We start from the raw sequence: 57,212 nt of genomic DNA on the forward strand, positions 1-57,212 counted from the left end.
GCTATAGGCACTGAGCCAATGCCCAGCTATTTTTTGTTGCAGTTGTCATTGTTGTTTAGCTGGTCCAGGCCGGGTTTGAACCTGCCACCCTTGGTGTATGTGGCTGGCACCATAACCACTGTGCTACAGGCGCCAAGCCAAGTTGTCTGATTTCAAAGACTACATTCTTAGTCCCTGAGCTGTGTTCCCTGTTTATCAAATTGACCAAGTACCTGGCCACAGTTGTTGGTGAAGCTTGGTTCTCTCCCCAATCTATTTTTCAATAGCTCTGAGATCTCTGTAACTCAATGCAGGTCCTGGAGATTTTGACAATCTTTTTTTTTTGGAGACAGGGTCTCACTCTGCCATCCTGGGTACAGTGCCATGGCATCATCACAGCTCACAGCTCACAAGGGATCTCCCTGTCTCAGCCTCCCAAGTAGCTGTGACTACAGGCATGTGCCACCATGCCCAGCTACAAGGTCTCACTCTTGCTCAGACTGGTCTCCAACCCCTGAGCTCAAGCAATCCACCCACCTTGTAGTCCCAGCTACTTGGGAGGCTGAGGCAAGAGAGTCGCTTAAGCCCAAGAGTTTGAGGTTGCTGTGAGCTGTGATGCCACGGCACTCTACCGAGGGCAACATAGTGAGAGTCTGTCTCAAAAAAAAAGAAAGAAAGTGAGCTTCCTAATGAGGATGAGACCTAAGTATAGAGAATGGCCTCTGTGGTCCTGCTGTCACTTTGTGGGCAGAGGAATAAGTGGTGCTCCAGAAGAAAAAGGAGATAGAGGAAGGTCCCCATAAGGTGGAGACCAGGAGTTGGAGCCCATCATTTGACTTTTCTTTTTTTTTTTGTAGAGACAGAGTCTCACTTTATGGTCCTCCGTAGAGTGCCGTGGCATCACACAGCTCACAGCAACCTCCAATTCCTGGGCTTAAGCGATTCTCCTGCCTCAGCCTCCCGAGTAGCTGGGACTACAGGCACCCACCACAACGCCCGGCTATTTTTTGGTTGCAGTTTGGCCGGGGCTGGGTTTGAACCCGCCACTCTCAGTATATGGGGCCGGCGCCTTACCGACTGAGCCACAGGCGCCGCCCCCATCATTTGACTTTTCAAGAGCCCTGCTTTCTGAGGACAACTGAGAGGGGCAGCTGTGTCAGGACGCTCAGTGGAAAAGGGCTCAGGGACTGTGTGGGGACACAAACTCAACACAGCAAGAAGCCTACCAACCGTAGCCTAACAAGTCCAGGACATGGGAGGATTATTTATTATACTTACCTTCTTTCCTGACAGCCCACCCCATGCGCAGAAACTTCACAGTGTACTACTAAGAGGCCTCCGTGGGCACAGAGTCCGACCAGGGGATGGGGAGTGAGAAGATGCAAAAGAAACCCAAGACATCCTCTTTTGGGGAAAGATCTGTAGAATACAGTTTATCAGCACATGCTGGTTTGTATCCGGATTACCTTGCTTATCTAGAAGCCATCTAGCTTGTGTCCTTTGATTCCCTGGAAACTAAGCACAAACCAGAATGAAGGACCAAAGGCCTTGGGATATCCCATCTGAGGAGTCAGGGGGAGGATTACACAGTCCGTGCACTAGAGGTGAAGCACTTTAGCTGCAGGAGAGTCCTTAAAGCCCTGTCTCAATGACTACCTAGTTTTCCAGTAGAACAGTTTTATATAAGGTGGTTGATTTCCCTGTGCATTACATATCAGAATCACAAACTTGAAGTGACCAAGGCAGCTTAGGGGCTGGCACATTAGGGCAGTGAAGAGTGATGGCTGGCAGCCTGGCCGCAAGGAAGACAACACAAACTCAACAGCAATCAAAAGAACTGAAAGATTAGTGGCTGGGGGCACCCGCAGTGTAGGGACAAATAGCTATCCATAGTTTCGCAGACCAGAGGGCACTACTTCTTTGACATGAGGCCTGGGCACAAATATTTTAGCTCTCTTGGGATGACATGGGATATTAGGAATGGCTAGATGACGTGCTTTGGCTTATGAAATGTGAACCGAAATAATGAATGTCAGTTCTGGGCAGGAGCTTTCAGAGCTAGTGGCTGCTTCCTCACACTTACTTCTAGCTCCACTACGGTGACCGGCAACGCCTCGAGATAGTGGCAGCTCCACCAGCCTGGGTCCCAGGGTAGGATAAACATGACGTGGAGCAGAGCCGATAGCTGACCCACAGAAGACAAGTAGCATGGGCAGGAAATACATTTTGGGCCTTGGTGGCCATAGCTCAGTAGCTAGGGCGCTGGCCACATATGCTGAAGCTGGCGGGTTTGAACCCAGCTCAGACCTGCTAAACAACGACAACTGCAACAACAACAAAAAAATAGCCGGGTGTTGTGGTGGGTGCCTATCGTCCCAGGCTACTTGGGAGGCTGAGGCAAGATCGCTTAAGCCCAAGAGTTTGAGGTTGCTGTGAGCTGTGACACCAGAGCACTCTACCGAAGGCCACATAGTGAGATTCTGTCTCAAAAAAATAAACAAAAAACATTTTTGTTGCTTTTGAGGTTATTATCACCGTATAATCTAGTCTATCCTGCCTGAAACTTTCTGAGATGTTAAATGAGGTCAGTTCATGTTGATTAAAAATTATGTGTATCTTTTTGGTAGATTACTATCCAAAATACTAATACTATATTTTGTGGCTTACAAGATAATTTTCAATTATATGGAAAATTCACCTGCTCCAATGCTGCTGAGCAAATGCGCGAATACCAGCACATAGACTTAATGGAGGAGAGGAATCCAGTTTCTGAACCACTGTCTTCTTTAAGGAGGCACCAGATCTGTTCAGGACTTTATAAAATATAGCTGCTGGGTATTGGTGGCTCTTATTTGTGATCCCAGCACTTTGGGATGTTGAGGCAGGAGAATCACTTGGGGCCAGGGGTTCAGGACAAGCCTGGGCAACATAGTGAGACCCCATCACTACACAAAATAAGAGAAAGTAGCAGGCAGGGTGGCACGTGCCTGTCGTCCCAGCTACTTGGGAGGCTGAGGACAAAGGATCACTTGTTTAAGGTTGCAGTGAGATATGATCATGCCTCTGTATTCCAGCCTGGGTGACAAAGCCAGACCTTGTCTCAAAAACAAGTAAGTTAAAAATGCCTGCATTATATATGGGGATAAGGTTGAAGCTGAGTCTCACATACTACTGCGGCCAGGACTGGCCCCTCAGCATTTCAAGAAACAGCACAAGGGTGGTACACATTGAGGGTTGGCCTAGGGCTGGTTCTGCAAGTGTTGGGGACTCTGGTCCCCATGTGAGAGTTGGAAGCCCCATTATATATCTGTATATGTTCTCATAAGAGGAAATCCATGATGTGATCCTGAGTAAAAGAGCAAGACAATGACTTCAGGATACACAGCATTTTTAAGCATACACGGTACATTCACAACACTGACCTCACACTAGACCAACAAGCAAGTTTGAATAAATCTCAAAGCACAGAAACCATATGGGCCACTTTCTCTGACCACAAAGCAATTAAACTAGAAGACAATAACTATAAGATAACAAGAAAAGCCTCATGTTTGAAAAGTAGGAAACAGACTCTTAAAAAACCCATGGGTTATACATCCTCATTTAATCCTCGTAACTATTCATAAGGCAGACTCTCATTTTAGAAATGCAGGAACTGAGATTAAAAAGAGAATACAATTTGCTCAAGTTTACCCGGTCAGCAGTGGTGGAGCCAGGACTCAAAACCAGGCTATATAACTCTAGGGCTCCAGGCTTTAATGATACAGGAATCTTTTCTTATGCCACATCTCATGGGAATTCATAGATCTGTCCAAGGTCCACAGCCTCAATTGGATCTGATGTTTCACCTCTTAGAACAACCAGCAGTTGAAAAGTGGAGATCCAGTCCCAGCTTGCGTTGGTGGCTCTGATCTTGGACCTGTGTATTCAGATGCATTTCCCATTTGTTCTTGCCTTCTCTGGGGTCCTCTACTTGGACTGAGGTGAGAAGTCTTGAGCAGTGAGGAGTGCAGTTTCAGGATGATGTTCCTAAAGAACTTTGAACTATATCTCTAGGAAGACTTCCTTCCCAAGTTTTTTTCCACATGGGCCCAAGTGTTAAGTGAACATGGAAAGACAGAAGGAAAAGTCACTTCCAGATGGCTCCCCATCTTGTTCTAATGTAGATTAAATAGAATATTCCAGCGTCACATTAGGCAAACATGAGTATTAACATAATTCACATTATAAATGTAACAGCATGGAAATCCAGTCTGTATCCTGACTTAAATTCAGGGGAAGGGCCTCAGAGTCAGAAAACAACTAGAGCAAGTTGGGAAGTTCCTACTATCTGAGGTAGGAGTCCTAGACCTCTCTGAGGGTATCCTCTTGAGTTTTAATAGACCAAACAACCTCCCTCTTGTGGCAAGGGCCTGTATCAATGGCTATTTGACACTGTTACTCTATCTTCCCCATCTTAACCTACTTGTGTTGCTGCCTGTCAAGATACATTTTTAGTGAAGCCCCAAAGACATCCTAAGGGACCCCTTTGTAGTTCAGCTTCTCCCTCTGTGCTAACAGCCATGCCATCTACCCGCTGTGGACCTACAGGTCTAACTTAGTACTAAGTAGTGCTATGTTTCCTGCAATGGGAAGATTTGAAAATAAATAGGAAATCCGACAATGGTCTGTATCCTAGAGAGCCACCTAAAGTGCTCACATGTCACTGTGTGGCCCTGGGAGGCAGAAGGTTGAGAGGTAGGAAGAGATGGTGCCAGGCTGGATTAGAGTCTCTGAAGGTAGGGATTTTCCCTCTATCCCTTGGTTCCATCTCATCCACTAAACTGGCCTGTATGAGGGAGTTGGCTCACTCCACATGCAGGCTTCACAGTGCCCGGCTCGGACCTGGGTCTCCCCGAGTCCCATCCCACGGCTTTTTCCCCACACCATCGGGGCTCAAGGCCCAGAAAATCAGTTTGCTAATCAGTAAGTGATCCCAGTTCCAACGTGAGTTGAAGATCAACAAGTCCAAGATTGAAGTAGCCAGTCACCCAATCAACAATATGATTATATCCTCTTAATCTGTGAAAAAGTGTCAGGTTGACCACTTCCTGATAGGAGGTTGCAGGTGCCCCAGGGCTGCCCCCAGATGGAGACTCAGCTCAAGTGACGTTTTATAAATGGCCAGTTGTGCCTACAGGCTGGACAGATGGTGTGGGGCCCCTGGGGTGAGTGACGGTCCAATGCCTTCAATGAGATTGTTCCATTGATCATAGTCCTCTTTCAGGTCTGAATGGGAAAAATAAAAGGGAAATTACACAAATTATTGTAAGGTTAGGTCAAAGAACAGCTATCAGGATTTAATGGCTCACCCTACAGCAGCAGTTCTCAAACTGTGGGTCGTGACCCACAGGAACTGTATTAAAGGGCTGCAGCATTACAAAGGTTGAGAACCACTGCCCTAGAGAGAGGAGCACTTGGAATACCAAAAGGCCTGGTTATGATAGTTTTGATGGTGGTGGTAATAATGATAACTACTATTTATCCAGTGTCTTTTTTTTTGAGACAGAATCTCATATGTCTCCCTTAGTAGAGTGCCGTGGCATCACAGCTCACAGAAACCTCTAACTCTTGGGCTTAAGTGATTTTCTTGCCTCAGCCTCCCAAGTAGCTGGGACTACAGGTGCCTGCCACAACACCCAGCTATTTTTTGGTTGTAGTTGTCATTGTTGTTTGGCAGGCCCGGGCCAGATTCGAACTGGTGTATGTGGCTACCGCACTAACGGCTGAGCTACAGGTGCCAAGCCTATCCAAGTCTTTATAAATGACGTAATCCATAACAACTCAACAATAATAACAATAATAGAGGGTAACATTTATTAAAAGAGAATTCTAGGGATTGTGCTAGATACTTTACATGCATGGATTATTTAATTATCACAATATCCCTATAAGCTAAGTACCATCACTAGCCATATATTTTTTTTTGAGACAGAGTCTCACTTATTAACCCTCAGTAGAGTGCCGTAGTGTCACAGCTCACAGCAACCTCCAAATCCTTGGGCCTAGGCGATTCTCTTGCTTCAGCCTCCTGAGTAGCTGGGACTACAGGCACCCGCCACGACGCCCGGCTATTTTTTTGTTGCAGTTTGGCCAGGGCTGGGTTTGAACCCACTACCCTCGGTGTATGGGGCCGGCGCCCTACTCACTGGGCCACAGGCGCCACCCAGGCATATTTTATAGTTGAGGAAACTGAGGCTCAAGGAAGCTACCTGATTTGCCCACGGTCATTACAGCTGGTAGAAGTAAAGACAGGACTCGGCGCCCGTAGCTCAGCGGTTAGGGTGCCGGCCACATGCACCAGGGCTGGTGGGTTCGAACCTGGACCGAGCCTGCTAAACAAACAAATAAACAAACAAAAAATAGCCAGGTGTTGTGGTGGGCGCCTGTAGTCACGGCTACAAGGGAGGCTGAGGCAAGAGACTCACTTAAGCCCAAGAGTTTGAGGTAGCTGTGAGCTGTAACGCCATGGCACTCCACTGAGGGCAACATAGTGAGACTCTGTCTCAAAAAAAAAAAAAGAATTAATGAACATAATTCAAACCCAGGTCAGAAAGGCAGAAAAAATGAAAAGTCCACTTTGAGGCTCAAGGAGGTTGCTAAGAAGAGGACACAGGTCCGGTACCACCTCAGTGAAGGGCAGAAGCAACAGGGTGGCAACATCATGAAGTGTTATGTAAGAGGTGACCCTGGAACCATGGGCAGATGGGTCTGATTACATGGCAAGAACAGGCAGGAAGGTTCCATGCTCTTGGGCCAAGGGAGTAGGACACAGCTAAACAGGCAGATGGTGTCCTTCCTCAGAAGGCAGGGACCATTCTCATTCATCTTTGGATCCCAGTGCCCTGACAAGAACCTGGCATAGAATAAGTACTCAACACATAAGTACTACAGAGTGATTAATTCCAAAAATATTGAACACACTATATTCTTGGAGCTAAAAATAAATCCACAAACAAAACAGAAACCCCCATCTTCATACAACTCATAGTCTAGTGAGCAGAGACAAACAATAAACATAGTAAGTTATATGTATGCATAAGATGTAAAAAGGGGATAAGTGCTAAGGAAAAAGAAATAATAGATAAGGGAAGTGGTGGTGTGGTGGGCAGGTGTGGGGGTGAGGGGAACAAAGGAGGATACAGTGTTTTAACAAGGCCAGTCAGCTGGACAGGGTGGCTCAAACCCATAATCCCAGCACTTTGGGGGGCAGAGGTGGGATGACTACTGAGGCCAGGAGTTCGAGACCATGCTGGGTGACATAGCAAGACTCTGTCTGTACAAACAAATTAAAATTAGCTGGGCATGGTGGTGAACACCTATAGTCTTAGCTGTTCAGGAGGCTGAGGCAGGAGGATCATTTGAGCCCAGGATTTCAAGGATATAGTGAGCTATGATCTAACCAGCCTGGGTGACAGAGCAAGATGCTATCTGTTAAAAAAATAAATTAAGGGTGGTGCCTGTGGCTCAAAGGAGTAGGCGCTGGCCCCATATGCTGGAGATGGCAGGTTCAAACCCAGTCCTGGCCAAAAACTGCAAAAAAAAAAAAAAAAAAAAATGGTGGTCAGGGTGGGCCTCACTGAGGTGAGATTTGACCCAAGACTTGAAGGAGGTGGGAGGGAGCCATGAGACTATGTGGGAAGAATGCTGCAGGCAGAAGCACCCAGGGCACTGGAAGCTCACGTGGTGAGAGTATAGTTAAGTCAAGGGAAAGCAGCGGGAGAGGAGGCTGGGAGGGACTGAAGGGCAACATCACAGGTTTGGCAGGATAACGGAGTCTGGCTTTGACTCTCAAGGAAACTGACAGCCGGTAGAGAATTGTGAGCAGAGGAGTGACAAGATCTGACTTACTTCCTAAAAGGATTATTCCGGCTGCTCTTTTAAGAAAATACTGTTGAAGGAGGGGGGCAGGGTGGCAGTTGAGAGACCAGTTAGTAAACTATTACAGTAATTTGGGTGAGAGATGACTTGGACAGGATGGTAGCTATGGGGGCGGTGACAAATGATTAGAGTCCATATGGTTTTTCCGGGGCAGGGGGGTGGGGGTTGTTTTGTTTTGTTTTTTGACAGTCTTACTTTGTCGCCCAGGCTGGAGTGCATCATACCTCATTGCAACCTCGGGTCCCTGGGCTCAAGTGATCCTTCCTCAGCCTCCCAAGTAGCTAAGACTATAGGCACATATCACTATGCCTGGCTAATTAAAAAAAATTTTTTTTGGCTGGGCATGGTGGCTCATGCCTGTAATCCCAGAACTTTGGGGAGCCGAGGTGGGCAGATTGCCTGAACTCATGAGTGTGAGAACAGCCTGAGCTAGAGCGAGACCCCATCTCTAAAGATAGCCTGGCATTGTGGCAGGTGCCTGTAGTCCCAGCTACTTAGGAGGCGAAGGCAAGAGAATCACTTGAGCCCAAGAGTTTGAGGTTACTGTGAACTATGACACCAGAGCACTCTACCAGGAGCAACAAAGTGAAACTATCTCAAAAAATAAAATAAATACAAAATAAAATAAAATAATAATTTTTTTTTTTTTTGGAAAGATAGAGTCTATGTTGCCTAGGCTGGTCTCAAACTCCTGGCCTCAAGCAATCCTCCTGCCTCAGTCTCCCAAAGTGTTGAGATTACAGGCCTGAGCTACCATGTCCAGCCTTGAATTCCGTATGTATTTGCAGCCAGATGGGCTGGACAGGAGGTGTGAGAGAAGGATGACACAAAGATGGAGACTTTGACCCAAGTAACTGGAAGCATGGAGCTACTGTTAGCCAAGTGGGGAAAAAAATACTTGAAATTGTTTTTTGTCTGAGATGTCTATATTAGATGTCCAAGCAGAGATGCTGAGTAGGTAGGAGAGGGTTATAGAAAGCTGATGTTCAGGGCAGTGCCTGTGGCTCAAGGAGTAGGGCGCCGGTCCCATATGCTGGAGGTGGCGGGTTCAAACCCAGCCCCGGCCAAAAAAAAAAAGAAAGCTGATGTTCATAGGAGAACTCAAACTGAGCTACAAACTGGGGAGCTGTTAGCATGAAAGTGGCATTTAATCCACGATAAGCAGTCCAAGCACTGAGCCCCGGAAGGAGCAAAGTAGACCGAAGAGGAATAGGCCTGGAAACAGGAGAAAAACCACTGTGGTATCTTGAAAGTGAAGATAGGGATTCCAAGAAGACGGTGTTGGCAGATGCTGCTGTGAGTTCCTGGAAGCTGAGAGCCAAGAACTGACTCCGGGAGTTAGTGGTATGAAGGTCCCTGGGGACCCCAGTGATAGGAAGCAGTTTTGATGAAATATTGCAGGGCAAAGGTCTGACTGGAGTGGGATTAAGAGAGAACGGGAAGAAAGGAATTAGAATGAAAAGAGATATTTTTTGAGGAGTTTTGCTGTGCTGGGGAACACGGAAAGAAGGGAACACTGAGGTCAAGAGAGTTTTTTTTCAATATAAAAGAAACTGAGCTCAGGGACTCACACCTGTAATCCCAGCACTTGGGAGGCCAAGGAGGGTGTATTGCCTGAGCTCATGGGTTCGAGACCAACCCAAGCCAGAGTGAGAACCCACCTCAAAAATAGCCAGGTGTTGTGATGGGCGCCTGTAGTCCCAGATACTTGGGAGGCTGAGGCAAGAGGATCACTTGAGCCCAAGAGTTTGAAGTTGCTGTGAGCTAAGATGCCATGGCACTCTGCCAACGGTGACCAAGTGAGACTCTGCCTCAAAAAAAAAAAAAAAAAAAAGACGAGAGAAACTGGCCAGGTGCAGCAGCTCATACCTGGGAAGCCGAGATGGGAGGATCCCTTGAGCTCAGGAGTTTGAGACCAGCTTGAGCAAGAGCGACACTCCCATCTCTACTAAAAATAGAAACATATCAGCCAGGTATGGTTGTGGGCACTATAGTCCTAACTACTCAGGAGGCTGTTGAAGAAAAAATCACTGGCATAATCATCTCAAACAGAGAGAAGGGGATAGAATCTCACGTGCAGAAGTTGGTTGTAATTAGACAACTGAGGAGGGAACCCACGTAACCACGAGCAGGAAGTTGGGGAAATGGTACTGCTGGGAATTTGAGGAAGTGCTGGCAGCTTCCATTTTCTCAGTGAAGTGGGAGGCAAAGTTAATCAGCTGAGAGGATAAGGGAAGAGATGTTAGAGGTTTGAGGAGAAGGTGTGAAACAGTCTTCCAGGAGTCTGGGAGGGAAGGTGAATAGGTGGAAACAGGAGCTGCATGAAGTTAATATGAAGGACACACCAGTCTTAACAGAAGATAATATCCCCTGTATCAACAGAACAGATGCTCTCAGAGGAGCAAGAGGTTTAGCTGAGCCACCTACAGCCTATTTAGTTTCCCATGTGACAATGTATTATGCAGCCACCAATCACAGAAAAACTTTTCTCTGATTTTAAAGCTAATTATGGTTGGGGATGGTGGCTCATGCATGGAATCCCAGCACTTTGGAAGACTGAGGCAGGAGGATGGCTTGAGGCCAAGAGTTCCAGACCAGCCTGGGCAACACAACAAGACCCTTTCTCTACAAAATATATTTTTTTAAAAATTAGCTGATGTGGCTTGGTGCCTGTGGCTCAAGCGGCTAAAGTGCCAGCCACATACACCTGAGCTGGTGGGTTCAAATCCAGCCTGGCCCGCCAAACAACAATGATGGCTGCAACCAAAAAATAGCCGGGCATTGTGGCAGGTGCCTGTAGTCCCAGCTACTTGGGAGGAAGAAGCAGGAGAATCGCTTGAGCCCAGGAGTTGGATGTTGCTGTGAGCTGTGATGCCACAGCACTCTACCCAGGGCAACAGCTTGAGGCTCTGTCTCAAAAAAAAAAAAAAAAAAAAAATTAGCTGATGTAGTGGCATGCACCTGTAGTCCTAGCTACTCAGGAGGCTGAGGCAGGAGGATCACTTTCTCATGCCAAGATTTTCAGTTAAGATTTTCCTGTTTCCTGAACTGCAGCCCGGGAATTCAAGGCTGCAGTGAGCTATGATCCTGCCACTTCACTTCAGCCTGAGTAACAGGGCAAGAGCCTGCCTCTTTTTTTTTTTTTGTAGAGACAGAGTCTCACTGTACTGCCCTTGGTTAGAGTGCCGTGGTGTCACACGGCTCACAGCAACCTCTAACTCTTGGGCTTACGCGATTCTCTTGCCTCAGCCTCCCCAGCAGCTGGGACTACAGGCGCCCGCCACAACGCCCGGCTATTTTTTTGTTGCAGTTTGGCTGGGGATGGGTTTGAACCCGCCACCCTTGGCATATGGGGCCGGTGCCCTACCCACTGAGCCACAGGCACCGCCCTTTTTTTTTTTTTTTTCAGACAGAGTCTGACTATGTCACCCTTGGGAGAGTGCTGTGGCATCATCACAGCTCACAGCAAACTCCAACTCTTGGGACCCACATACACTGGGGCTGGAGCCCTAACCACTAAGCTATGGGCGCCAAGCCTGCCTCTGAAAAAAAAAGCTAGTTAGCCCAGAGCTCTTGCCTTTTCTCAGACTCTCACTTGAATACTGCACGAGCCTCCTGCCTGAGCTGCCTGAGCTCTCTGCCTCTTACTTGCTTTCAAAGGCAGCCAGACTGCAAACTTGAGTCTAATCATGGCGTTTTCCTGCTCAGAACCCACCAAGGTTTCCTCAAGCCTGTGGAATAAAACACAAACTTGCTTTGCAAATACATGGTCTTCTACATATGGTTTGTGCCCATTTTTCTTTCAACAACCTGAACTCCAGATACAAGGTCTGAGAATTTCAAGGTCGTGAACTTGCCACTGTGTGCTGACATTGGCAGCACTGTACAAACTGCTCGGTAAGGTTTCATAACCTTGGTATATCAGTGACTCACAGCTGTATTCATGTCAATGCACGGCCGTGTCTTGTTGAATGGCATTCATTATTGTGGTTGTGTGTTTTTGTGTGCTGTCACAAGAACGTCAGAGCAATGAACAAACACTAAATTTCTTGGCAAGAGTGGAAGTGAAACCTGGGACATGTTAGTCCAAGTTTATGGGGATAATGCCATGAAGAAAACAGCAGTTTAATGTGGATTAAATGGTTTTCTGAGGGGAGAGAAAGCATCACGATGAAGAGAGGTCAGGGTGGCCAGTAATGCACACAACTGACAAAAACACTGCAAAAATTCATCAAATTGTGTGTCAAAATCCTGGGCTGAGTGTGAGAAGCACAGCCGTTCAAGTAAACATTCATAGAAAAACAGGAAAATCTTAACTGAAAATCTTGGCACGAAAAAGTGTATGCAAAAATGGTCCCAAAGGAGCTCACCAATGAACAAAAGCAAAGACGAGTCCAAGTTTGCCAAGAGCTCTTGGAGGCAAGATGATGTCATTACTGGTGATGAAACATAGGTGTGCGAATATGACCCTGAAACAAAGTGTCAAAGTACAGTGTAGAAGTCAGCCCATTCTCCATGACAAAATAATTTCTTAGGCCAGGTGCAGTGGCCTAAGTTTACTATTTAGAAGTGCTGAAAAGTTTGTGTGAAGAAGTTAGACAAGGCCAGGTGAGGTGGCTCACACCTGTAATCCCAGCACTCTGGGAGGCCAAAGCAGGCAGATCACCTGAGCTCACAAGTTTGAGACCAGCCTGAGCTAGACCAAGACCTCATCTCTAAAAACAGCTTAGCGTTGTAGTGGGCGTCTAGAGTCCCAGCTACTCAGGAGGCAGTGGCAAGAGAATTGCTTGAGCCCAAGAGTCTGAGGTTGCTGTGAGCTATTGACACCACAGCAGTCTACTTGGGGTGACAAAGTGAGACTCTGTCTCAAAAAAAAGAAGTTAGACAAATACGACCTGAACTTTTTGTGAACAACTCATGGCTCTTGTATCATAACAGCTCCAGCTCACACAGCACTGTCTGTAAGGGAGTTTTTAGCCAAGAAACAAATAACTATATTGGAACACCCTCCCTACTCACCTGATCTGACCCCTAATGACTTTTTTCTTTAACCAAGGATAAAGGAAATATCAAAAGGAGGAAATTTTAATGACATTCAGGACATCAAGGGTAATGTGACAGCAGCTCTGATGGCCATTCCAGGAAGAGTTTCAGAATTGCTTTGTAGGGTGGACTAGGTGCTGGTGTTGGTGTATACTTCCCAGGGGAGGACTTCAGAGATGGCTGTAGTGATATTCAGCAATGAGGGATGTAGCACTTTTTCTAGGATAAGCTCACAAATTTAACTGTCAGACATCCTATTCTAAATAGTTTCCCAGAACTGACCAGGCCCACTCAAGTCTTTGTGCCTTATGTTCAGAAAAAGCTTGCCCCTTCTCTGTTTGTGAACCCTCCTCATCTTTTCTTGAGACAGTCTTGCTGTGTTTCCCCAGGCTAAAGTACACTGGCATTATCATAGCTCACAGCAACCTCAAATTCCTGGGCTCAAGCAATTCTCCTGCCTCAGACTCCCAAGAAGCTGGACCCACAGGGGTGTACCACTAAACATGGCTTATTTTTCTATTGTTTCTAGAGATAGGGTCTTGCTATGGCTCATGTTGGTCTTGAATGCCTGAGCTTAAGCAGTCCTCTCACCTTGGCCTCTCAGAGTGCTATGATTACAGGTGTGAGCCATTGTACCTGACTATCTGTTAATATTAGAGGCAAGTACTATCCTGGCTCTTCTTACCCTCCTGTCAGAGTGACTGTCTTCAGTGTCTCCCTAAAACTGAGTGCACACTGTGGTCATGTAATCTATCACTGCATTGTCATCAGAGTTGCCAGCAGTATAGTGTAGCTAGTGTAGCAATTAAGCATGTGGCTTTGGAATAAGATAGCCTGGGTTGCATCTTGGGTTTGCTGCTTAATAACCAGATAACCCTGAAAAAATTACTTGAATTTTCTAAGCTCCAATATCCTTATTGGTAAAATGGAGTTAATAGTAAAAGTACCTAGTGGAAAGGGTTGTCTCTGCAATTATATGTGATAATCCACCTAAAACTTAGAGGGCCTAGCATAAACGAAGTCTTCAGTAGTCTAAGTCTTCCAGGTCCTCTTCTGTTAGTCTCTAGCCATCAGTATTTTAGCTCAATAGGCAATGCTGATAAAGAAAGCCCTATTGTGCTATGGTGGGCTCCCCTGTCTTAAACTCTTACATGACAGGGAGCCCAAGAGGAAACAGGGAAAGTGGGTTGAGGACCATGTGGTCAGTTACCACTAAAGTCTTATGACATAGATTCAAACTGGGCTCAGTAGCTCATGCCTGTAATCTGAGCACTCTGGGAGGCCCACGTGGGTGAACTGCCTGAGCTCAGAAGTTTGAGACCAACCTGAGCAAGTGCAAGATCCCATCTCTACTAAAAGTAGAAAAACTAGCTGGGCATTGTGACAGGCACCTGCAGTCCCAGCTACTCAGGAGGCTGAGGTAAGAGGATCACTTGAGCCCAAGAGTTTGAGATTGCTATGAGCTGTGATGGCACAGCACTCTATACCAGCTAGAGTGAAACTCTGTCTCTAAATATATAAATAAATAAAGACATACGTCCATTCTCCTCCTACCAGGGCATTCTACCCAGATCAACAGAGCAAGACCTGTCTCTAAATGAATAAGTAAATAGGGCGGCGCCTATGGCTCAAAGGAGTAGGGCACTGGCCGCATATGCTGAGGTGGCGGGTTCAAACCTAGCCCCAGCCAAAAATAAATAAATAAATAAAGACATAGACATAAAAAAAAAAAAAAGAAATAGGTGCATTTTTCTCCCACCAGGTGAGAAAAAAGTTGCTCTAAGTCCTCTATTAACCCTGAGGTCTCAAAATCCAGGCTGGAATAATCACTCACAATGTGCAAGAAAAATGTAAGTTCAAAAAGTCAATACATTCGTAACAGGACAGACAAGTTTCCAAAACAATCTCGAGCCAGGTGTGCCTGTAGTCCCAGCTACCAGGGAGACTGAGGCAGGAGGAGCTCTTGAACCCAGGAGACTGAAGCTGTAGTGTGTTATGACTGTGCCTGTACCCACTCCAACCTGGGTAACACAGTGAGACCCCATCTTAAAAAACGAAAAAGCAAACTCGATCCAAAACAGATTTTTTTGTATACTTGTGGGGAATGTGAACGTACTCAGGTTATCCAGCTAGAAGTCTAGTGTTCAGAGGACACTGAGACCATCTTGCCATAGCAGGCACTCTATCTAACATGTCGTGTTCGAGTAAGGACAACACACTTTAAAAGAGGCACCAATAAACACTGCATCCAAAGGAAGGGGATAAGAAACGGCAATGTGGGGAACTGAGCAGGGAACAGGTGTACGTGGATAGTTAACTTAAAGAACAGAAAACTCAAGAGAGGACGTAACAGGGAACTTCAAATATCCAGAGAGCTGCCAGGTGCCATCTGAGGTTTCTCTGGGTAGTTCTTGCAGGGGTGGAGAGCTGTGGCCTTCTGAGATCAAGATCATATTTTTTAAGCCCCAAAAGTGGTGAGAAAATCTTCATCTTTCTCTGCTACACCTTTGTCCTTTTTTTTTTGCTGTTTGGCAGGCCTGGGCTGGATTCGAACCTGCCAGTTCTAGTGTATGTGGCTGGCACCCTGGCCTCTGAGCTACTGGCGCCGAGCCTGCTACAACTCTTTCAATGAAAAAATTAATGATGTAAAATTTGGATTCAGTCTAAAGGCCATACTTAAGGACCAGGAAGGACACAGTTTCCTTAAGGCCACAGGTTCCGCACCCCTATGAGAGTTACAAAGTACCAGATCTCACCATTAGGTTAGAGTTAGGTCAAACCTGAGAAATTCAGGCAAGCCTGGCTCTCTTCTGATGGAAATTGCCCCATGGACTGCACCTGCTGAGGATAGTCTCATGCAGACAACAGCATCCTCCTCTTTTCTCACTGGATCAGGAAGGGATATCTGATCAAAAGAGCTCTGGGCCTACGTGGGACAGTGGGATATGATGTGTTTTGGCAGGCAGAGGTGGGCTGGTATAATTGTCTCTCTTGGGAAATATGGTCTAAGAAATCCAAAAAACAAATGGCAATGAGCAAAGGGGGCTGAAGATGAAAAGAAGCCACAAGGTGGAGGGAACAAGCCCTGAGTGGCTCAAGCCAAGTAATGTTATGAGGAAGTAGAAAATGAATAAACAGATGCTATCTGCCAGAGAAGAGACGCAGAGCAGAAAGCAAAACTGAAGAATAGGACAAAGACAGAGATGTGGAGAGACAGAGGGACCGAGCCCACGAGACAGACCGAGAGGCCTGGCACTGTGGCTCACACCTGTAATCCTGGCACTCTGGGAGGCTGAGGCGGGTAGTTTGTATGAGCTCAGGAGTTTGCATGAGACCAGCCTGAGCAAGAGCAAGACCCCATCTCTACTAAAAACAGAATACTAGTGTCCTGCTGGGTACCTGTCGTCCCAGCTACACGGGAGGCTGAGGCAAGAGAATCTCTTGAGCCCAAGAGTTTGAGGTTGCTGTGAGCTATGATGCCACAGCACTCTACCAAGGGCAACAAAGTGAGACTTTGTCTCAAAATAAATAAATAAAATAAAATTTAAAAAATAAGACAGACTGACAGGTCAGCGGTGAAAGCCCCTGATTCTTATAACTGCACATCTCCTCTCGTCCAGGTATATGCTAGAAACAAATACCCCCTTTCTCTTGGGGCAAATTCACGAGGCTCCAATCTTTAGAACCCCAAAGCTTAACTAGAATATCACTTTTTTTTTTTTTTTTTTTAGATGGGGATTTCATTATATTGCTTAAGCTGGTCTCTAACTTCTGGTCTCCAGAGATGCTCCTACTTCAGCCTCCCGAGCAGCTAGGATTACAGGTGTGTGCTATTGTGCCCACCTGACAGAATGTCAGTTCTTAAAACCATCCACATTTCCAGTGGTAGAGTGGGCCTGATCATGTGGCAGGGAAGAAGGACAACTCTTTTGAGTGGAGGCTGGGCCAGGGACCTCTGGACACTTTGCCCATTAGCTTGTCCCTGTGATTTATGTTAATCATAATCCTTCTACACTTTTGTTTCTTTAAAACACTTCCATAAATTTTAGCTCAGTATCATCATAACTGCCCCCACAATGCAGATGAGTGATAAGGGGTTTGAATTGGGACAGAGATGATGACATAGAGAGAGGTCAATGTTCCATTTACAGTGTAGAAACCAAGGTTTAGAGAGGTTAAATGACTAGGCCAGGGTCATTCTGCTGCTAAGACAGAGTCAGGATCTTCACACTTTCAGTCAAATGTTTTTTTTTCCCTGTAATTCTATGTAACTCTCTCCTCTAAGGTTTTCCATTTGTTTTAAGTCCTGGGTTCCAAACCTGTAGACCACTGTGCTGCAGGGAAGTCTAAGGGACCCCACAGCTGCCCCGTGAGCTCCAGCTCCCCGCTTACCCAGGTGTTTCTGCAGGAAGGCCAACATGGCCCGCACCACGACCTCCTGCCCTGCGTAGGGGTCTAGGCTCCCACGGGTCTGAGTGGAGAAGAATTTACCAATCAAGTTGCCCGTCACAAAAGTAAAATCAGTTTGACTCCGATGAACAGAACCACTAGAGAAAAAGAAAAATAATTGGTTGGGTCTAGAGGCCAGGGCATACAGGTATTTGTTAAGTACTTACCTACTATGTACATGGTGCTTTCAACCCATTATCACCCTCGATTTTTACAGCAACTTTGTGAGGAAAGTATTTCCCCCTGTGACAGAATCCAGGGAGCGATATGATCTGCCCAAGGTCACAGAGGTATAGAGGATAGAGGGAGGATTTGAACCTGAATGTGCCTGGCTTCAAAGCTAGCTCAAGCCCTAGGCCACAACACTTTGGGGAGAAGGCTGAGCCAGCTGGAGCAAGGGCAAGGTGAGGAGGCAGTGTCTGTAGCACTTGCCATTCTGCGGTTGTTATAACCTGCTATGCCACGGCTTTGACCGAGTGACTTTGAGCTTTTACACAACGTGTTAGCTCCTTCTCCAAAACTGTAGCACAGCATAAACAGGGAAAAGGAATTATTTGCCTTTATTTAAATAATCAGAAAAGGGTAAAAGGGATTTCTGGGTTAGAACTTAAGTATCTTAAGTGTCTTTTGACACTAAGTATATTTAATTCACAAGCGAAAAGCTTACTAGATTCACTCTGGGCTAAATTGCTCATAACTACCCTGTTTCCCCGAAAATAAGACATCCTCCGAAAATAAGACCTACTTACAGGAAAGATAAGACGTCCCCTGAAAATAAGACCTAGCGCATCTTTGGGAGCACATCTTAAAATAAGACACTGTCTTATTTTCGGGGAAACAGGGTATATCTGCTAGTTGACTCAATGAGGGAAAGAAAATTTAAATGCTAACGTATTTGATATCAAGCAGAAAAACTGCCTTTAAAAAAATGCATTATTTGGGCGGCGCCTGTGGCTCAGTCGGTAGGGCGCCGGCCCCATATACCGGGGGTGGCGGGTTCAAACCCGGCCCCCGCCGAACTGCAACAAAAAAATAGCCGGGCGTTGTGGCGGGCGCCTGTAGTCCCAGCTGCTCGGGAGGCTGAGGCAAGAGAATCTCGTAAGCCCAGGAGTTGGAGGTTGCTGTGAGCTGTGTGATGCCACGGCACTCTACCGAGGGCAGTACAGTGAGACTCTGTCTCTACAAAAAAAAAAAAAAAAAAAAAAAAAAATGCATTATTTAAGGCAAATAATGTAGTAGATACTTCAGAATCCAGCAATAAGATGCTGCCAGTGGTTAAATGCCCTTTGTGTGTCCCTTCCTGCCTGGCCTCACCTTCCCTCTCTCCTGAATCTGATGGACCTGGAGAAAGGTCCAAGTCATGCTCTGCTGCCATGAAATCAAAGCAAAAGAGGAGGGAGCAGCCAGGGAAGACAGCCTGGGCCAAGATGAGGGAGGGAACCACCTTCCAGGAGACGCCCAGCATCCCAGGGCTCTGGATTTGTTATTTCAACTACTGGAGTGATTCCAAAGGTCTGGGGCATTCAGTCAACCTGTCATTTTGCTGAAACAGGAACTAGGATACCTGGAGCCTGTATGCTGTGAGGCTCAAGTACAGGATGGGGGCAAGTCTTGGGGTGAGATCTTGGCTCACCACAACCTCCTACATATTGTACATTTATGAAAGTCACTAATAATGGTTTTCTCCATGAAAAATGGCTCCCAAAAGACAACCAACCAATGGTGCTGGTAATGAAAGTGAAGAGAACATGGTTTCTCTTTGATAGAATAGATAGTTTATGGGGGAAAAAGACATATGTTAGAGTGATCTTTGAATTCAGGTATTTATGAAGGTCTCTAAAAATCTATCCAAGGGCTTGGTGCCTGTGGCTCGAGCGGCTAAGGCGCCAGCCCAACCTGAGCTGGTGGGTTTGAATCCAGCCTGGGCCTGCCAAACAACAATAACAACTGCAACCAAAAAATGGTTGGGCATTGTGGCGGGCACCTGTAGTCCCAGCTACTTGGGAGGCGGAGGCAGGAGAATCACTTGAGCCCAGGAGTTGGAGGTTGCTGTGAGCTGTGATGCCACAGCACTCTACCAGGGTGATAGATTAAGGCTCTGTCTCAATAAATAAATAAATAAATAAATAAAAAATAAATAAAAATCTATGCAGAGGGCGATGCCTGTGGCTCAGTGGGTAGGGCACAGGCCCCCTATACCAAGGGTGGCAGGTTCGAACCTGGCCCTGGCCAAACTGCAACAAAAAAATAGCCGGGCGTTGTGGCGGGTGCCTGTAGTCCCAGCTACTTGGGAGGCTGAGGCAAGAGAATCACCTAAGCCCAGGAGTTGGAGGTTGCTGTGAGCTGTGACACCACGGCACTCTACCAAGGGTGATAAAGTGAGACTCTGTCTCTAAAAATAAATAAATAAATAAATAAATAAAAATCTATCCAGTAAATGTCAAAGGTCTATTATATCCACAGCATTCAAAAGACCCAATAAAATTCCCAAGTGAGGTTAGTGATCTCTGACTCCCAGCTAGACTTCTGCTCTTTCGTCTTCAACATGCAATCCTACGATACTCTCTTTCTAGAAAGCACCAGGTCAGTCATGTCATAAAGTCATATAAACTACTGAAGAGGTCACTGCAGGTATAGCTTAGTGGAGAAGAGGCACAGGTAGGAAATTCTAAAGGAATTAAGATTTTGAAATTCGGGAAAGCTCCTGTGGCTCAAGGAGGGCGCCGGTCCCATATGCCGGAGGTGGTGGTTCAAACCTAGCCCCAGCCAAAAAATAAATAAATAAATAAAAATAAAAGGTCTATTAAAAAAAAAAAAAGATTTTGAAATTTGGAAGTATCCGGTTATTCTATTAATGGGTAGAAAGTTCTGAATAATCCAGAAGAAACTAAGGGAGGCACAGCTGAGATGAAACTGGAGAGGACACTGGGAGTGTGACCTTGGGGTTTACTCACAGGACAGTTATGATCCTGGATTGTTCATGCTGGGCACATATCTTCTTCATCAAACTGATACTCTTCACTGTCTGGAATTTCTCAGTATTAATAAAGAACACAGGGCCTCGGGCACTGGAGTAAAAGTCATTTTCCAGAGGAAACATCCAAGCATCTAGAGCCACAGCACACCTGGAATGGGACCAGACATTTGGAACTGCCATGTGGAAACCCAGGCAAGAACAGTTAGTGGGGAAAAGGGCAGAGTTTTTCCCTCTGGGGGTCTAAAGGCTCAGAAAACCAGTTAGGATCTTGGAGAGAGATCACTTTTACATGTTACCAAAGATTCTTCTACATTTTAAACTCCTTTGGAGTAAGGATCAGATCTCCTCCTTCTCCTGGAGCTACCCTCAGGTGACTGACTTAAGTTCCAGATAAGGGCATTTCATTCGTTTAATCATCATTCAGCATTTGCTGAGTACCTACACGTGCTTAGTTAGCCCTGTGCTTCAGATCCAGAAATTAATGACAAGAGTTCTTATTCTCAAGGAGCTTCCAGTCCAGCAGGGAGACAGATTAGATAAGGTAACTAAACAATAAAGTTTAGTGCCCTGATTGCACAGATGCTACGTGAGGTCAGGAAAAGCCTCCTTGCTGCCAAGAGCATAACTATGTTGTAAGGGCAAAACTATGTCGTAAGGGCAAAACTATGGCCCTAAGGTTTAGCCCATTCCCCAACCTCCAAAATGCTTCTCCAGTCTTCTCCATCTCAATAAAGAGCAATCCTTTTCTGCTCAAATAATAGATACATAAATAAAAAAGTTTCCTCCCTCTCCTATCACCAAGTCCTGAAAATCCTACAACATATGCTGACTCCATTCACTTGCCTCCATCCCACTCCCTCCATCTCGATGCAAATCCTTAATCTCTCACCTTGACTCTGAAACAGGTTCCCTCTAACTGGACTCCAGGTTTTCAGTCTTGTCCTGCTACAGTCCATTCCTCACATAGTAGACAGAGGGATCTTTCTAAATGTAAATACTATTGATTTTCCTTTGCTTAGATGGTTTCCCTTCATATTTAGAACAAAATCTAAACTTCCTTACCCCTGGCCAAAAGGCCCTGCAATCTAGCCCTTGCTTCTCCCTCTGATCACATCTTAAGCCCCACCCCACCCGCCCTATGCTCCTCCCACACCAACACAAGTTTCTTGCCACCTCATGTTCTTTCTATGAGCCGGTCCTGCTGGCTGGAATGATTTCCTCCAAGACCTTCACTTGCCTTGCTTCTCTGCCTTTCCAGTCTTGGGTTAGGCCACTTTCTCTGAGAAGTCTCCAGACACTCTAACATATCAGCCTATTTTATTTTTTTCATTTCACTTGGTGATGGGGATTTCATTTTCTACTGGCTTGTGTACTAGTTTGTCTCCTCCCACAATAATGTAATTCCATGAACTCAGAGATCTTGTTCTCTTCTTCACCGCTGAATCCCCAGCCCCTCTCCACCCCCCCCAAAAAAAACAGTGCCTAGAACATGGTACTTGTGTAACAAATACTTGCTGAATGAATGGATGGTGTGTGGGGATAATAGCAGCAGTGGCACCTGGAAACTCACCGAAATTGGGTCTCCTTGGCCAAAGCCAGAATAGCCGTGGCCCCACCAAATGAATGTCCCATCACAGCCACGCGGCTCATGTCAATGCTGCCCTGAGGAAAGTGGAGAACTTAGCCAAGTCAGAAATTCAGGACTGTTTTTTTTTAGAAATTCATGGGGTGGGGGATGCCTGTGGCTCAGTGGGTAGGGCGCTGATCCCATATACCAAGTGTGACGGGTTCAAACCCGACCCCAGCCAGCTAAAACAGCAGTGGCAATTGCAACAAAAATAGTTGGGTGTTGTGGCAGGTGCCTATAGTCCCAGGTACTCGGGAGGCTGAGGCAAGAGAATCACCCTAGCCCAAGAGCTGGAAGTTGCTGTGAGCTGTGATGTCACAGTACTCTACTGAGGGTGACAAAAAAAAAGAAAAAGAAAAAAAAAAGAAATTCATCAGGGGAAGAGGAAGAAATAGTGACTCAACAAGGCCAAAGGCAGAGTAGAGTTCGTGAACCCACTGAAACCATGCTATTAAGGACTTCTTCCCTGTTGGAGAGCAGCCAGTCAGGCAATCCTTACACTCAACAGCCTACTGTAGGCAGGGATTCTGAGAACCATGTTTTTCGTCTTTATTTTTGTAATCTTGGCACCTAATGACACCTGCAAGAGGGTAGACATTCAAATATCTATGAACAAATAAATGGACAGATTAGGCTCACACCCAAAATCTCAGGGCTTTCAGAGGTGGGAGGACTACTTGAGGCCAGGAATTCAATACTAGCCTGTGCTACAATACTGAGACCCCTGTCTCCACAAAAATAAAATAAAATAAATAAATTAACTAATTAATAAATTAGCAGGGCCTGGTGGTATATGCACTGATAGTCCTAGCTACGACTGCACCACTGCACTCCAGCCTGGGCAATAGACCAAGACCCCATCTCTAGTAAAAAGATAGACAGAAAGTGACACTTCAGTCTATGAGCACATTACAAATAAGAGCTATCTCTATCCTCTAGAACCCCTGCCTTATAAATCTGTCCAAGGGGATGACACATGGGCCGAATTGAGGATAGAAAGGGGGAGCTCCTGCTGCCTGTCCACTTTGCTAGGGAGCAAGGACTGCTAGTGTGGAAATGAACTCAGGGTCTACTTCCTCTCTGGGTATCTGTCCCAATTCTCATTCAAAGCCCAGAGAAACAGACAGTGAATCTGCGCACTCTAACACGCTCTTTAAGTATCTATTTCTGGTTGTCCCCAGAAGGCTTCAGGGCTTGGTTATATAAAAAGCCACTGTAGCTGCCTGCTCAGAGGCTAGGGAAATCTCTCCAGCTTTGCTGCCCAGCCTCTGCTCTGAACCCTTTTTCTCTCTGCTCTTTTGTTTCTGTCCCAAGGCTTTATACCTAAATTTTCCTCCTTCACTCAGTAACTTCAGATCAACAACCTGGTTGAATGGCCTCTTCGGCTTTTTTATTTTATAGGTAGCTATGCTCACGTATCTCTAAGATCATAAGTATACAGAGAAGTCTCCCACCTACTCCATTTCTTTTCCACATGATTACCTACTTCCTGCCCCCCCCAAAAGGTAACCGTTTCTTTGATGTCCTGGGAGAGATTGCTTATGCATATATAAACAAACATGAATATGTACTTCCCCTCTTTTGCACAAATAGTTCTGTATCTTACTTTTTAACATAATATCAGTACAAAAAGAACTGCTTCATCCTTTTTTACAGCTACATTTGATATCAGGATGGTATAGACAGCTAACCAATCACCATATCTGTTCTTTCTGGATACACAGCTAGACGTGGCCTTGTGACTGAGTTCTAGCCAACAGAACGTGAGCAAAAGTGACATCTCCACTTCCAGGTCTGGCCAATAAAAACTCTCTCTGGTACAAACCTCCACATCCTTTCCTGTTCAGGTGGCTTCATGTAAACTGCAAATCTAAGATTCACAAATGAAAGATGGTAAAGCCATAAGTTACCTCCTGCTTAGGAACACTCATTTTGGACGTTATATAGAAAGAAATATATTTCTTCTGCACCCAAATGTTTATCACAATACAATTCACAATTGCAAAGATATGGAATCAACCTAAGTGACCATCAACTGAGGAGTGGATAAAGAAAATGTGGTATATGTATACCATGGAGTACTTAGTCATAAAAAGGCATGAAATAAGGCCAGGGGTGGTAGCTCACTCCTGTAATCCTAGCATTCTGGGAGGCCAATGTGGGTGGACTGCTTGAGAGCAGGAGTTCGAGACCAGGCTGAACAAGAGCAAGACCCTGTCTCTACAAAAAAGTAGCTGGGCAGCCAGGCATTGTAGTGGGCACCTACAGTCCCAGCTGAAGAGGCTGAAGCAAGAGGATTGCTTGAGCCCAACAGTTTGGGATTGCTGTGAGCTATAGACACCATAGCATTCTACTAGGCAAGAATGTGAGACTGTCTCAAAAAAAGGCATGAAATAACATCTTTTACAGCAACTTGGATGGAGCTGGAGATCATTATGCTAAGTGATCATTATGCTATCTCAGGAATGGAAAAACAAATACTACATGTTCTCACTTATAAGTGGGAGCTAAATGAGGGACACGTATGGTCATAAAGTGGTGTAAGGGACACTGAAAACCAGGAAGTGAGAATGGAGGGGGAAAGGAGGGAGTATGGGATAAAAATCTACCTACTGGGTACAGTGTATACTACATGCTGGTGACTGGTACCCTGAAAGCGCTGTCATCAGCATAATACAATCCATCCGTGTCTGTACTTTCCCCCAAAAGAAAATAAAACAAAAAACAGGGCCCACAGGCTAAATCTGACCCACTGCCCTTTTTGTATGACATTGTATGTTTTTACATTTTTAAAAACTTGAAAAAAAATCAAAAGAAGGATATTTTGTGACACATGGAAATTACATGTTATTCAAATATTCCATGAATAAAGTTTTATTGGAACACACACAAAAAAAGAAATATATTTAAAAAAAAAAAAAAGAAATATATTTCTTTTTTTTTTTGCAGTTTTTGGCCAGGGCCAGGTTTGAACCCTCCACCTCTGGTATATGGGGCTAGCGCCCTACTCCTTTGAGCCACAGGCGCCACCTAAAAGAAATATATTTCTATTGTATTTCGCCACTGACATACAGGGTTTATGTACTTTAGCAATTAGCATTAACCAATACTATTCCATGATCTATCAAACCAGTTCCCTTATTGGTGAACATTTAAGTTACTATCAATCTTTTGCTATTCTAACAACAGTAGAATGAATGACATTATATATCCATCATGCTGCATGTGTATATTGATAGGATAAATTCCCCACACTGGAAGTGGCTGGGTCAAAGAATATGTGCATTTGTACTGTGGATAGCTTATTACCAAACACCCTCCACGGGGCAATTTGTACTCTCACCAGTGATGCAGGAGAGTATCTACTTCCTCGCAATTTTGTCAACAGGGTGAATTATCAATTTTTGGATCTTACTCAATCTGATAGATGAAAATTTACTTAGCTTTTTTTTTTTTTTTTTTTTTTTTTGGCCGGGGCTGGGTTTGAACCCGCCACCTCCGGCATATGGGACCGGCGCCCTACCCGCTGAGCCACAGGCGCCGCCCCATTAGCTTTTTTTTTTTATTATTCTGTATTTCCCAAAAGACTGCCTCTTAATTAATCCAACTGGATCCTGCTGTCCCCCAATTCCTGTCTCAGGCTCACAGGCATTTAGGCCTGGACTTTAGTGCCCTAGCGTGGGGGGGGTCGATGACACAGATACTGTAATTGGTAAAACACTCTAGACTCCAGGATCTACCCTACCTGTCATATAGGCAGATGCTTCTCCCTGGACGACATTCCTAAAGGCTTTAAAACATATTTCCTAAAGCAGCTTTGGAGCACATGGCACAGGCTTTAGCATCGAAAAGCCCCAAATTTAAAGTTTGACTCTACCACTTACTTATCTCAATAACCTTGGATAGACACTTAACCTTTTTGATCCTTGGTTTCTTTCTATATAAAGAGATAATAATGATTATTTCACAAATTTGGGTGAGGAGCTCTTTTTTTTTTAGCAGGCCGAGCACAGACCCGCCAGCCCCGGTACATGGGACTGGTGCTCTAACCATGGAGCTACGGATGCCCAGCCAGGGTGAGAAGCTCTTATCAGAGTTAACTACTCATACAGCAGTAATATATATGCATGTAATATATATGTGTGTGTGTGCGTGTGCACACATACACACCTTTCTTACTCATACAACAGAATATTACACGGCTATTAAAAATCACACCATACAAGAACATCACTTGAACCCAGGAGTTTGAGTTCAGCCTGAACAAGACAGTGAGAACACCTTCTCTAAAAATATATATATATATATATTTTTTTTGGTTTTTGGCCGGGGCTGGGTTTGAACCCGCCATCTCCGGCATATGGGACCGGCGCCCTACTCCTTGAGCCACAGGCGCCGCCCCTCTAAAAATATTTTTAAAAAATTTAAAAATTGATTCGGTGCCTGTAGCACAGTGGTTACGGCGCCGGCCATGTGCACCGAGGCTGGTGGGTTCAAACCCAGCCTGGGCCTGCTAAACAAAAATGACAACGGCAAACAAAAAAAAAAAATAGCTGGACGTTGTGGCAGGCGCCTGTAGTCCCAGCTACTTGGGAGGCTGAGCAAGAGAATCACTTAAGCCCAAGAGTTTGAGGTTGCTATGAGCTGTGATGCCACAGCACTCTACTGAGGGAGACATAGGGAGACTAATTAGCATGAGAAGATAATCATACTGTTTTGCTAAGTGAAACAAAGGCCATGAAATAGCTTATGTTATGTGAACAAAAAGATATGCAAAATTATACTCTGAAAAAAAAAAAAAGGAAATAGCTTATGTTATGTAAGATTGATGTTTTTAAAACATACATATATGTTAAGGCATTTTACTATTTTAAAAACAACTTTTTTTTTTTTTTCCAGACAGAGTCTTTGTCACCTCGGTAGAATACGGTTGTATCATAACTCACAGCAACCTCAAACTCTTGGGCTCATGCGATTCTTTTGCCTCAGCCTCCCAAGTAGCTGGGACTAAGGCACTCACCACAACGCTGGCTATTTTTAGAGACAAGGTCCCACTCTGGCTCAGGCTAGTCTCAAACCCATGAGCTCAGGCAATCCACCCACTCAGGCTCCCAAGTACTAGGATTACAGGCATGGGCCACCGCGCCTGGCCTAAACAAAATTTTAGAGATAGGATCTCACTATGTTGCCCACACTGGCCTTGAATTCCTAGATTCAAGCGATGCTTCTACCTGAGGCTCTCTAGTAGCTGGGACTCTAACTCCATCATGCCTGGATTGTTAATGCATTTTAAAAGAACTGGAAGAACAAACATCCAAATGTCAAAAAAAAAAAACTGTTTCATTTTTCTTCTTGCTTTTATGTGGTTTCTTGGTTCTCTGAACAGAGCCTGACCTACTTTTGAAAGTAGGTAGAAGAGGCTCTGCACCTGTAGCACTGTGGTTATGGCGTCAGCCACATACACCGAAGCTGGTGGGTTCGAACCTGGCCCGGGGCCTGCTAAAAAACAATGACAACTACAATAAGAAAACAGCCGATCGTTGTGGCAGGCGCCTGTTGTCCCAGCTATTTGGGAGGCGGAGGCAGGATTTTTGCTTGAGCCCAGGAATTGGAGGTTGCTGTGAACTGTGATGCCACGGCACCCTGCCCAGAGCAATAGCTTGAGGCTCTGTTCTCAAAAAAAAAAAAAAAAAAAAAAAAAGAAAGAAAGTAGAGGGAAGAAAGATTGGGGTGAAGAATCTACCTTCATAGGCACCAAATTCCCTCAAACAAGGATTCGCCTGCAGTAGACACAGGCTGTCTGCCACTCAGTAGCCCTTTCTTTGTGGAACGAACCACCTCTCCTTTATCCAGGTGATCCTCCTGGGACCATCAATCCCCTAATGTAGGCAGGCCAACCAGATAGCCTCTCTTCTGAACCAATGATTCGCCCAGAAGGGGCAAGTGATCCAAGTCATGGTCTAATCAGTGACCCAGATTAGAAGCTAACAAAGTCTCCTTTCTTTTTAAATCTGGAGCTATAGGCCAGGTGTGGTGGCTCACAATTCTAATCCTAGCATTTTGGGAGCCCAAGGCAGGAGGATCGTCTGAGGCCAGGAGTTCAAGACCAGCCTGAGCAATATAGCAAGACCCCATCTCCACAAAAAATTTAAATTTGGACCTGCAAACTGACATGGAGGCTTGAGTACCAGCAACTATCTTTCTTGCCTAAAGGTCTGGTGAGAATGGAGCACACATACAGAGAAATTGAGGTGGAAGAAGGGAGAAGAGGGCCAGAGATTTGATGATAACATCTAAGACACTGGATCTGACTACACTGGCCTAATGTCTACCTTTAGTCTTCCTAGTTACATGAGCCAATTTACCTCTTTCAGCTTAAGCTAATGAGTTAGGTTTTAGTTACTTGTGGCCAAGAAAGTCCTAATGAATAAGTGGGCTCTGGGTCATACCAATTGCTACCATACCTTCAAGGTCATCAGATCCATCCCACCAGGCAAGATGTTGAGGATAGTCTGCCCAGCAGTAACTTCTTGCAGGATCCTCAACACCCGTATGCACTCGCTTACCCGCTGATGCACCTGCAAACAGACAGTCCCAGAGGGAGTTGGAACACTTCATACCACACAGTGAGAATCTCACTCATGCACAGAGCCAAGGAAGAATGCAGGGAGAGTTTGCCCACCTATATCTCAGCAAGCACCGTGGGCTCCACGTCCTGAGAAAGGCTGAGCAACCTCACAGCTCACGTAAGCACCACCTAATGGCATGACAGTCAGCCCTGTCGTTCACACTCTACCTAACTACTCTACCCACAGGGTTGTCAAGAGGATCCCATGACACAACATATGTGAAAGCACTCTGAACACAGAAGGAATTAAGAGTCTTGTTATTAGCAATCCAGTACTGGATTCTACTTGCCCATTCATAGCACAGCTACTGTTTCAGTCTGCCTAGCACTTACACCCTCCTCACCCCCTGCTGCTCCTGTCAACCTTTCCTTTTGAAGACTGCCCTTCCTCCACCCCCAAATCTAACAATGTATTTCTGGTGGGAACTTCCCATTTTGGTACTTCCCCTTACACCAGGAATCCTCTCTCTAGGATTTTTCAAACTGCAGCTTGACACCAGGGTGGGAGACTGGGTAAGCAACCCCAAAATAGCTCTATTCCCTTAGATGAAGAGGCTGAACAAGCCCAGAGCTGTCAAAAGCTTGGCTCTAACCTCAGAAAGTAAGTCCATTTGCAGATGAGACAAACCTGGGAGAGACAGAGAGGAGAGCAAAGAACAAGGCCTGATGGCATTCGAGTCTGGTTCCAGTGGCCTTGCTCTTCCTATAGTCTACTGACACGAACCAATCCATTCCCTTTTGCATCTAAGCAAACTCAAGTTGGTTTTCTGTCACGGGAAACAGTAGGAATCCTAATTAATACTCTCCACTTATTTGCACTGATGGCAAACTCAGATGCACTATATGATTGAGATTTCAAAAGAGAGGGTTAGTTAAAATTCTTGCTCAGTGAGTAGAATACAGGGCAGACAGGCTTATTAACTATCCCTCCTCAATTGGCCCAAGCTTACCTGGGGATTTCGAACATGGAATTCCTTCTCCCCTTCCTCAATTGGACGGTAAGGAATCCATTCCTCCTCCAGTGACTTGTTCTCTGGGGCCTGCTTGCAGAAATACGTGGTTGCAGCTGACTGGTCCCTGAAATATACATGTCATCAGAGAGAAACCAAAAGACATTTTTGAACTCATTTCTCCCCTTTATCAACTCTTCCCTTTCAGCCAAGACACTCTGGATTACCCACTAGCCAGTAAGGATATCTGGTGGAATGCATAGGAGTAGAAAAACATGGACTTCAGGGCCAGATATGGGTCTGAACCCCACGTAGCTGTGTCACTTTTGGCAAGTTATTTAATTTAACATCTTTGAACCTTGGCTTTCTCCTCCTTGAAATGGGTATCAGACCTGTTTTGCATGGTTGTTGGGAGGATTATAAGTAATATATTGATAGGGAACTGGCCTGTATCCCAGCACGGCGCAGGTACCTGATCCGTGACAGCTCATTATAACTGTGATCCCTTACCTGTGCTCCAGCACAGCAACCACAAAGCCACGGGAGGCCAGCTCCATACAGAAGGCTGAATACAATGTCCTAGAGATGGAACAGGGAGAGAGATCAAATGAAGGGCCCAGCCTTCTCCCCTATGCCAACCACACTCTGCTAGCAGCCAGCTCAAAAGACTGAATGGTGGAAGTTCATGTGCGGCAGCCCTTCTCCAGGTGCCTCCAGGAGATAATTTGCAAATCAATCCATGGTGCCTCCCAGCTCCACAAAATTGAGTCAGCTCAACCCCTTGCCCCAGACATATTGTGGCTATTTCAATTGCATTTTTATTGCCTACACATTGTATGTTTCCCAATTTATTTGGTAAGCTCCTTGAGGATAGTGACTGGAGACTGTGGCTATTTCTTTAACATGCCTCATCTGTGATTTTTTTGTCTGCCAGTTTTCTAAGGAAAAAAAAAAGGAATATGGGAGATACTGCTAATTACTTATTCTAAACACCTATTTTTCCTTTCCTCCTTAGCAACAGAATATTATTTTCAGCAGAAGACCTGTCATCCATCAACATATTACATTTCCTAATCTCCCTTGCAGCCAGGTTTGTCTGTATGGTTGCCTTCCAAGTAATGTAAAACTTTCTAGTAAGGCCAGGCGAATATAAGATACAGGTCACACCTTTCTTGGAGGATTTTTATTGTTTCATGCCTTAAATTTAAGTCCTTTATCCATCTTGAATCAATTTTTGTGAGTGGGGAAAGGTGTGGGTCCAGTTTCAGTCTTTTACATGTAGACATCCAGTTCTCCCAACACCATTTATTGAATAGGGAGTCTTTCCCCCAAGGTATGTTCTTGTTTGGTTTATCGAAGATTAGGTGGTTGTAAAATGTTAGTTTCATTTCTTGGTTTTCAATGAGATTCCAAGTGTCTATGTCTCTGTTTTTGTGCCAGTACCATGCTGTCTTGAGCACTATGGCTTTGTAGTACAGACTAAAATCTGGTATGCTGATGCCCCCAGCTTTATTTTTGTTACAGAGAACTGCCTTAGCTATACGGGGTTTTTTCCGGTTCCATACAAAATGCAGAATCATTTTTTCCAAATCTTGAAAGTACGATGTTGGTATTTTGATAGGAATGGCATTGAATAGGTAGATTGCTGTGGGAAGTATAGACATTTTAACAATGTTGATTCTTCCCATCCATCCACCCATGCCTCCAAGAAAGCATAGGAAAAACACTGGAAGAGGGCGGCGCCTGTGGCTCAGTGAGTAGAGTGCCGGCCCCATATGCCAAGGGTGGCGGGTTCAAGCCCAGCCCCGGCCAAATTGCAACAAAAAAATAGCTGGGCGTTGTGGCGGGCGCCTGTAGTCCCAGCTGCTCGGGAGGCTGAGGCAAGAGAATCGCGTAAGCTCAAGAGTTAGAGGTTGCTGTGAGCTGTGTGATGCCACGGCACTCTACCTGAGGGCGGTATGTGAGACTCTGTCTCTACAAAAAAAAAAAAAAAAACACTGGAAGATATTGGCCTGGGGAAAGACTTCATGACGAAGACTGCCATGGCAATTGCAACAACAACAAAAATAAACAAATGGGACTTCATTAAACTGAAAAGCTTCTGTACAGCTAAGGAGACAATAACCAAAGCAAAGAGACAACCTACACAATGGGAAAGGATATTTGCATATTTTCAATCAGACAAAAGCTTGATAACTAGGATCTATAGAGAACTCAAATTAATCCACATGAAAAAAGCCAACAAATATCAATGGGCAAGAGACATGAATAGAACTTTCTCTAAAGACGACAGACGAATGTCTAACACATGAAAAAATGTTCATCATCTCTATATATTAGAGAAATGCAAATCAAAACAACCCTGAGATATCATCTAACCCCAGTGAGAATGGCCCACATCACAAAATCTCAAAACTGCAGATGCTGGCGTGGATGTGGAGAGAAGGGAACACTTTTACACTGCTGGTGGGACTGCAAACTAGTACAACCTTTCTGGAAGGATGTATGGAGAAACCTCAAAGCACTCAAGCTAGACCTCCCATTTGATCCTGCAATCCCATTACTGGGCATCTACCCAGAAGGAAAAAAATCTTTTTATCATAAGGACACTTGTACTAGACTGTTTATTGCAGCTCAATTTACAATCGCCAAAATGTGGAAACAGCCTAAATGCCCACCAACCTAGGAATGGATTAACAAGCTGTGGTATATGTATACCATGGAATACTATTCAGCCATTAAAAAAAAATGGAGACTTTACATCCTTCGTATTAACCTGGATGGATGTGGAAGACATTATTCTTAGTAAAGCATCACAAGAATGGAGAAGCACGAATCCTATGTACTCAATTTTGATATGAGGACAATTAATGACAATTATGGTTATGGGGGGAACAGAAAGAGGGAAGGAGGGAGGGGGTGGGGCCTTGGTGTGTGTCACACTTTATGGGGGCAAGACATGATTGCAAGAGGGACTTTACCTAACAATTGCAATCAGTGTAACCTGGCTTATTGTACCCTCAATGAATCCCCAACAATAAAAAAAAAAAAAAAAAAAAAGATATAGGTCACACCTATATCCTAACACTCTGGGAGGCCAAGGCAGGTTGGATCCCTTGAGCTCAGGAGTTCCAGACCAACCTGAGCAAGAGTGAGACCCCCATCTCTACTAAAAATGAAAAACTAAGGCAAGAGGATTGCTTCAGCCCACAAGTTTGAGGTTGCTGTGAGCTATGATACCATAGCACTCTACCAAGGGTGACAAAGTAAGACTGTCTCAAATAAATAAATAAATAAATAAATAAATAAATAAAAGTTTTAAGTAGCGGAGGGACATTCATGAAGTTTTAAGTTACTCATTCAGCAAATATTTATTGAGTACCTATTATACGCCAGGCATTGTTCTAGGTGCTGGAATGACAAAACGATATTTGGTTTTAAAATAGATCTCCCTGGCTCAGTGCCCCTAACTCAGTGGCTAGGGCACTGGGGCTGGCAGGTTTGAACCCAGCCAGGGCCTGCTAAACAACAATGACAACTATAAGGAAAAATAGCCAGGCATTGTGAAGGGTACCTGTAGTCCCAGCTACTTGGGAGGCTGAGGTAAGAGAATCACTTAAGCCTAAGAGTTTGAGGTTGCTGTGAATTGTAATGTCACAGCACTCTACCAAGGGCAACACAGTGAAACTCTCTCTCTCAAAAAAAAAAAATAGATCTCCCGGGCCACAGTGTAGACCAATGGTTTTGGGGCTGGGGAGAAAAAAATAGATGCCTTTGAGATGTGTAACATTCTGGGGCATAAACTAGACATATATGCAGATGGATGGACAGACAGAACATTCACAAGCTTAAACAGGAACCCAGGACTATAATTATTAAGCTATATAACATACCAAAGTATAGAAATCAGAATTGATGGAAGAATTTTGAATGGACACTGAATTAGGAAACTCAAAACAAGGTTTCCCAAAGTCTAGCAAAAGAGATTCTGCAATTTACCATTACTACATCCCTCTATGTGGAAAAAGGGAGAGGGGAAATGACAGGGTGTGTACCCAGTAGGTGCCAACAGACCAAATCCCCACAAACCACCAAGTGGGAGCAGCATCTCCAACTAACAGATAATAAAATCTAGGTCAGAGGCTCATACAATTTTCCCAAGATCACATGAAGCACAAGTGGTGTGGCTGAGATGTGCAGGCTAGGCTGCGAGCTTCACAAGGGCAGGGGATGGTCTATCGTCCTCTTAGAAACACCAGTGCCACACACACAGCAGTCCCTCAACAAACCCTGATTACATAATTCTCTTCCTTCAGAGTAGAGGAGGGAAGAAAAAAAAAATTAAAAAAAGAGAAGAGATAATTCTCTGACTACAAAGCTCACAGTCTTTCTAGGACTTCAAAGTATACAGCTATATAAATCCTGGAACATGACATGTGAAGGGTCTGAAGGCTGCCAAAAGGCTCTACTGGGTAAAAGTGGCTTAGGAAAGACCTTCCAGAGAAGGTGGCCCCAGTGCTATGAGATGAGACAGATGGGAAATAAGACAGCTGGCAGATGGAGATGTCTGTTTTTCTGCCCTTTGAGAATAAGTTAAGACTCAGCAGCTGTCACTAGGCAAGGTTGGGGCTACAGAAGCTCTTACCTGAAGGCTCCCAGACCGTGGGAGAAGATGATCAAGGGATATCCAGAGTCCTTTTTCTTAAATGGACCATTCCAGCTAACAGGCAGGCGACAAGATCCTAGCAGAGACATGGGCTGTAGAATCTTTGGCTGCACCAAAACTGTAATCGCAAGGGCAGCTGGAGGACAGGCCTGGGTGGGGACATGTGTTCCTCCCCTCTGAAGAACCACCATCGGCCCCAGAGCAGCCCAGGGCATTCAATCACCTATTCTCTCCCCTTTTCTTCCCTAGAAAGAGTGAACACAATAGAAAATGGGAAGACAAATCCAAAGGGGTAGTACTGAGCAACTCTGGGGTAAATCACTGAGATGCCAAGGCAGTGGGTAGAGTTCCTAGGGGTGGGGCCTTTGGGGGATGTGGATGAGTCAATGTTTCTCTACCCAGAGACGGTGGGGTGGGAGGGGTAGGCCTGGAGGGAGAATAGCAGGAGACTGTATGCTCTTGATAGCTAAGTATTTTTTTTTTTTTTTTTGAGACAGAGTCTTACTTGGTCATCCGTGGTAGAGTGCCGTTGCAGCTTAGCTCACAGCAACCTCAAACTCTTGGGTTCAAGTGATCCTCTTGTCTCAGCCTCCCAAGTAGCTGGGACTACAGGCGCCCGCCACAATGCCCAGCTATTTTTGTTTAAAGATGAGGTCTCACTTTAGCTCCGGCTGGTCTCGAATCTGTGAGCTCAGGCAATCCGCCTGCCTCAGCCTCCCAAGTGCTGGGATTGCAGGCGTGAGCCACCACGTCCAGCCGATAACTAAGAATCTTTCTTGGTATACACAATAGCTGGCACAGAGTGGAAAATAATACATGCTGAATAAATAAGTAATAGATGCCATTTACAGAATACACTGCACTAGACCTTTACATACATCTGGCACTATGACCTTGCAAAGGCAGGTATTCAAACAGGTGAAGTAACTTGCCCAAGCCCCACAGCTAGTAAGTTATAAAGGAGAGTCTCAAATTCAGGAGAGTCTAACTTGATAACCCAAGCTCCTATGTATTTAATTCTCTCCCAACTCTCCATACCATACTAGCTAACAGATGCCCCCTACAAAAGGGCTGGACACTGCAAGCTATAAAGGAGCGTATGTGCTTGAGGATCTCCTAGGAACATAACTAAGTAACTGGGGAAAAATCTGGGGGTCAGGCTAGCTCTTACCCACAGCCAGGTTGAACAGCAGCGCCCCCCAGCGCTTATTAAACTGCAGGTAATTGGCCAGGCCCGTGTAGTACTCATAGCGGGGAATCCACAGGGGCTGTTCTGTGGTCTCCTCTGCCTCTTGGCAGGGGTAGAAGAGTCGAAAGAAGCTCCCCTGTAGGAAAAAAGAGAGCAGCTGCTCAGAGTGAGGAGCCCTAGTAGACACACTCAGCAGACATTTGGGCACCAGCAAAACAGGGTACCCAAACGGGGAAACTTAAATTTCAGTTAACATACCTGAAGTTTACATTCAGAAATCCTGAAAGAAGTCACTTTATTTTTAGCATACGTAAAGCTTATGTTATTTCAGATATCCAACTACATCTTGATTACATCTGGGGGATGCACCAAAAATATTTTGAGTGCTTCGGACATTGAAAGATTTAAATCTGGCCCTGAGCCCAGGCCTGAAGGAGTTCTAGAGCTAGGGATTAGCCCTGGTGTTGAATAGGGTGGCATCGGTGGCTCAGTCAGGCCACTCAGCCAGGATTAGCTCTTGGGAAGCAGCACTCATTTTACATGGGAAAAGGTGAAGGGTTACCAGAAGTGTGTGTCTCTCACAAGAGGTGTACCAGGGCTAGCAGAAAGACCTAGAAGGGCAAGTCCAGAAGCCAAAGCACAAGAGGCAAACAGATGGGAGGCAGGAGAGGAGAGGAGAAAAGGAAACTGTCCTCCTACCCACTGTGGGGAGCCCAAGGCCAATGGCACATGGCCCAAGTTCTTCCTCTCATATACCTGGATTAGGATGAGATCAAAAACTTTCCAGGATCAGGCATCTGCCCACAACCAGGTGAGAAGATCTGTGAGCTGCCTTTGAAGCTAAAGTCCCCCTTTCCTCCTGGCTGGAAAAACCACCCACCATCTCTGTCTACTGGGATGTTTCTGATATTTGGAAAGAGGAAGAATATACCAGGAAAGACAGACCTAGGGGTTTGGTAACCAAATCTAGACCAGTTCTAACTGTTTCCGCAAGAAAGAAATGCACAGACTTGTGATCGGTAGGGCAGAAGCAGAAAGAGCTGGAGACTCTGACCCTCCATCACATCCCTGCAGCCTATGAGGTGGGGTCCTGTGACACTCACCTGGAGACTCTGACCCTCCATCACATCCCCGCAGCCTACGAGGTGGGGTCCCGTGACACTCACCTGGAGACTCTGACCCTCCATCACATCCCCGCAGCCTACGAGGTGGGGTCCTGTGACAGGTGGAAAACCCACGGACTGGTTGGCCCCCATTTCATCACAGGTGAATCCAGTCACTGTGTGGCGCTGAACTTGATGGCTGGAGGGCAGAACACAGAACAGCCTTCTGCTGGTTTCCTCTTAGCTTCCTGTTGCTTAGACATGTCTTGTGCCACCCCCGTCCACCCTCCTTACCACTCCATCCTCCCTGCCCGACACGCATGAAACCTTGCACATCCTCTACTTTGTCTTTGTCAAGGTTTTGGTGCTTATTTTTATTTTTAGTGGGATGAGGAGATTGTGAAGAGGAGAGAGAGCATCCAAATTCCTCAAAACCCACTACCAATCATCAATCAGCACCTACGATATGCCCAGCATAGCAATGACTGTGGCAGAGGCTATGACCTCACCCTTATGAGGCTAAAAATAACCACTGAGATCTATTATTGACTCTGTCCGCACCCCAAACTAAGCTCTCTACATACATACACCACTTCATTCTCTCAACAACTCTGAGGTAGATACTATGAAGACCCTGTTTTACAGATGAGGAAACTAAGGCATAGGGAGGTTGAGTAACTTTCCCATATTACCCTGTGTATAAGTGGCAAACCCAGGTCTATCTAATCCAAAAGCTGAGATCTCTTAATCATTACTGATCTTGCTCATGGGAGACTCAGCTATTCACATACAAAGTCACTGACCTAACCTATTGGACTGTAAGGTGGAACTTGTGCTGGGCCTGGGAAGATAAGGCAGGGGAGAAAAAGGAAAGCACCTTTAGAGAAGACTTAAGAGCAAAGAAAGGTAGAGATAGGGAAGAGTACGATGTGGGCAGTAGATAAAACAGGAGCCTTCCATGTGACAGAAGAGCACACTTCAGACTAGGTAATAGTCTTAACTGCTTCCTAAATTGAGGCTAGCGCCTTTGCTCCCTAGCCCTCTTCAATTTCACCATTACCACCACCACCATCATCATTACATGAACTCTGTGCCAGGACTACTCTAAGTGTTTTACGTATATTATTTAATTCAATCCTTACAACAATCCTCTGAAATATGTATTATTATTTCATTTTAAAGATGAGGAAACTGATGCTTGATAAAGTTAATTAATTTACCCAAGAACACCAGCAAGAGAGCCAGAATCTGATCATAGGCAATGTGACTATAATTGGAGAATGTGGTCACGCTTCCTAGGATCCACTGCCTTGAGATTTGAGTGGGGATGACTTCTCCCTAAACTCTAGAATTGGGCCTTAATTAACCTGAGCCAATCAGTCCTGGTTATCTGCTGGTCAATATTTGGATAAAGAGTGAACATATGACATTAAGTTGGTCCAATCAGAGTAAAACTCAGAACCTTGGTTCAATAGTTGAGATGAGAAAAAGAGAAGTTCTCTCTTGTTTTGAATTAGCGTGATGTGAATTGGTCAAGTGGCTTTGAATGGTGCCTTGAACTTTGCCACCTTGAGGATGAAGCTACCCCTGATGGATAACAGAGCTGGGAGAATCATAGAGAAATGGAGTCGCATTCCTAAAGACATTAAGACTCTCCAGGTAAGGCCATGGCTGAAACCTGACCCACTCCTAGATTTTCTGGTTACACGAGTCAATAAATTCCCTTTCTTATTTAAACTGACTGAATTTAGATTTCTATTGCTTGCAACCAAAAGTGTCTAAATGGATACACTGAGTCCCGGGCCCATGTTGTTAATTATTAAATTATTCTGCTTCCTTTAAAATTCTCTATCAGGGAGTTCAAGTCAAAGCGTGTCTGGGCAAGAAGAAACCTTAGAGACCATTTCCGTCAATGCTCCCCGCAACCTCCTCCTCTCCCCTGAGTAATGTGCTTCACGAATGAAGACACCAAGGTCTGGAGAGACTAAGTGAGCTGCTTGAGAGATACAAGAGCAGAACTATTATTACAACAAACAGACCTCTTGCTTGCCAACTTCCAATCGTCTGGTCTAATGAAAAATCTCAATCACAATGTCATTCTATTTAAGTTTGGAAGATAATAAATGATTTTCTTTTTATTACAGACTTAACTTCTTCATTTCTCTAAATCAAAATTGAAAAACCAACCCAATTTGTTTTTTAAAAAGAAGCTAATAAGAAAAAAAAGAAGATGGCAGCGCCTGTGGCTCAGTGAGTAGGGCGCCGGCCCCATAGACCAAGGTTGGCGGGTTCAAACCTGGCCCCAGCCAAACTGCAACAAGAACAAAAAAAATTGCCGGGCATTGTGGCGGGCACCTGTAGTCCCAGCTACTCGGGAGGCCGAGGCAAGAGAATCACCTAAGCCCAGGAGTTGGAGGTTGCTATGAGCTGTGTGACTCCACGGCGCTCTACCGAGGGCGATAAAGTGAAAACTGTCTCTACAGAAAAAAAGAAGCAGCACCAGCTAAGCTCCTGATGAAGTCAGTGGATTGTTCGGCCACAGCAGAGCTAGATGAGTGCTCGGTCTGAGACCTGAACTTCTCCCCCTTGCTACTAGGGTATATACACTGAAGACCTACGGTTGGAGCCACAAGACTCTTGTCACCCACATGACAGTGAAGCAGCTGCAAGTCTAACTATCATAAAAGAGAAGCAGACAAAATACCACAGGAGTTTTGAGAAGAAAGAGCATAGTTCCTTTAGCTTGAAGGTAATGGCAGAGGAAGATGAGAAAGGCTGATATGCATGCAAGCAGAAGAGAGTAGTGAGCCAAGACACAGCAACAGGAAAGCACATGCCAGAAACAGGATTGCAAGGTGAGAAAAGAAAGTTGTAACTAGATATAGAGGGTGACAGCCCCTCAAGGGGGTAGGCTAAAGAGTTGGAATCTACCGTGGAAATGAAGTCATGGACATAAGAAATATTAAGTCTAGGGCGGTGCCTGTGGCTCAAAGGAGTAGAGCTCCGGCTGGCTCCACATGCCAATATGCCAGAGATGGCAGGTTCAAACCCGGCCCCCAAAAAAAATTGCAAGGAAAAAAAAAAAAAAGAAATACTAAGTCTGTCTGGGTGCGGTGGCTCATGCCTATAATCCTAGCACTCCAGGAGGCTGAGACAGGTGGATTCTGGAGGTCAGGAGTTTGAAACCAGCCTGAGCAAGAGAGAGACCCTGTCTCTAAAAACTACCTGGGAGTTGTGGCAGGTGCCTGTAGTCCCAGCTACTTGGGAGGCTGAGGGCTGAGATAAGAGGATCACTTGAGCTCAGGAGTTGGAGGTTGCAGTGAACTGTGACACCACAGCACTCTACTGAGGGCAACATACTGAGATTCTGCCTCAAAAAAGGAAAAAAAGGATGGCACCTGTGGCTCAAGGAGTAGAGCGTTGGCCCCATGCACCGGAGGTGGTGGGTTAAAACCTGGCCGTGGCCAAAAAAAACAAAACCCTGCAATAAATAAATAAATAAATAAAGGTTACTTTGTTAAAAATAATGTTAAAAAAAAAAGAAAGAAAGATTAAGAAAGACTTAAGAAATAGGGTGGCACCTGTGGCTCAGTGAGTAGGGCGCCGGCCCCGTATACCGAGGGTAGCAGGTTCAAACCCGGCCCCAGCCAAACTGCAACAAAAAAATAGCCAGGCATTGTGGCGGGCACCTGTAGTCCCAGCTGCTTAGGAGGCTGAGGCACGTGTAAGCCCAAGAGCTGGAGGTTGCTATGAGCCGTGTGACGTCATGGCCCTCTATCCAGGGCAGCAAAGTGAGAGTCTGTCTCTACAAAAAAAAAAAGACTTAAGAAATATTAAGTCTACGGTCGTGGTGGCTCACGCCTGTAGTCCCAGCGCTGTGGGAGACTGAGGCGGGTGGATTGCCTGAGCTCAGAGGTTCCAGACCAGTATGAGCAGCAGTGAGCCAGAGTAAGACCCTGTCTCTGCTAACATCAAAGAGCCGGACGTTGTGGTGGGCGTCTAAAATCCCAGTTACTGGGGAGGCAACGGGACAGAGCATCGCCAGAGGAAGAAGAAAATGAACAACAACAAAAAAAAGAGTACTTCAAATGAAGAAGAATGAATAAGCAAGCTGAAATTAAAAATGAAAAAATAAAATAAGGGCGGCGCCTGTGGCTCAGTCGGTAAGGCGCCAGCCCCATATACCGAGGGTGGCGGGTTCAAACCCGGCCCTGGCCAAACTGCAACCAAAAAATAGCCGGGCGTTGTGGCGGGCGCCTGTGGTCCCAGCTACTCGGGAGGCTGAGGCAAGAGAATTGCTTAGGCCCAGGAGTTGGAGGTTGCTGTGAGCTGGGTGAGGCCATGGCACTCTACCGAGGGCCATAAGGTGAGACTCTGTCTCTACAAAAAAAAAAAAAAAAAAAAGAAAAAAATAAAATAAAAGAAATATTAAGTCTAGAAGAGCCATGCTTGAGGCCCAGCTGCCTAGCTTTCTTACCTCGGGCAAGTTATCTGATCTAAGCCTGATTCCCCATCTGTACAGTGGGGTACTACCCATCCTCATAGGATTCTTATGGAGATACTCATTTAAGGTACCTAGTGCAGTACTAGGCTCTTAGGGAGAATCCAAGACATATTTGTCAATTGAGAGAAAAACAGAAACCACTGAGTAGGATTTGACAACTTAGTGGATGTGGAGAGTTGAGAGAGAAAAAAGCCAAAGATGAGTCAGGTTTCAGGATTAGGTAACCAGGACAATAGCCCTTAAACTTCTCATGGGAAGAGATTTTTGTCTCACCCTGCATAGAGAACAGAGCTTGGGATAGCAATCAGGATAAGTGGACAAACACAGGGGAGCAGAACTCTCTAGTGCCCCTGGCAAGTTTCTGGAAGGTTCACCAACTAAATTCTGTTTGGACATAAATAAAAACCAAAGAAGCAGTTGGCCACACAATGAGGCTAACATGAAAATGAATCTGTGTTCTCTAAGCTCACATTGATGATGTCCAAGTAGGACAGAAAGATGGGAAAATACAATCTGACTTGCAAATTCTACCTATGAAGCATTCACACAGAGCATCCAGAACCATGTGTAATGGAAAATTCCATGGAATTTTCCAAGGAAATCAGTCCATGTGTCTTTTTTTTTTTTTTTTAGAGACAGAGTCTCACTTTATTGCCCTCGGTAGAGTGCCATGACGTCACACAGCTCACAGCAACCTCCAACTCCCGGGCTTAGGCGATTCTCCTGCCTCAGCCTCCCGAGTAGCTGGGACTACAGGCGCCCGCCACAACGCCCGGCTATTTTTTTGTTGCAGTTTGGCCGGGGCCGGGTTTGAACCCGCCACCCTCGGTATATGGGGCCGGCACCCTGCTCACTGAGCCACAGGCGCCGCCCAGTCCATGTGTCTTATCTTCTGCTCACCTTGCCTATCCAGAAGCCTCTCCATTCAGCAAAGCCAGTGAAATCTCTAGTCCTCAGAGAAGCTTTCCCAAGTCCTTCCAACCTTTCCTCCTTTCACTTTTGAGCACTGTCCACATCCTTCTTCTGGTAACTAATCACAGGCTGCCTAAGGGAGCTCTTGCATTAGTACCTATTCTAGAAGTTTTCAATAAGTAACTTGTTTGCAACAGTGGGCCGTGGAGAATCTAGGTCAGAGGTTTCCTGAACCTATCAACACGATTACCTGGGAAACATTTTGGGGCTTTTTTTGGCTTTTTTTTTTATTATTAAATCATAGCTGTGTACATTAATGCGATCATGGGGCACCATACACTGGTTTTATAGACCATTTGACATATTTTCATCACACTGGTTAATATAGCCTTCTTGGCATTTTCTCAGTTACTGTGTTAAGACATTTATATTCTACATTTACTAAGCTTCACATATACCCTTGTAAGATGCGCCGCAGGTGTAATCCTACCAATCACCCTCCCTCTGCCCTGGGAAACGTTTTGAAACCTTATATATTCTAGAGTCCTCAGTCCCAGAGGTCAGTTCGTTTTTTTTTTTTTTTTGGCCAAGGCTGGGTTTGAACCCACCACCTCCGGCATATGGGACCAGCGCCCTACTCCTTGAGCCACAGGCGCCGCCCAGTCAGTTCGTTTTTTAAAGCTTCTAAGGTGTTTCTGATCAGCAAGGTTGAGAACCTCTGATCCAGATGGTACCAAGGACTTTTATTCAGACAATGTGTGCATGTAACAAACACTGAACTGAGTGTACACTGTGTTCTGGCACACCATTTTCATGATTATGATTTCACTTAGTATAATCCCCAGTTACTAGACTTAATGCGGTACCCTGTATAAAGCTGGTCTCAATAATTAATTTATCCAATGAATACTGTTTACTTTCCTGCACATTTATGCCTTATCTCTTCAGATATACTCCAGTGGTAAAGATTATGTTTTAATTTATCCTTCTTTGTAGGCTAAACCATCTATCCACTTACCTTTCCCTAGTAGAGACTCAATAAATGCTCCTTTGCTTGGCTTTAATTTAAACCATCTAAATTTGTATTTAATCTCCGTATTTCTGACCTAAAAAATAGTTACGTTATAGTGGGAAAAGAAAAGGCTTTAGTGACTCTGCCACTTGTTAGCTGTGTGACTTGGGCAAGTTCCTTAAACTCTAAACCTCTGATAATTTATCCACGATAGAAATAACCACTCACGAGGTTGCTGATGCAGATTAGATAACGTATGCAAAGCACTGGAAGCACAGAAGGCAGCTATAACTATTATTTTAACTAACTACATGACCTCTCTGAATCTAAGTTCCTTATATGTAAAATGGAGACACTTCATAAGTGAGATTTAAATAAAATTGATATTGCCTGGGGCCTGGTACATGTTAAGTGCTCATAAAATGTATGCAACTAATTAACAGCGCTAAGTCTGTCTTTCATCATACCCAGCCAAGCTTTCATTTTTCCCATATTAAGTAAGCCCTTTGGCAAAAGGGATTCTTTCCTTCCAGCCTTGTCAGGCCTGAGACACCCCTACCAAAGCCAGAGTCTACACAACAGGCCCAGAAGAGTCCAGAGGGAATGGATGGGGTTTACACTGCAGCTGTCCTCTCCTGCTGGAGTTCTGTTTCTAGTGAGCAGCGGACTGCCCCTCTGCCAGCTGTATGGGCCTCTCTTTGCTGGATATTTTAGGACAGAGTCCAAGATAAGCACTACTTGGTGCTTTCAGACAAAGCTCTCTGGAGACTAAGAGCTCACTGGTCTGACCTTTGTTCTCCGGAGGAAGTGAGGAAATATCACCAAGCTCTTAAGAGAACGAAGACACCAAGCACTCAAGGGATAGGTTTGAGCAACAAGGTAGCAGAACTAAAAAAGAGCCCAGATAAATGTTCCAGAGTATTAATAATTGTAATAAAAATAAACTCTGTCGCTTGTAGAGGCTTTACAGTTTACAAAGCACCTTCATACATACTAGCTCATTAGTCCTGCACACAGCCTCACCCTAAGACTGACAGAGCAAGTGTCATCTCCATTGTAGAGACGAGAGTGAGTCCCAGAGTTGCATGATTTGCCAAGGTCACGGACAGTCAGAGGCAGAGCTGGTCTGCCGACTTCAAGTCCTCGGCTCTTCTGTGGATCGGGAAGAGGGAACGGGGAGCCTTCCTTCACCGGCGTGTAAAACAAGAAAATGAGAGTAAGCACAGACGGTACGAGGAACACAGTAAGGAAGCCCAGGTTTCAGGGAGGTGAGGCTGCAGGGTCAGGGTGGGGCAGAGAGATCAGGGTAAAGCTGAGGAGTCCACGTGGGGCTGCGGGCTTGGGATGGAGTTGCGGGGTCTGAGTCCTGAGACAAGAACTCACCGGCGGGGCGGGGGTTTCGGAGAGCGAACGCGCGAGGCGATAGCGGGAGGGTCAAAGGTGTGAGTGGATATGGGAGGTGTCTCCATAGGAAACAGAAAAGGACGGAGATTAATGTGCAGGTTCTGCGATTGAGAGACGAAGAGGCCCCAGAGTGAGCCGAAATGTGAAAAAGTCTGCAGACAGCTCCGTTGAGGACAGGAGCGTTCTCCGAGCAAACTTACCCGGTCAAGTGGCTCTCTCAGAATCAACCCCAGACGTTTAACTAGACGGAAAGGAGAAAACTGCCCAGGAACCCTTAGCCCCTTGGTAGTTGTAGTTTCCAGGACTCAACGTGAGTACTTTTAAGCATTTCTCGAGTTTCTGTCCCAAACCACAACTCCCAGGGGCACAGTGCGAGACTACATTACAACTCTAGGACTACAATTCCCGGAGTTCTGTGCGCCCCCATAACGTAGGGGAGCGAAACCGCCCAAGGCGCGGGAATACGGTGCGATTCCTCCCCCTGGTGGCCTGAAGCGGAACCGCCACGATTGCGGGTCTGGAGCGGAGGGTTACCGTTTAGTCTCGTTTGTAATCCTCCGCGGAGGATACAAATAGTTCTCGGGCGTACCTAGAAATAGCAATGGTATCATTTATTCTGAGGGAGATGGAGAGGAGGTTGAATCTTGTTTTGTTTGAATCTTGTTTTGTTTTCCCCCACACTTCGCTTCCTGTGAAACTATTGACACTGACCGTTCATAGTAAGGGCCCATTTCCTACCAGCTCGCACGTGTTGACACCTGTAATTTTCCATTGTCCTTTTCAAAAGACTCAGCCGAGAACTAGGAGGAACCCGAGAGGTCAGCTGACCCGCATCCCCTGCCACTCCCACTACCCCCACCATGCTGCTTATCCTGGTTCTTAGCAACAATGACGAACAAGGTACCCGCCCTAACCTCAAAAGGATTCACAGTTTAGCAGAGAATTCAGACGACTGAATAATTGCAACACACTGATAACGTGATCGTGCATGGGAGACACAGCAAGCATTGGAGCCTTGCAAAGGGACATCTGTCCAGGCTTGGGGGTAAGGGGGCAACGTCAGCAAGGTTTCTTAGAGGAAGAATGTTGAAACTGAGACCGGAAAGAACAATTTAGGAGTACGGAGAGTAAGAATTAATGAACCCTTGGGCGGCGCCTGTGGCTCAGTGAGTAGGGCACCGGCCCCATATGCCGAGGGTGGCGGGTTCAAACCCAGCCCCGGCCAAACTGCAACAAAAAATAGCCGGGCGTTGTGGCGGGCGCCTGTAGTCCCAGCTGCTTGGGAGGCTGAGGCAAGAGAATCGCTTAAGCCCAAGAGTTAGAGGTTGCTGTGAGCCTTGTGACGCCACGGCACTCTACCGGAGGGCGGCACAGTGAGACTCTGTCTCTACAAAAAAAAAAAAAAAAAAAGAATTAATGAACCCACAAGGGAGGGTTTCTCTGTTGCTTGCTGCATAGAAAGCCAATTACTGAGACAATAAGGATTGTCAAGGAAGAAAGATTTAATGTGCAGGAAGTCAACCAGGAGGTGAGAGGACTACCTCAAATCCACCTGCCTCTGCGAATGTCGGGGGTTTCTTTAGAGGTGAAATGAACAATGCCTGCTTACATGTGTGGGGTGGAGTGCAAGACACGCAAGCACGGTGAGGAATCGTACTGGCACATACATTGCATGAGCAAAAAATGGTGGATAAGCCCCACCCAGGGCGGAGATTTTAGTAGTATAATAAGCTAGGAGTTAATACTGGTCACTCTTCCCTCTTGTGCACATACAGGTTATGGGGAGTAGGTTGCTCAGCCAGTCCTTGGGCAAGACTGACTGGTAGTGGAATTCCACTCATCTTTACTCTCTGGACAATCAGGTAGTGTAAAGCCCTGTGATTATCTCATTAACTGCAAGGAGGGCCCACTGTTCCTGAAAAACAGCTCAAAAGGGAGGGGATCCATGAAACAGAAAAGTACAAAGTTCTGGTCAGCAAATCCTACTGGCCTGAGAACTTGAAATATACGAGAACTGCAAAAAGGCATTTTTGTTCTGGGAGTCCTTTACAGAATGTTTTTGACACAGTGTGGTAAGTTCAGTGCTGGCTAGAGCGGAGTGCCGGGGACAGAATGGAGGGAGAGATACCTGGAGAGGTAGGCAAGGCTACAACCTCATGAGTCCTGTAAACTTCCATAAGAAACTTGGGGGCGGCGCCTATGGCTCAGTGAGCAGGGTGCCGGCCCCATATACCGAGGGTGGCGGGTTCAAACCCAGCCCCGGCCAAACTGCAACAAAAAAATAGCCGGGCGTTGTGGCGGGCGCCTGTAGTCCCAGCTACTCGGGAGGCTGAGTCAAGAGAATCGCCTAAGCCCAGGAGTTGGAGGTTGCTGTGAGCTGTGTGATGCCACAGCACTCTACCGAGGGCAATAAAGTGAAACTCTGTCTCTACAAAAAAAAAAAAAAAAAAAAAAATAAGAAACTTGGATCAGGGTGGCGCCTGTGGCTCAAGGAGTAGGGCGCCGGTCCCATATGCCAGAGGTGGCGGGTTCAAACCCAGCCCCGGCCAAAAAAAATCACACACACACACACAAAAATAATAAAACCACCCCCCTTAAAAAAAAATAAATAAGGGTGGCGCCTGTGGCTCAGTGAGCAGGGCGCCAGCCCCATATACCTAGGGTGGAGGGTTCAAACCCAGCCCCTGCCAAACTGCAACAAAAAAATAGCCGGGCGTTGTAGTGGGCACCTGTAGTCCCAGCTACTCAGGAGGCTGAGGTGGGAGAATCGCCTAAGCCCAGGAGTTGGAGGTTGCTGTGAGCCGTGTGACACCACAGCACTCTACCGAGGGCAATAAAGTGGAACTCTGTCTCTACAAAAAAAAAAAAATAATAAATAAATAAATAAACTTGGATCATGGGGCGGCGCCTGTGGCTCAGTCAGTGGGGCGCCGGCCCCATATACCGAGGGTGACGGGTTCAGACCCGGCCCCGGCTGAACCGCAACCAAAAAAAAAAAAATAGCCGGGCGTTGTGGCGGTCGCCTGTAGTCCCAGCTACTCGGGAGGCTGAGGCAAGAGAATCACTTAAGCCCAGGAGTTGGAGGTTGCTGTGAGCTGTGTGATGCCACAGCACTCTACCGAGGGCCATAAAGTGAGACTCTGTCTCTACAAAAAAAAAAAAAACAAACAAACTTGGATCATTCAGGCAGCTCAAAACTTTCAATGGCTCTCTACTGACTACTGAAGGAGGTCTTAACTTCTTAGACTGACATTCAAGGTCCTCCCAACCAGCCCCTTCCCCCAGCGGAGTGTGGAATTCCCCTCCTCTATCCTCCCCTGTGCCCAGCTCCCTGTACCTCCTCACCATTCTCAGAAGGCATTGGGTCTCATTGTTTCCTCCACTAGGGAACCGCTGAGTCCTCTGCCATGCCTGGTGGGCTGTCTAATCCTATTTTTAAAACATGCAGCTTCCCTGATGCCTCTGGTCTTAAAGGAGTTTGTACATGCCTGTCATTTGGAGGCTTTACTCCCACCGCCATGTGACATTTACTAAGTTGTAGGTCTCAATTCTCCAACAATTCCTGAGATCCTGGAGATGCTGAGTCCTACAGCTGCTCTCTTCACCCACCCACCTCACATCTCCCCAAATCACCAGTGTCCAGAGACCCTGCTTCCTTAGAATCACCTCTCCTCCAGACACACTGACACCACCTCGTCCTTCCAGGAGTCAAGATAAAGTCATCAGGAGACGGTGATGACAGCACTGCAATGTGGTAATTAAGCCCCAGATCTAATTAAAGCTGTGGTTGGTGGCAGTGACCACAGAACATAAAAGGCTTAGTGCAGATCAGAGAGTAGCTCCCTTTGGCTAATTAATTGCTGCTGTGCAGCTGGCCAGAACACTCATGCCAAATCAGAGTTCCTGGTCACGAGAGGAACAGCTAGAGATTATTTCTTCCAGTCTCAAGCTGCTATTGAGTGCGTGGTGTCATAGCTCACAGCAACCTCCAACTCCAGCTTAAGCGATCCTCTTGCCTCAGTTTTTCCCTTTTTTTTTGTTTTTTTTTTTGAGACAGAGCATCACTATGTTGCCCTCAGTAGAGTGCTGTGGTGTCACAGCTCATAGCAACCTCCAACTCTTGGGGCTTAAACGATTCTCTTGTCTCAGCCTCCCAAGTAGCTGGAACTACAGGTGTCCGCCACAACACCCAGCTATTTTTTTGTTGCAGTTGTCATTGTTGTTTAGCTGGCTCGGGCCAGATTCGAACCCGCCAGCCTGAGTGTATGTGGCTGGCACCCTACCCATTGAGCTATGGGTGCCGCCATCAGTTTTTCTTTTATTTTTTGAGACAGAGCTTCAAGCTGTCACCCTGCGTAGAGTGCTGTGGCATCACAGCTCACAGCAACCTTCAACTCCTGGGTTTAAGTGATTCTCTTGCCTCAGCCTCCCAAGTAGCTGGGACTACAGGTGCCTGCCACAACACCCAGCTATTTTTTGGTTGTAGTTGTCATTGCTGTTTGGCGGACCCAGGCTGGATTTGAACCCACCAGCTCTGGTGTATGTGGCTGCTGCCTTAGCCGCTTGAGCTACAGGCCCTGAGCCAGTTTTTCTATTTTTAGTAGAGATGGGGTCTTGCTTTTGCTCGGGCTAGTCTCCAATTTGTGAGCTCAAGCCTCAGCCTCCCAGAGTGTTAGGATTACAGGCGTGAGCCAGCGCGCCCAGCCTAGAACATTTCTATTACCCCAAAGGTTGCCTTCTCAGTATGTAACCAACCATCCTCTATCCTCCATAAGGAACCACTATTTTTCCTGCTCTCATTGTTAGCTAGTTTTAGAGAGCAACAGCAAACATACTATTGACAGTGATAGTTTATGCCTGATGATCCATCAATGGACAATATTAATACTTGCGTCAATGCCATTCCAGTCAAAGACTGCCAGAAACACACCTGTAGTTAAAGTTGTGTTATTCATTGCAGTAAGGGAGAGTGCATGTAATAGGGAAATGGGGGGGGGGGGGAGCAATCTCAGTAAGAGGTTGTAAGAAAGAAAGAACTACTGACAGAATTTAGATTTTGTTAGATAATGAAAGAAGCAGGGCTTGGCTTTGGATTGGATGCTGTCAAGATCAGGGATAATTCTGTGACTAGGTGTGTGAATAAAGTTTATCTAGGACTAGACTAAGGCTAAAGCTGTCATAGGTAAGAAACAACAGCCTCTCATATTAGCAAGGATGGGGGGTGGTTGGTCTTTTTCTTGGCTTGGACAAAGTCCTTTTTGGGGGGTCTGTGTTCAGACATTATTATTATTTTTTTTTTTGTAGAGACAGAGTTTCACTTTATTGCCCTCGGTAGAGTGCCGTGGCGTCACATGTCTCACAGCAACCTCCAACTCCTGGGCTTAGGCGATTCTCCTGCCTCAGCCTCCGGAGTAGCTGGGAGTATAGGCGCCCGCCACAACGCCCGGCTATTTTTTTTGTTGTTGCAGTTTGGCCGGGGCTGGGTTTGAACCCGCCACCCTCGGTATATGGGGCCGGCGCCCTACTCACTGAGCCACAGGCGCCGCCCAACATTATTATAGTGGTCTTATATGTGTTTTGATCCTCACGGTCATAGAGTGGCCTTGTCTGTGGTTGATATTCTTTGAAATTTTTTATGTTCAACAGGAGAAGGCCAAGGCCCAGCTGTTAAGTGTCAGGCAGGCCCTTAGAGGTCAAGAGCTGCCTTTCTCTTTTTTATAAACCAATATATGGTGATGTCTCTTCTGGCTGCAGACTGAGTATAAAGAGATGACTTGTCAGCCGGGCGTTGAGGCAGGCGCCTGTAATCCCAGCTGCTCTGGAGGCTGAGGCAGGAGAATCGCGGAAGCCCAAGAGCTAGAGGTTGCTGTGAGTCCTGTGACATCATGGCACTTACTGAAGGCGGTAAAGTGAGACTCTATCTCTACAAAAAAAAAAAAGAAAAAGAAATGACTTGTCTTTGTGTTCTCAGGGACCTCATGTTAGTGGGGAAAGTGGATAAGAAAAACAAATATGTGGCTCGGTGCCTGTAGCTGAAGTAGCTAGGGTGCCAGCCACATACACTGGAGCTGGCAGGTTCGAATCCAGCCCGGGCCCACCAAACAACAATGAGAACTAAAACCAAAAAATAGCTGGGCGTTGTGGCGGGCGCCTGTAGTCCCAGTTACTCGGCCTAATTTGGGGCTGAGGCAAGAGAATCACTTAAGCCCTAGAATTGGAGGTTGCTGTAAGCTAGACGCCAAGGCACTCTACCCGGGGCAACAGCTTGAGACTCTGTCTCAAAAAAAAAAACAAAAAAAACCCCCACAAATAAACACCACTGCAAAGTACTATGCTTAAGAGAGTTAAGGGTCTGATCTCAGGAGACAGGTTACTAAGTTTATTTATTTGTTGTTGTTATTATTATTATTATTATTTATTTTTGAGACAGAGCCTCAAGCAGTTGCCCTGGGTAGAGTACTGTGGCATCACAACTCACAGCAACCTCCAACTCCTGGGCTCAAGCCATTCTCCTGCCTCAGCCTCCTGAGTAGCTGGGACTACAGCCACCTGCCACAACGCCTGGCTATCTTTTTTTTTTTTGGTTGCAGCCATCATTGTTGTTTGGCGGGCCCAGGTTGGATTCGAACATGCCAGCTCAGGTGTATGTGACTGTCGCCTTAGCCGCTCAGCTATAGGCACCAAGCCCAAAAAACATATTTTTAATAATAAATAACAAACAAAGTGTATGCTACAAGGTCAAAAGCAGGAAATAGCTTTGTCTATTATTGTTACTATAATAATTCTTCCATTCAGAAATATTTATTAAGAACTTAGTACATCAGAGGCCCTATGCTCAATGCTGCATATAAAGCAATAAATAAGAGATAAACCAGGCTGGGCATGGTGGCGCACGTCTGTAATCCTAACACTCTGGGAGGCAAAGGTCAGTGGATTGCTTGATCTCAGGAGTTTGAGACCAGCCTGAGCAAGAGCAAGAGCCCATCTCTACTAAAAAAAAGGAAAAAAAAAAATTGCCAGGCGTTGTGGCAGGTGCCTGTAGTCCCAGCTACTCAGGAAGCTGAGGTGAGAGAATCACTTGAACCCAAGAGTTTGAGGTTACTGTGAGCTGTGACATCATAGCACTCTACCCAAGGCGACAGAATGAGACTCTGAAAAAAAAAAAAAAAAGAAAGAAAGAGATAAACCCTCTGCCCACATGGTACTTTCATTCTAGCAGGAAGAGGCGGATAAAAAAACCAAACACAACCAAGATAATCACTGTGTTAAATGCTCTACAGGAAATAGGCTGCTTTAATGGAGAATGAAGGGAGAAAGCTGCTGAGGATTTGGCATCTGAGCTGACCCCAGCCACACCCACTGTTTATTGATCTGCTGTGTGCCAGCCCGGGGGCTAGGTACTCTCCCATACTCTACCTCTTTTAATCCTTCGGTGAAGTATGTCATATTCTTTCCATTTTTCAGACAAGAAAATAGAGGTTCAAAGAGGTAGCAGCAGACACTGTTGATACTGACTCACTCCCTCATCCCTTCTCTGTGTCCCCTTGCCAGGGTTGTGGCTTCAGCATGCCCAGAGCCCCTCCACTCAAGGTCTTGATTCTCTCAGCTTCCTTGCCTGAGGGCTTTCTTCGGTATCTATGAACCAGGAAAGAGGGGAGAGTATGTTATCAGGGAGTTGGTACCTAGACACCCGGCCTCTGTCTCTCAGAGAAACTGACCCTAGTTGCTCCTGGCGGCAACCCACACCTTCATACTCGTCATTACCTTTTCTTTCCTCCTTGTTTTACTTCCTCCAGACCCTATTTCTGCTTCTTGAAATCACCTCCCAAAGATAGCACCCACCTCTCAGGGTCTGCTGTTGGGGGAACTCAAGCTCAGGTAACTTAAATGACTTGTCCAAGGCCACGCAATCCCTGGCAGAACTAGAATGTGAGCCCAGACCCACATGGATCGCATGCCACAATCCAAACTGCTGCGCCACGTGACCAGGAGCCTCCTCCATTAGCCTGGCTCAAGGCCCTTCACATCCTGACCCCAGCTGACTTTTTTTTTTTTTTGTCTTATCTCCTATCTTCTCGTTCTTGGCTACCCCTTGTTCCAGGCACTGCAAATCGTTCTAAACATAACATTTGCCAGCGCTGCTATGTCCTGTCACCCCTGTATGCCTTTGTAAGTGCTGTCTTCTCTGCCAAGATGTGTTAAAGTTATGTGGTCCATCCAGTGTCCACTTCACCCTCAAAGGCCTGGAAGGAACCAGAAAGTACAAGGGTTAATGCCCTTACCAGCTTCCCTCTTCCAGGTGGGGGTGGGCCGGATGCCCCTCAGCCTGGCCTCCTTACTCTGGGCTCCACCTGGTAAACTCCAAATGCCAGTGTCTCAACCCCAGAAGGAAAGATGTTTGAGCCAAGAGCTTGGACACCAGACCTCATTCAGTAGGCACAATGACTCTGAAAGGTCAGTGGCACCATCCCCAATTTGCAAGTGGAGAAATTGAAGTAACAGAGACCAGATGACTTACCCTAGGGCTGAATAGGACTAGGACTGCAATACTTATCTCCCTGTTCTGCTCCCACCCCTTGATGTCTGGCTGGAGAGACCGGACAGGAACTGGGGTCCCTGAGGCTGCTCCCATGTTCCCCGTCTGTCAAGTCTAACTCTGGGGGGGTGGGGAACATCCCTCAAGGCAGTTGCCAGAGCCCGGAGGAAGGAGGCCAGCCTGAGGGGCATCCTGCCCACCCCTACCTGGAACAGGAACGCTGGTAAGGGCATTAATCTTTCTACCTTCTGATTCCTCCCAGACCTTTGAGGGTTTACTTGGCCCCAGCAACATCTTGCTTCCCAGAATCTCTCATCAAAAAGGATTCTCAGAGGCTGGGCCAGTTCAGGGATGCCCAGAGGCCAAGGCAGACCTGAATTTCTTCTTTTAATATTCTCTTTCTGGCTCCCAGCCTTGTTATTATCAAGCCTATCAAATGCTAGCAAAGGCTTGCAGCCTGCAGGACACACACAGGCTGGCCCACAGCAGCTTTAGAGAAATGGGAGGGAGGTGGGGTGGGGTAGAGGTGTAAACTTTACCAATAATATTGTATTAATCCCTGCTTAGCCCCAGGGAGGGTAGGGGAGGTGAGAACCAGGCTGGCTTCAGGATTTACATGGAGGTGGGGCTGACAGAACCTGATGAACATCCAAGAAGGACTCTGTCTGGATCACGAGAGGCAACTTGAGGCCCATCTTGTTTTTATTTCTGGGATTGGCATCTGTGCTTCCTCCCTCGGTTCTGGATGGTTCTGTTTCACTTTTCTGATGTTGATGGCTTATTAAAGGGATTCTAGAAAATGATACCTCCAGGATTAAAGACAAACATACAGTAGCCAACATAATAATGCCAGGCACATGGGAGGTACTGAACAAATCAACTGTGTTTTCTTCCGAAAGGGAAAATAGAAGGACCAGCAGATCTGATGTCAGACAGATCATGGTCTGGGTCCTGGCTCTGCCCACCCTCTACCCCCAGCTGGGTGACCCCAGACAGGTGATTTCACCTCTCTGCATCTCCCTCCCCTAATCTGGAAGCAGAGATAAGAGGGTCTACCTAGCTGTTCTGGTGGTTGTGAAAATTAAATGAGGGCAAGTGTGTAAGGGTCTCAGCCCTTGCAGGGGCTCCACCAATTATAGCAGTAATTATCACATTGAAGGAGTGTCAACCTGGGAGCAGGATCCCAGGTGGGGCCAAGGCTCCTCCTGGAGCCCCCCTTACTCCTGATTCCCTCCACCCCGATCTCTGCCCCAGCTCCCACCCCTCTCTCTGCTGGGCATCTCCTCAAAGAGCCAACGGGAAGCTGTGTCTACTCTGGGAAGGGAGAAGAGAAGAAATAAATCTTCCTTCCTTGACTTTAGAAAGCAAACTGTTAACTACCTGGGTTCTCAGCAGCCTGCTTGCTGGGTAAACACTTGCCAAGCTGATGCCATTGATTAATCTCTTAGCACCCAAGGCTGAAGTGCAGGTATCTGGGTATGGGCTGCTGGGGGGAGGGTCCAGGAAGTAACTTGAGGGAGGCTGGGCACAGCTTCTAAAGCCTTCAATGAATCTAATTTAGGAGGAAGGAACAGAATGACTTCAGGAACGGGGTTTGACTTCAGCAACTGCCCTCAGCCCATTCAGTCTTGCTGTTCCCCAGACCCCCACCACTGGAATAACAGCCCCCGAAGGAGTGGTGAGGGCCAAAAGCTCAGGCTGCAGCATGAGGCTTGGGCTGTGTCCTGTGTGTGAGGCATTGGACCATGGATGCCTGCCCTCTTCAATCCCTGGCTCTCTCTGGAAAATAGAAACCTACCTTAGAAGGTGCAGAGACCCACCTCCCAGAGGAGCGGGGCCCAGACCCTGGGCCATGTTGAGGAGGATCTTGTTAGAAGGTAGACTTGGGAGGGCTGTAATTATTCACATGTACGTACCTGCAGTTTGCCAAGCACTTTCCCACATGTTATCTCATCCAATGAGTCGCAAAATAAACCTGTAAAGAGGGAATTAGTTCCCTGTGATACCGTGCTTCAAATCCAGGTTCTGTTACTCACTGGCTGTGTAGTCCTGGGGCAATCACCCCTCTGAACCTCGCTAAACTCATTTATAAAATTGGGAGAAGAGCCACTTGCCCTGGCAGTTTTGCTGTGAGGCTTAAATGAAATCCTGGCTCTAGAGAGCTCAGTAGAACCTGGAAGTCGACACTTCCCTCAAATACTCTTTACAGAATGGGAAAATGAGACTCAATAAACTATCAAATTATAATCCTCTGGCTAGTCACAGTGGCTCACGCCTGTAATTCCAGCACTCTGGGAGGCCAAGGTAGGAAGATCCCTTGAGGCCAAGAGTTCAAGACCAGCTTGAACAAGAGTAAGATCGGTCTTTACTAAAATTAGAAAAGTTAGGTGGGTCTGGTGGTATATGCCTGTAGTCACAGCTACCCAGTAGGCTGCAGCAGGAGGATCACTGGAGCCCAGGAGTTTCAAGTTGCAGTGAGCTGCGATGATGACACTGTACTCTAAGCCCAGGCAACAGAGACTCTATTAAAAAAAAAAAAAATTGCCTCAGCGCCTGTAGCTCAAGTGGCAAAGGCACCAGCCACATACACCAGAGCTGGCGGGTTCAAATCCAGCCCGGGCCTGCCAAACAACAATGACAATTACAACCAAAAAATAGTCAGATATTGTGGTGGGCACCTGTGGTCCCAGCTACTTGGGAGGCAGAAGCATGAGAATCGCTTAAAACCCAGGAGTTTGAGGTTGCTGTGAGCGGTGATGCCACGGCACTCTACCCACGGCGACAGCTTGAGGCTCTGTCTCAAAATTAATTAATTAATTAAAAAATTATAATCCTCTAAAAAAAAAATTTTTTTTGAGACAGTCTTACTTTGTCACCCTCAGTAGAGTGCTGTGACATCATAGCTCACAGCAACCTCAAACTGTTGGGCTCAAACAACTCTCTTGCCTCAGCCTCTCAAGTAACTGTGACTACTGGTTCCCCTTCACAACACCCGGCTTTTTTTTTTTTTTTTTTTTTCAAGAGATGGGGTCTCGCTATGGCTTAGGCTGGTCTCAAATCTGTGAGCTCAGGCAATCTACCTCCCTTGGCTACCCAGGTTGCTTGGATTACAGATGTGAGTCACCTCAGCCAGCCTAATCCTCTAAATGTTAAAAAAAATAGTATCAGACATAGGGAATATGTATCTATGTTGTACTTCAGTCATTCATGAGGAAACAGTCGGGTTGAAAAAGCTGGTCCAGAGGACTCACTGGTGACAGTCAAGGAAGCACAAAGAATTCTGGAACAAGATTGCTAGTTAGATTCCAAACAGGCAATGCCCCATATTGCATGACCTGTAACGTTGGGGGGGTGATCTCTACTGGCCAGAAATCATTAGTGTTGGCTGGACGTAGTGGCTTGCACCTGTAATCCTAGCACTCTGGGAGGCTGAGGCAGGTGGATTGCCTGAGCTCATAGGTTTAAGACCAGCCTGAGACGGAATGAGATACTGTTTCTAAAATTAGCCAGGCGTTCTGGGGGGGTGCCTGTAGTCCCAGCCACTCAGGAGGCTGAGGCAAGAGGATCACTTGAGCCCAAGAGTTTGAGGTTGCTGTAAGCTATGACACCACGGCACTCTACCAAAGGGCGACTAAGTGAGACTCTGTCTCCAAAAAAAAACCTCTGGACCTTCCTGCTCTGGAAAGTCTAGACTTGCTACCCCTTTAGGCTGATCATAAGAAAATGAAGGCCCTCCAAAAGGACATGACACGTCCAAGATCACACATTGTGCCTGGGAAAGGAATAGAGGCCAGACCTGCTTTGTCCCAACCCCCACCCTGGGTCCTCTGGATGGCCTTCCTGGTCCTGTACCAAGTGGGGTCCAGCTGTGGGTTACCCACAATGAACAGGAACTGCTCTTCATCCTGGGGGACGCCTGTTGAGGGGCAGACTCACTCCAGCTGAAGCTGGTTGGTAGTGGGGAGTCTTGTAGTGAGTCACCATGGTTTGTGCTCAAGCGAGAGCTGAAATCCCTGGAGCTTCCTGAAACCTCCAGCCCCCGTCACTTGCTAATTCTGCAGTGAGACACCCTGGCAGCCCAGAGCTGGAGGCACAGACCGAGCAGACAAGAAGCAGCAGATGGGTTTCCACGGTGATCTTCTCTTCTAGTCCAAGTGTCTTCCTTCTTCCTGAACAGAGGGGGAGGCGCCGCAAGAAGAACCGGGACGTAGGAGGGGAAAACCCAAGTCCTGGTGCCTAATTTCCCCCCAGACGGACCGCTTGGCACTCCTTAGGCAAGTGGTCTCATTCCCTGGGTCTGAGGAGAGACAGAA

At 46.2% G+C, this 57,212-nt stretch overlaps 1 protein-coding gene across 5 annotated transcripts; it reads right to left on the minus strand.

Moving 5' to 3' along the window:
• Window positions 1-3,564: 3,564 nt before the first annotated feature.
• PAFAH2 (platelet activating factor acetylhydrolase 2) lies at window positions 3,565-44,676 on the minus strand. 5 transcript variants are annotated; one of them, XM_053576784.1, is made up of 11 exons: window positions 44,564-44,676; window positions 36,532-36,730; window positions 35,411-35,564; window positions 34,219-34,315; window positions 30,084-30,152; window positions 29,574-29,700; window positions 28,460-28,573; window positions 21,939-22,030; window positions 20,346-20,516; window positions 17,335-17,489; window positions 3,565-5,247 (listed from the first exon to the last, which is right to left on the minus strand). In XM_053576784.1, exons 2-11 carry the CDS (start codon window positions 36,682-36,684, stop codon window positions 5,153-5,155), a joined length of 1,227 nt encoding a protein of 408 aa, XP_053432759.1. In that variant the 5' UTR covers window positions 36,685-36,730; window positions 44,564-44,676; the 3' UTR covers window positions 3,565-5,152. The 5 variants fall into 5 exon arrangements, with proteins under 5 accessions (XP_053432759.1, XP_053432761.1, XP_053432757.1 ...); XM_053576786.1 differs by lacking the exon at window positions 44,564-44,676 and adding an exon at window positions 44,343-44,359; XM_053576782.1 differs by lacking the exon at window positions 44,564-44,676 and adding an exon at window positions 43,983-44,133.
• Window positions 44,677-57,212: the final 12,536 nt, after the last annotated feature.

The sequence above is a fragment of the Nycticebus coucang genome, chromosome 22 (assembly GCF_027406575.1).
Source record: "Nycticebus coucang isolate mNycCou1 chromosome 22, mNycCou1.pri, whole genome shotgun sequence".
NCBI classification, from domain to species: Eukaryota; Metazoa; Chordata; class Mammalia; order Primates; family Lorisidae; genus Nycticebus; species Nycticebus coucang.

Excerpts from the sequence above, each read along its gene's own strand:
- PAFAH2 (XM_053576782.1), bottom strand. The coding sequence starts at position 44,014 with ATGGAGATGACACTTGCTCTGTCAGTCTTAGG. Across the intron at positions 36,731-43,982 it reads CTTGCTCTGTCAGTCTTAGG|CCATCAAGTTCAGCGCCACA; the intron begins GTGAGGCTGTGT and ends TCTGCCCTCCAG. Across the intron at positions 17,490-20,345 it reads TCCAGGATCATAACTGTCCT|TGGTTCTGTTCATCGGAGTC; the intron begins GTGAGTAAACCC and ends CTTTTTCTCTAG.